At 37.7% G+C, this 72,089-nt stretch overlaps 4 protein-coding genes across 5 annotated transcripts; 2 read left to right on the top strand and 2 right to left on the bottom strand.

Moving 5' to 3' along the window:
- Positions 1–15,717: 15,717 nt before the first annotated feature.
- LOC149835486 (alpha-thujene synthase TPS3, chloroplastic-like) lies at positions 15,718–17,646 on the top strand. Its single transcript, XM_090009596.1, has 7 exons — positions 15,718–15,933; positions 16,021–16,273; positions 16,369–16,741; positions 16,903–17,121; positions 17,205–17,343; positions 17,465–17,571; positions 17,616–17,646. The coding sequence occupies exons 1-7, from the start codon at positions 15,718–15,720 to the stop codon at positions 17,644–17,646; spliced, it is 1,338 nt and encodes a 445-aa protein (XP_089865722.1).
- On the top strand, positions 17,587–18,207 carry LOC149835485 (terpineol synthase, chloroplastic-like). The gene is made up of 2 exons (XM_090010549.1): positions 17,587–17,707; positions 17,865–18,207. Exons 1-2 carry the CDS (start codon positions 17,654–17,656, stop codon positions 18,156–18,158), a joined length of 348 nt encoding a protein of 115 aa, XP_089866675.1. The 5' UTR covers positions 17,587–17,653; the 3' UTR covers positions 18,159–18,207.
- A 4,497-nt stretch (positions 18,208–22,704) lies between these two features.
- Positions 22,705–24,684, bottom strand: LOC149835484 (heterogeneous nuclear ribonucleoprotein 1-like). The gene is made up of 2 exons (XM_090008540.1): positions 24,255–24,684; positions 22,705–23,979 (listed from the first exon to the last, which is right to left on the bottom strand). The coding sequence occupies exons 1-2, from the start codon at positions 24,477–24,479 to the stop codon at positions 22,909–22,911; spliced, it is 1,296 nt and encodes a 431-aa protein (XP_089864666.1). The 5' UTR covers positions 24,480–24,684; the 3' UTR covers positions 22,705–22,908.
- Positions 24,685–33,808: 9,124 nt separating this feature from the next.
- On the bottom strand, positions 33,809–63,645 carry LOC149835483 (5-methyltetrahydropteroyltriglutamate--homocysteine methyltransferase-like). 2 transcript variants are annotated; one of them, XM_090010548.1, is made up of 8 exons: positions 63,289–63,645; positions 61,320–61,391; positions 61,052–61,116; positions 60,703–60,957; positions 36,377–36,550; positions 36,210–36,299; positions 34,912–35,345; positions 33,809–34,041 (listed from the first exon to the last, which is right to left on the bottom strand). In XM_090010548.1, exons 1-4 carry the CDS (start codon positions 63,406–63,408, stop codon positions 60,900–60,902), a joined length of 315 nt encoding a protein of 104 aa, XP_089866674.1. In that variant the 5' UTR covers positions 63,409–63,645; the 3' UTR covers positions 33,809–34,041; positions 34,912–35,345; positions 36,210–36,299; positions 36,377–36,550; positions 60,703–60,899. The 2 variants fall into 2 exon arrangements, with proteins under 2 accessions (XP_089866674.1, XP_089866673.1); XM_090010547.1 differs by having other exon boundaries at positions 34,912–36,550.
- Between the last annotated feature and the right edge of the window lie 8,444 nt (positions 63,646–72,089).

Genomic DNA, 72,089 nt, shown 5'->3' with positions numbered 1-72,089 from the left:
TAGAACAAGCCCCTACTCCTCCTCAGTTCTATTAGTGAAGAAGAAGGATGGAGGATGGCGGTTTTGCGTGGACTATCGAGCCTTGAATGACACCACCATAAAGGATAAATTTTATATTCCCGTCATTGAGAAGCTACTCGATGAACTCCACAACACTAGGTACTTCACGAAGTTGGACTTAAGGTCCGGCTATCATCAAGTGTGTATGAGTGAAGAAGACGTCCCCAAGATGGCGTTTCTCACCCATGAAGGGCACTACAAATTCTTGATCATGCCGTTTGGGCTAACCAACGCCCCCGCCACATTCCAAGGCATCATGAATGATGTATTTCAAGGCTCATTACGGAAGTATGTGCTCGTATTCTTCGATGACATACTAGTCTATAGTAAGTCATGGGGAGAACACTTGAGACATGTGAGAGAGGTGCTGGGCATATTGAGGAACAACCGTTTGCATGCGAAAATATGTAAATGCTTTTTCGGCCAGCGCAAAGTTAGCGACTTGGGTCACATTATGACCAACCACGAGATTCAAGCCGACCCTGATAAGATTCAGGCCATGGTAGATTGACCCCTACTCCATACCATCCGAGGACTTCGCAGATTCCTTGGCCTCACTGGCTATTATAGGCGGTTTGTGAGAGGCTACGGGCACCTTGCCCAATCTCTCACCAGTCTCCTCAAAAAGGATAGTTTCTAATGGGTGAGCAAAAGCATGAAGGCTTTCAAGAAATTGAAGGTGGCCATGACACAAGCCCTGGTTCTAGCGGTCCCCGACTTTTCCAAACAATTTATGGTGAAAATGGATGCATGTGATTCTGGAGTGGGAACGGTCCTAACCTAAAAAGGACATCCCATAACGTTTATGAGCAAATCTATGCCCAATCGCAGCAAGGTGCTTTCTACTTATGACAAGGAGATGCTAACCATTGTGCTAGCCATCGATAAATGGAGGCCCTACCTCCATGGAAGAAAGTTTCTTGTGGGTACAAACCATCAGAGCTTAAAATTTCTATCAGGGCAAAGAATCACCACCCCAAACCAACAAAAATGGATAACTAAGGTCTTGGGGTATGACTTTGATATTGAGTACAAGAAAGGGCACAAAAACAAAGTAGTGGATGCCCTTTCAAGAAAATTTGAAGACTTACATACATTGCACACACTCACCACTTTTACGTATGATGTAAGAGGCAAAATATGTAAGTCTCAAGAAGAAAATAGTGAAACACAATGAAAAATCAAAGTCCAATCGGACCCCCAAGTTCACCCCCACTTCCAAATAAAAGGGGGTGTTCTCTACCACAAGGGAAGGATCTACCTCCCGAGTGGTGATAGACTCATCAAAGATCTCATTAAGGAGTGCCACAACACTCTCCAAGCGAGACATGGGGGTGTTTCTAAAACATATCAAAAGCTCAAAAAACTATTTTCTTAGAAAAGGATGAAAAAAATGTTAAAATCTATGTGAAAGAGTGTCTTACGTGCCAAGCCAACAAGTATGGGAGGATCAAGCCTTCCGGGTTGCTTCAACCCTTGCCTATTCTGGAAGGGGCATGGCAAGATATTTCAATGGATTTCATTGAGGCTCTACCACCTTCCAGAAAGAAAGAGTCCATCTTTGTCATAGTGGACTGGTTCACCAAATACGCCCACTTTGTGGCCCTCCCAAAGGACTATACTACTCACAAGGTGTTGGACTCATTTTTAAAGAACGTGGTGAAATTGCATGGATTGCCCAAAAGCATTGTGAACGATTGAGACTCACTCTTTTTAAATCAATTATGGAAAGAATATTTTCAATGAAACGAAACTCGACTCCAATTTAGCACTTCCAATCATCCCCAAATGGATGGGAAAACGAAAGTTGTAAACTGGGTCCTTGCTTCTTACTTGCGATGTTTTACTAGTGATTGACCCTCCCAATGGGTCGCCTATCTCCTTTGGGCGGAATATGCGTACAATAAGAGTTTTTAATCCACCATCGACATCACCTCGTTCGAAGCATTGTATGGGTACCCCCCGCCTTCCATCATCTCATATGAACATGGGAGTGTTCATTCGTTGGACTGGACCGAGAGATACGAACCCATGATGAAATAAGAGCCATCCTCAATGCCAACATCGCACAAGCACAACAATGAATGAAGCGAATCTATGACAAAGGGTGGTTAGATCAGAACTTTGAAGAAGGCAATTGGGTGTGGCTTAAACAAGCTTAACGGGGGCAAAAATCGCTCTTCGAACAGCCCTACACCAAACTACTTCCAAGATACTATGGGTCGTTTCGGATTGATAAAAAGGTTAGCAAGGTGGCCTATCATCTTGAATTACCTCAAGAAGTTAAGATCCACCCTGTGTTTCACATTTCAAGGTTCAAACCATTCTACGGGACGCCGCCAACAACTATTGAAATTCCTCAAGATGATGACGCCCCCCTTCCCACAAAGATTTTAAAGACTAAGAGAGCGAGACGTGGAGGCGGGTGTTTGGTAAAGAAGCACCAGGTGGAATGGGACAACAGAGGTACAAAGACTGCTAGTTGGATTTGGGAGAACGAGCTTTGGAGGGACTACCCGGGGTTCTTGGCTTGAGGGCAAGCAAGTCGGAAGCATGGTGGGACTTGATACGATCCACTAAGAGGACCGCACCAACGGCACGCACAGGCCCTAGTCATGCGCAGGTGGCCACGCAAGTTTTGACAAAAGGTTCCTCTGTGGCAGGTGCGCCGAAGGGGTCGCTTTCAGCAGCCTCTGCAGTAGGTGTGTCGCAGGGCCCTTTTGCGGCAAGGAAGGCGCACAGTCCTGAGCGCCAGGGTACCGACCCCTGCACACTATGCAGGGGACTGGTTTGACTCAGAGAGTCATTGGGGGCTCTCCCTTTTGTTTTGGGTGCCCCAGCCATGGGAGCCCATTTTGTAAAGGCTTATAAGCCTTCCTTGATTGTTGTAATGTTTTTATCGAATATTGGAATGTTTTGCACTTAGTGTTTCCCCCTCGCTTCCTTATTCCTTTATGCTCTAGCAGGCATAAGCATTGGGTCAGACTCATGCAATGAGTAGCTGAAGGACATGGCTCTTCCTTCAGACGATCGGTCGTCGCATGGCTCTCGACCCTGGATTTCGTGGACTTGCGCAGCGAGTAGCCAAGGGATGTGGTACTTTCCTTGGCCGGCTGTGGTCACGTGAATCTCGACCCTAGATCATTCTTCTTCAGCTTCGGCAGCAGCAGGTCACGGCGTCATGCGCCTGCCTGTCTTCGCAGCTTCTCCCACAACACCACTAGCTACCACGATTGCCTATGTGCTCCACCTTATCATCAGCAAGACCCTTGTGCGCGTGCAAGTAGTGTATCGTGCGAAGGATCTCCCTTTGGCGTAGGCCCTTGTCGTGCCCCATCTCTCGCACTACAACGCCCTCCACGCGCTCATCACACGGAGGCCCTCCTCGCGCAGGCCTCTCATCGCGCAAACCCCCACCGTGGCTTTCCTTTTGCAGCATCACACGTGCTCACGTCGCGTGCCGCTCTCCTCAGTACCACGCGTGCCCTCGGCATGCATCGAATCTTGTGTGTGGGCCTCACGTCGCGCACCCTCTTCTTCGGCACCTCGCGCGCATCAACGCACGTAGCTTTTCATGTGTGGGCTTCACAATGTGCACTAACCGCCTTTAGCACGTTTTCCAAGATTCTCGACGGAGAACCTCCCTATCACCAGCACGCGTTGCAGGCACTCTGCAGAGAACCCCCCTTCCGCGTATTGTCATTCTCGCCGAGCGTGACCTTGAGCACCCCCCAGCACGCAGCAGTGCGCCCCATCCCGTGCAACCATTGCGCATAGGGGCTTCCCCCTAGTTCCTAGGGATTGGCGTTCTGAGGCGCATCCCATTCAGCAGTTGCACCAGTTCGGTCTCAAACTGGTGCATCCAAGAGTATCAACTGCGCTCCACACCGAGGGACTTGCGGACAAAAATTTTGAGGGTCCCGAACAATGGGAGTTATCACTGATCCCCAGCCTCAGGATGGTTTTCCTGTCTTTCATGAAAAAAAATTTATTATGACACAATATGATCTTTGAAATAGTTTTCTTATCATTTTTAAGTTGGCTTTTTTGTTATTTTGAAACCCATTATTAAATTCTTAAAAGTCAACACCAATGTACTTTTCTTAAAATCCATCTTTGCCCTTCCCTGAAGAGAATTCCAAGATCGTTGGAACATTGGAATCACAGAGTTGTGAAGCACCACCACCATTGAAATCGGGAAAGTATAAGGGCATTTGCTACACCAGACAGAGAACGACTGCTTCAGGACTCCTAAATCGGGCTCAAGAGGCTGCACCTACCTCCTCACACACCCTTGACGTCAGGAGGTCCAATCGCATGCAGCATCCTATTGATAGGTGGGTTAGCTATAACAATTTCTCCATGGATTTTCAACTCTTTTTTACTGCTCTCAACAAGGAGGATGAACCTATTATGTACTACTAGGCAACCACTTCTAAGAAATGGGTAGAAGCCATGAATGATGAAATGCAAGCCTTGCATGAATAAGGAACCTAAAAAATTGTTTTCAGACCGCCTGACAGAAATATGGTAGGATGCAAATGGGTCTACAAAATAAAATATAAACCAGATGGGACCATTGAATGATACAAGGCAAGACTCGTAGCAAAGGGTTTCACACAAGAAACAGGACAAGACTATGATGAGACCTTTAGTCCAATGGTGAGAATGAGAATGATTCGAATCATTTTTTCCTTAGTTGTTGAACATGGATGGACACTGAGTCAGCTTGATGTTAAGAATATGAAAAATAGAATATGCCGTTGTAAAATTTTCATAAATTTAATTGTTTGTATTTCTTAAGTGAACAATCTTTATTTTAGTTTAAAAGTACAATTTAAGGTTTTATCTTATTATGTTCATAAATTTAGTTGTTTATGTTTGTAACAATTGTTATTTTAATTCAAAGGCTTATTTAAGTTTTATCTTTCCACGAACGAATGTTCCTCCAGCGAAAAAATTTTTGCTCCACCACTGGTTCGAATAAATGGATCATCCTTCAAGACCATAGCATTGTTCCCGAGACCCAAAGTCTGCCCACCCAACGAAAAACTTTTGGCTCCGTCACTGATCCAGGGCATCTACACTCATTAACCACTGGTGCTTTTCAAAGACTGAACATATATAATCCAGGTTTTTGTTCATACCTACATTTTTTTTTTCAGCAAAGCATGGCATCATTCACAGTAAAAAATGGTTTGAGCAAGAAAAATGCCTTGTTGGTGGTGCAGTTTAATGTTGTTTCAAGCAATGGTGAAAGTATACAAAACCTTGAGGTTAAAGTAAGAGGGGAAAGGGAAGAGTGATCCAAATCTCTCTCTATCATTTCGTTCATTCTTCATTAAAGGTTGAGGAGGAAGAGAAAGTGAGAGAAATAAGGAGCGGAAGGGGGTAAAACCGATTTATTACAAATATACAAAAATGCCTGCTAAAAAATAAAAGGAAAACCTGTTTTGAGGTCATATTTCACACCTCTCTCTCTCTGGTGGTACTGATTTACATCGATCTAAGCTCTAAAAGAAAAATCTAACCATTGGATCATCTTTAGCATATTCTATTTTATTATTTTTATATGTTAAAGTTGACTCAAATACGATTTTTTATATTATTTTTAAACCACCTTTATTTTCATAAATTGTGAGCTGTTGATTTTCACCGTCTAAAAAATGAAATCTTATGGTGTATTAAACATGATAAAATCTTTTAATATAATAAATAAATCATGCTTCTATGGTTAAATTTACCATTTTATATAGGTAGATTTATGTAAACAAGAGTTTGTACCACCATAAACCATTAAATTATCATGATACAAAACCACCATATATTTTTCCTATATATAGCCAGCTAAATTATGAAGAAGTGGTATATTAAATTTTATATTTTTATTACCATTTTTAACAAAAACAATGGGTAATGCTGTGGGTTGAATTCTCTCACAGGCTGCTTTGGTTAGAGGACGGTACTCTTGTTGGTGGTGTGGCAAATAAGGGGTTTTCCCGGTGTAGTCTGTCACACCTCCGGGTATGGACATCCTACCAATCTAGTTACTCGGGGGCAGGCCCTTTCCCCGATGCCAAAGATGGGGTTTTCTCCAATGTTGCTGGTAATGGCCAGTTGTATCGACCGTTCTGTATTGGTAAAAAATAAAAAAATAAAATATTATGTGTCAATCAGAATGTGACACGTGTTAAAACTATTAAAATAATATTTAAAAATATTAAAATTTAATTTTTAGTATTTTTATATTTATTAAAAAAGCCAATTCAATTCAAGGGTGATGCCTATCGATTTTCTGACGATACTCATCATTGGTTTTTTTTCTTCTTTGTTTTGGTCTGATCGCTCTCGCTTCTATTACCTTTTGGTCGAATCCTCTTCAACCTGATTGTTTTCTCTATTTTATAATGGGTCTAAATAAAATTTTCTCTCATCTCAAAAAGAAAATTTCCAATATTTTAAAAAACTATTTTTACAATGGTATACTAGGGCATGTTGCATTGTGCAATCATGTACTTCTGAGCCTCTGTAACATTAATTCATAGAAATTGATTTTGTTTCCTGCTTCTCATTTCATGTGGACCTAAAAATGGTTATTTTGATCCATTTTTTATTTCCAAACACTCCTCAATTTCAGTTCCATTTTTAGTGAAAACCTTGCGTAAGACCATATCAACAACAAAATTTATTGATCATCTCCAGTTTTTGACACTTGAAATCCTTAGCATCATCAGCGTAAGGGATGGGAACGGTATAATCGTAGGCATTCACAGAGAACACGAAGTTAGATTAGCTGTTGGCGCTTTGACTATATAATCTTCAATCATTTTTTTTTAGAAGAAATATAATTTTCAATCATTTCAGTTTGCATTGTTGCTGTTTTGGTGTTGTAAACATGTGCCAAAAAAAAGAACAGATGAGATGAAATAGAAGGGGTTGGATTAAGAAGTGAAGATTAGGAAGAAAGAGAGGTTAGGACACTTTACTGTTCTCATTCCATCTCATAAGCAATTGGGTATTAATTCATGGACCAAAATACCTTTGAAAAAATATCAAAAGAGTCCATAATCAAGCAAGAAGACAAAGCCCTTACATAGTCCAACCATGAAACTTGTTCTCAATACTCCCCTTCAAGTTGGGGAGAAGATATCAAACATTCCCAAGTGATCAAGATGTCAGTAGGCTAAAGATGTAAGTATGCATGAATCACTTGAAACAATTCAGCTTCAACATTCTCCCTTGTGAAGTGGCAATCAATGTCTATGGCTTTGTTCTCTCCTTGTAGATAGGATCAGAAGCTATGTGGATTTATGCCTTGTTATCACTAAAAATCCAACTTGACAAAGCATAGACCTTAGCCACAGACCCTCGCATATTCATTGTGTTATGGCATGATGAATGATCCTTAACTTTAGCACTAGATCTACAGATATCTGCTTAAGTTTTACTCATTTGATACAAGATTTCTTTCCAGTAAAGTGCAATAACCTTGGTGGATCTTTTGATCTTCAATGAACCTGCTCAATCAGCACCCCATGTAAATGTCAACATCGTGATGTTCATGATGCGCATCTAATATCTTGCTATAAGGTTTGCTTCAAGCATCTCCAGATGCAATACACAACCATCATGTAAGCAACTATGGGAGTATGTATATATCAATTTAGTACATTGACCAACAGGGGCTCCACGTGGTTGGTAGGAGCTGTCAGTGCATGTTTCCCTGTGGTGGAATGTTGCAGGTTCAAAACCCCAGTGGTACCATTGAATAATTGGTGAGGGTCTGCCTAACCCCATCTTGCCTTTCAAAAACAAAATTTTACTACATGGGTAGAAAGGAGTTATCAAGTATAGTAATGATAAAATAGATAAACTACACCAAGACATAATTTCTATGAAAATTAGAGGCAAGGAAATGTTTTTTAAATGATTAATATATAAAAATCTTATTTTCATATTGAATAAATAAAAATATTTATGAATACTAAAATATGAAAAAGTCGTTGAGAACATAAAGCGCCTTACATGTCTCATAGGGTGTCATGTGGCATTAGGGGTGCAAATTGGTCAGATTCGGGAAGGATCATGTCAGATCTGAATCTGAAGCCAAAATGTAAACACTAGATTCAAATCCGAATCCAGATCCAGATCTGAACCATAATGGGAATCTAAGGTTGAATCCGAATCCGAAATACATGTGGCAATACTAATTCCCAAAAAAAATAAAATAAAAACAAGCTATTTGCATGCAAAAAATGCAAACCTGACAAATTTTATTGAACCGAAAGTAATGCTGAAGTGAAACTGACTTGGATCCAAAAATAATCCGGTTGAATAGATCCAAATGCACATTTGGATTTTACTCAAAGGCTCCATATCAGGAAGTAAGATGTCAGGCTCGGAGATATTCATCCATGCCCGATCCATTTGATGCCCTATGTGGCATGTCTGCAAGTGCAAGCCATGTTGTTTCCCTTAGCAAACAGCTCTAGTCATCCTCAAACTAATATCCTTTCAACGTACCATCCCCTGGATCTCATTGATCATGTTGTTTTGATCAAATATGATCCTCAAGTATTCTATATGGTACATTAACTACAAGGATAAGGAGTTTTAGCAAGACATTTGTGACAGATATTAGTAAAAATGCTGTTGCTATGAAAATCTAGGTTCATACCACTTTACATATTTTTTTAGTTTACCCTTGATACAGGGTAACTAAAATATGTAAATTGATGTGCACCGAGATTTTTATAGTTCTTTTTTCTAAAATTTCATTGTACGGATGCAATCTCGATACATGGTTTTATAGAAACAGACTCTTGGATCATCCAACTACGATGTATAAGAAGGATCTTTTAAGAATTGAAATTCAACAGCTCAGAATTTTCATAAATATGCAAGCATAAAAAATTGCATTTCTTGATCCGATTACATTGATCCAATAGTCGATTCCAAGCAAATGGGTCACACTGAATGCATCTGCAGGGTTAAATTTGCAAAAAAAACTATGAAAATCTTAGTTCATACCAGTTTACATATTTTGTTAGTTTATATATTTCAGTTTCTCTTGATCCAAAGTAACTAAAATATGCAATCTGGTATGCACTATGATTTTCATAGGTTTTTTTATTTTTTTATAAAATTTCACCGTACAGATGTAATCTAGATGCATGGTCTTATAGAAAGAGTCTCTTGGATCATCCAATTGCGGTGTATAATAAGGATTTTTTAAGGCTTAAAAATCAATGACTTAGAAGTTTCATAAATTTACAAGCATAAAAAATCACATTTATTAATAATGTTAATGGCAGTGACATTACATTGTGGATGCTAAAAAATGTTAATAACAACCACTTTTGTGATTGCAGTAGATCATTTAGATAATCATTATTGTTTACCCAATAACAACCACTAATATGACGGTAGTAGATTATCAAAGGTCACTTGAGAAAGTGGTTGCTAATACACATGTATTAGCAGCAATAAAAGTGTGGCCGTTATTGCTTATCCAATAGTAACCACTAATATGGCTGCAATAGATTATCAAAGGCCACTTGAAAAAGTGGCTACACAGTTAAAAGCAGTCATTAAAAGTATATTAACAACCACTAATCTAGCTATAGTAGATTATCAAAGGCCACTTGAAAAAGTGCTTGCTAATACGCAGGTATTAGCAGTCACTAAAAGTATGACCATTATTGCTTACCCAATGACAACCACTAATATGGTTGTAGTAAATTATCAAAGGTCACTTGATAAAGTGGTTACTAATACACAGGTATTAGTAGCCACTAAAAATATGGTTATTATTACTTACCCAATAGCATCCACTAATGTGGTTGGAGTAGATTATTGAAGGCTACTTGAAAAAGTGACTACTAATATACAGGTATTAGCAGTTATTAAATGTGTAGTTGTTATTATTTACCCAATAACAACCACTAATGTGACTCCAATATATTATTAAAGGCTACTTGAGAAAGTGGTTATTAATATATAAATATTAACAACCACTAAAAATGTGGTTGTTATTGCTTAACCAATAGTAGCTACTAATGTGTCTGCAGTAGATTATCAAATTGTTTCCAAGAAGAGAACCCTGCGAGGTTTTACATATCCAAGATCGAATAGTCTAGTCAGAGCGAGCCTGTGAGGATATACAGCTCCACGTGAGTATACATGTCTAAAACCAATAACTTGGCTAGTATGATTCTTTGAGGGTGTACTAACATAATATCAGGTGAGTCTGACGAAGATGAGCCTATGAATAAGTATGTTTCAAAAACTAGGTAATTTGATAAGGAATTTATTTCAATATGGTAAATCCTTATAAGAATGATTAGGGTGTATGAAATAGTTAAATAAAATGGCTATGATTGATAGCCAGTTGAAAGAATCTAGATTTAACAAAGCTGTCATTATTGTAGCCTAATTTGAACTCAGATATGAGAAGCATACTCTCATCGATCATAGATCATGATATGAGGTTATGATTGGAAAGAATGCGATAACAAACTAACTAAATGAAACCCCACACCTACATAGAAACCTTGAAAATGATTACAAAATTGTTATCTGATATCTTACTATAATGAATGTGTTGACATACTAGTGAGAGAAATGTCACGCCTAATTAATCTTTTTGTTGATAACATTATGAATCCAATATACGGGAGAAATATCTTGAGTTATTCACGTAGTACTCTTTACGAAATTTTGAGGATGAATTTCTTTTAAGTGAGTAATGATGTAAGACCCATAATTTTTCAGCAAAAATTCTAAATAAATCTATAAGGTATTTTATGTAAAAGTAATATATGAACCTGAAATGTGAAACAAATAGATTTTAACGAACCAATTATATTTATGGCGTTCGTATCATCACAAATATATACTCAATCAGTCAAGGAGTCATAACTTCCTCCCTGAGTAAAATTAAAAGATCTCAATAAGCCAACTTTCTTAGTTTCATTGATACGAAGAAAATAGTGTATTCATAATTTTTCGCAAAAAAATATTGGTGAAACCCCAAAAATCTGTAGGACCCATAAAAATATTCGACGGGTCCCACAAAAATATCTCACCAAAAATATCTTGTGGGCTCTATAAAATATCCTATGAAAAATCTAAGTGAGCCCCACACCAAAGAAACCACTTGACCTTATCTTAAAAGAGAAGGGTAAAATGGTAAAAAGGATAAGCCTTATCATTTAAAATGAAAAGACTTATCCTTAAAGAAGGTGAAGCTTGCTTCCTTGGCCTATAAATAGAACCCTCCTCCCCTTTTTGAAAATTTGACCTCCCTTCTCTCTCTACTTGTTTCTCTCTCTAAAACCTCTCCTACCAAGCCTAGCCTACCTCAGCCCACTTGACCTGGTTCTGACCTAACCTAAGCCTGTCTGACCTAGCTTGAACTCAATTGTGTTTAGTCAAGCTTGATCAAGTCAACCTCTTTTGGTCCTAGCCTAAGTCTGACCAACTTAACCTAAATCTAGCCTACTTGAGCAAAGTCTGAACTCACCTGACCCAGTTGACTTGGATCAAACCCAGCTGGGTCCAAACTACTTGGTTTTAGTAGCTTGACCTGCTCTTTCTTTTTCTCAACTAGGTCAAACCCATCTGACCTAGTTTATCCTCTCTAAAGAAGGTTTGAACCCAGTTTAGTCGAAACTATGTTTGAAGCAGGTTGAAGCGCAACTGAAGTCATTTTTCACCCGTTGGAGAGTAAGTTTGCTCATCGATCTCTCTCTATCAAGTGATTGTTAATTGTTGTTGTTTGGTATAGATTGTATACATTCCTAAAAATAGTATCTGACCCTAGTCATTGGTTCATGCCCTCTAGGACACTTCAGTGTTCACGTCCGTACCCTTGAGACTATTGTTGGATATTTATATTAAAAATGTGATATATGCATACTTAAAATTAGTATCTAGCCCTAGTCTTTGGTTTGCGCCCTCTAGGATACTTTGGTGTTCATGTGTGTACTCTTGCGACTATCGTTGGATATTTTTTGATGAAAACTTCTGCTTTTCTTATATATATGTATTTGCTTATGCTTTTAAGATTGTTGTTGTGTCGAAAGATGCCAAGGCTTTTGTTTTTTGCATACCACATATATATGTATTTACTTATGCTTTTAAGTTTATCATCACATCGAACGATGTCAAGGCTCCTGCTTTCTACAATTTGCTTATGCATTTAAGATTGTCATTGCGTTGAACGATGCCAAGGTTCATATATATATATATATATATATATATATATATATATATATATATATATATATATATATATATATATATATATATATATATATATTATTTTTTGTAAGTTATTTAATTCAGTTTCCCCGCTGAACATTACATATGCTTTCATTTATGCCGTCGCGCTATATCGCGCAGGCTCCTACTTATATTACATATAGTTGCGCATAAATGAGCGTTCAATTGGAGATCAACTTCAAATCACTGATGTGATTTCATATGCCGCTCCTCGATTAAGATTCTGATTGATGAAAGAAGTCCCTATTGGAAAGGCTTTGCTCTTGCATAAAACCGCTTTTTTCGTAAAAACCTAAGTCACTTTGGCATGGCCTAGCTAAGGCCTAAGGTTTCAACGAACCACGATAGATGCAAAGTACGCACAATAGTGCGCATCTATCTCCGAGTTAAGCATAACATTTTCTCTGCCAAAGAGAGGAAGTAGTGCCGAAATTTCTGAAAAAGATGCTCACCAAGCTTAAAAGAATGCACTCTTTCTCCATCAAAGAGAGGAAGTGCTGCCAAATTTTTTAAAAAAAGCTCAATCAAGCTCAAAAAGAGCATGGCACGTACTTCATCATACAGAGGAGGTACTGACAAAATTCTGACAAATACTTTCTACAAAGTAGAAAGGGTCGTCCTGCTTTCTCCTTCAAGCAGATGAAGTGCTGTCAAAATATTTGGCAAAGGACTTGCCTAAACTAGTTTGAATGGCACTATGATGCCCATGTTGTCAAAACATTGTCGGAATGGCTCGTTCCACCTTTGCCTGTAAGGGCACCCTACTCATAAGGGTTGGTGCGCTAGAGTAGTTATTGCGCCTTGACTAGAACAAGTCTTCATTGTGGCTACATATGTCGAGCAGTCGATTCGATGTGATCATGGTACATGCATGCTCATATGAAATATTGTTGTACAACTAGACTCGTACAGGATAGAGTGTCGGAGTTTGTTGTCCACCTGAAAGAGGTGAAGTTCTCGTGAAGGTCGTAGATGCTGAGAGCATAGTCATGCATACATATGAATAAAACTTAACGATAGTCCATTGACCACACGGTTGGATCGTGCTTTAAAATACTAAATAGGGTTGGGGTATATATTTCCTTAGTACGGAATGCACTGGTTTGCCCAAGTAACGTTCGAATATCCAATAAGTAATGGTTATGCCACCGGACCCCTTCAGAACTATTGCTCATTGTGGAAGACGGTGATGGTACAGCCACAAGTGACATGTATTTATCATGCACCAAAGAGTTCAAGGGACCTCCCGTCACTCAGGAGGTTTGGAGGTCGGTTTATCCCTAATATCTGAGGATTGAACGCCACTACTGCAGTAGAGGATGCATTTGAAATGGCTTGTTAGAGTTATCTCGATATGAGTTCTACCGTCCTACCATGAACAAGGTCAACAGGCATCTGGGGTATTTAAAATACATGAAATAATAAACCCCCAGAACATTGCATTGATGTCGAAGTTCAAGCTTCTCTCATGTACTAGGAGGTGAATAGTTAATATCGAAACAATGCATTAGTTCTAGGTTCAGTGATGTATGAATGAATATGTGTTGTTCTGATAAGTCTTGCATAACCTTATGAAAAGTATTGAGATCAATATACTACTAGACTGATAGGCCAAAGACCCATATTGTATTCGCACGACTAAGATAAGCTCGAGGAGCTCTTGCTTGGATTCGTGAGATATGGATATGCTAAGTCTTTGAGACTTGAACTTTAATATTTCAATCATAGCCCTGAAGAGCCTTTTGTGATATACGCTAAGTCATGGAGACTTGAAAGTCGTTGCTGCTAACTGTGTCCCTAAGTGATCTGTGTATTTTCACGAGTTTACACTTGATTTGAATGTTTTCCTACTAGACCAGTGATAGTTCTGACCCCATTTAATGGGGAATACAGGTATTGAACCTGCGATGCGATATGCGGAGCAAGGCAACATCGAGTTTTAGGGTTTTTTAGACAGTATTGTACAACTTCTTTTATAAAAACCAGTTTTATAGAATATTGTTTTTCTAAGCAGTGATGTTTGTAATAAACAACTCATTTTTATAAATGGAACACTTTGGGGGGTCAATGAATGCTTGTCCACATACCAGTGACTTGCTCGGTGTTTTCTAAAATCGGCAACTTATTATTGATCATTTTCGCTGCTAAAAACCTTTTTCTAATTTTGTTGCAAAGAAAGAAAAAAAATCATGATTTTTTTACTAAGTAGTGTTTTGGAAATCCGGGCGTTATAGAAGTCGCTTAAAAAAGTGGCTGCCAATACCTCCCTATCAGCAGCTACCTTTAATGTCGCTGCTATTTTTCACCTAATAGCAACTACTTTTTTGAGTCGCTGCTAAAATGTCATTGGTGTTACTACCTATTCTTGTAGTGATTTATTAAATATTGGTATTTAAGTCATCAATACATGTAAGATTTTTTAGTAATTCAAATTGAAATCAACATCCAGTCACAATTTTATAATTTAAAGTTTTGTATTTTCATCAAAAAACATGATCCAAGAGTTGATTCCTACTTAGTTTACCATGTTGAATCCATCAAGGCAATTAGATTTTATCAAAACAACTTTTCACAACCAACTGTTTTTTTTATTTTTAAAGAAAAACAATCAACGGCAAGTTCAAAACCCAACGATACGTTGTATAACTGGTAGGGGGGATCTACCTAACCCTAGCTACATCAATGGGCTCTCTCTCTCTCTCTCTCTACACACATTGTATGTGTGTTCTTTCAAAAAAAAATGTGTGTTACCCAATGATCCCGTTTGAGTTTGTGTGCAAGTCATATATTACATTTGTTGGATTGTCCTATTATCCTTGCTACCTATCATGAGTTATGGTGTGAAGAGATAACGTAGGTTGATGAGTGGGGTGTGATAAGGACGCACGGTGAACAAACCTAGAGTTTTGTTCAATAAAACTCGGAAAGATTCCCACTAGAACAGATGACAGACCAACACACCACAGAGAACAGGAGATTTCAAGAAGAAAAGGGCTCTACGAACTGGAATACGTGTTGGACTTCTACATGTTGCATGATGGAAACGGTTTTAAGTGGCGAGCAGCAGCCGATATGGATCAACTTTCACTGGTTGGCAGAACCGTGAAGCATCAATGCATTCTATTCATACACAACGATATAGGTTTCATACCCTTACAGTGCAAGTAAGCACCTTGTTTTAAGAGGTTGGTCTTTGATGAAATGCTCCAACTCGACCAAAAAAAACACCACCAATCAGCTCTACAGTGGTAGAGAAATCTATATAAGGATGCAAGCCAAGCCTGTGTTAGTCATTCAAATTAGACACCAACCTTTGTAGACACATAGCAACTCTTCGCTTCTTCAGCCCTACATTATCACACACTTGGTGCAATGGCTGCCCATCTTGCCTCCCTCTCCGCTCCCTCCATTGCTTCACCAAGGCTTGCACCCAGCACAAAGGCAGGGTTCAAGCCATGGTGCGCCACCCTTGTGAGATGTGCCACCAGAGCTCAACAATGTGGGTCGACACCTCAAAGGAGGCCCTCGAGATACCAACCAAGTCTATGGAACTATGACTTCATCCAGTCCATTACAAGTGCTTCAGCAGTAAGTTTGATTAGATCAAACTCAATTTTTTGGTTGGTTTTTTTGTAGATTAATATGATTAAACTCAAAGATGTAAAATGTTTGCAGTTTGAGTCACAGAGGACCAGAATTGAAGAATTGAGACGGGAAGTCAGGCAAATGATAGTGTCCACAACTGAGCCTAGGTCTCAATTGGAGCTCATTGATTCTCTTGAACGACTTGGTGTAGCCTACCACTTTGAGAGTGAGATTAGGAGAGTCCTAGATGTCATATCTACTAGTACCAGAGGATTTGAGGATCTCTACTCTTGTTCTCTTAGATTCAGGATACTGAGACAATATGGCTATAGTGTTTCTGCAGGTATATATGCACTATGTGCTAATTGCTAGTGATTTTAGCCCTTAATTACTCAGCACTGCCACTGAGCTAATTTTTGAAATGGTTTTTCGTGGCAGATGTCTTCAGCAGGTTTAGAGAGCAGTCAGGGCGATTCGCGGAAAGCCTGAGCGAAGACGTGAGAGGGTTGCTGAACTTCTATGAAGCAGCACACCTAGCCTATGAGGGAGAAACCATACTGGAAGAAGCGGTGACTTTCACAACCGAGCATCTCAGAGCCAGGGTAAGCCGTGTGGACCAAAGTCTGGCTCGGCAAGTGCAGCGCGCCCTGCAGGTTCCTTCCCATAGAAGGGTTCGCAGGATGGAGGCCAGGGAGTACATTGAGTTGTTTGAGAGGACTGACCGTAGGAGCCAAGTCCTGCATGAATTGGCTAGGTTGGACTTCAATGTTGTGCAGGCAATCCACCAAAGAGAACTTAGGGAGCTATCAGGGTAATCGTTCGCGCACATTAATCTTTTAGCCTACTAATTTCTCTTTTTAATGTGAGCGGGTCCATGGTGGGTCTGTTGATCTCCTAACTTAGATGCTAATGTACTCCCTAAATTAACCATATTTTCTAATCTTGCCAAGAAACATGGTTTTCCATTTTCAGCTGGTGGAGGGACTTGGGCTTAGCAGATCATATTAGCTTTGCGAGGGATAGGTTGGTTGAGAGCTACTTCATGGCTGTTGGAAAGATGTTCGAGCCCCACTTCTCTCAGTATAGAATGGAACTTGCCCGAGTCTCTTACTTGATGACCACCATTGAGGACATATTTGGTGAGCATGAATCAGTTCAGGAGCTTGAACGCTTTGTGCAGGTTGTTGAGAGGTGAGATGGTGATGTTTGGGTATATATATACTTTGATTACGATGTAGCTGGTGCTGACATGAAATTATGTAACATTATGATAGGTGGGATCTTCAAGCAATAGAGCAGCTACCACAATCCTTGAGAGTTTTTTATGTGGCTCTCTACAACACCACCAATCAGATTTCCTATACCGTCCTCAAGAAGCACGGCAGGGATATCACCACACATCTGAGGAGAGCTGTAATCTCTCTCTCTCTCTGGTTTTCATGCAGTTATTTAAGTTCCATGGATGGAATCACATGTCTGATGCTAGTTTGATGCCACCAATGTGGTATATTCTGTTTGTTTGTTTGTTTTTTAGTGGGTAAGTGTATGTAGATCATACTTGGTGGAAGCAAGGTGGCACCGCGGTGGACAAATGCCAAGGCTGGAGGAGTACCTGAGCAACATACGCACATCTATGACAGGGCCCATACTGTTGCCTGCCTACTTCTTCCTAAGCCAAAACTTAGACGAACAAGCAATCCAACGCCTACAGTCTGAAAACATCATGCAGTTGTCATCAACGATCCTTCGCCTTTCTGCTGATCTCCAGAGATCAAGGGTACTAAAACCGTGAACAATCACAAGATTGTTAATTGTGGTCCTTTCTTTTTCTCTTATCATGAGGAACGAATTTCTTGCAAATACTATTTAGTAAGCATCATCGAAACAAATGTTGCTAATTTGGTTCTGTTCTCCTTTTTGGTTGCATACTGAAGGTTGGATTTGGAAGAGGAAGCCTACCAAGATCTATTCAGATTTACATGAAAGAAGCAAGGGCATCAGAGGAGGCCGCACGCCAGCATATCAGGAACATGATCAGGGATGCATGGAGGAGGCTCAACAGGGAGATGGCATCTCAAGCTTTCCCTCGCTCCTTCCTCGATGTGTCTATGAATATTGCAAGGGTGGCACAGTGCATGTATGAGTATGAGGATGGTTTTGGTGTGCTTGAGCACGAGTCCAGGGACCGTCTCTATGCTTTGCTTGCTGAGCCCATCCAATGTGCATAGATCACTCGAAAGACTGAACACACTCCCCCCCATTGAATTGCTACTAGCACCACAGAGAATGCTAGTTGTAATGTGAATCTTATAATAAAATGGGTTAAATACATTAATAATACTCTCTCTCTCTCTCTCTCTCTCTCTCTCTCTCTCTCTCTCTCTCTCTCTCTCTCTCTCTCTATATATATATATATATATATGCGTGCGCCTGCTTGCAAAGAAGCAACTAAAGTTTGCTTTCTAGGTTCGGCATCCAATACCTTTTATGTTTGAGGAGAGAGGGTAGTATGAGCATTACTTCAATAGAATGAAGAGGTAACTTTTTAGCATGCAGCTCCGCTGACTGATAACCATCCATCTCAACATTTCTCAATATGGACACTACACCCATCCTGAAAAATGCAAAGATGGGTGGCTGTCAAGCAGCTGGTTGCATGCCCACCATGCAGCAACGCTGCATATAACGTGAACACTAGCATGAATTTGGCTTGGCCTCTGCCACAGAGCAAGTACTTGTTCACATGGCAAAATAGCCTTTCCTCAGTCAGGTGCATGCAGCCTCAGGATTCAAAATAAGAGATCACAGTGGAATTCAATAAGATGTGATGAAAACATGTGTGTTTTGGACAATCTTTGACCTATGTGGAATGCTACATTCAATCATGCATTACATTTGGTAACAGTTCAATATGTGGCTGATATTTCATACTTTTTTTCTATATTTGCTATTGGATAATTATAGCAAGTGCAGGCTATGGAATCCATAACCATTAGAATCAGGAGCACAGCTGGATCTATCATGAGGGGAACACCATACAAAGTGCAAATAAAACAGAGAACCAAATGCGGGGTCACCAGGTTGTGAAGGTGCTGAGATGAAGGCACCGGATCAAACCTCACTGGCGCACTGTGTCCGTAGCTTTCAGAGGTGGGCCACGTAAAGCAGGGTGGTTGTGGGGCCCAACCCAGAGTTTTCCTCTCTTCGGAGAGAGTTCCTCGTCATTAAAAAAAAGGAGAGCATTTCATGTGGGGCCTGCACTCTGTAACCGTGTGGGTCCCATGCAATGCTGTCATGTAATTGGCCATGACACTTTGCCATATCACTTAACCGCTCATTTGATCTCAACTCTTCTGGAGAACAGTCGCTATGACTATTTTTAAGTTTAAAGTTGCATATTTTTTTTATGATTTCTTCAAGGCTCCATTTAAGAACCAGCATTTGGCAATGAAATGCCGAAACTTGGATTTGCCAAATGCAGGATTTGGGAACCTTGACATTTGGTAAATTCAATAACAGTTTGGGCGTTGGTTTTGGGTAACTGACTGGAGTTTGCACCTCCTTGCCAACAAGCAACTCCAAGGTAGCACCTACAAAATTCAACGGTGTTAAGCGGGGTCCTCTGCCAAGCTGAAGGCCCAGGTTCACATCCCTCAGACACATGGGGCTTAAGAGATATCTGGTAGGGGTCTGCCTAATCCCAGCTTGGCTATCAAAAAAAACTACGAAATTCAACGGTGTTAAGAGGAGCATCAAACGCTAAGTTGGAAACTGCAACTTCTATAAGGTTGTAGTTGGATTCAGGAGATGGGAGAGATTTGGGGATGACAAATCCCATCCAATTTCTTGGGGATTTGCTAAACCCAAGCTTCCAAAATGGTGGCGGCACTGCAATGCATGTTTGACATCTAGACATTATTCATAGCCGTTTCCCTATGAATTACAGTCAACTGGTGCAGGATCTGACGGAATAATTACTCCAACTTGAGCATTTAGACAAATAACCATATGTAAGCAGTTCATATACTGTACAGTTATAAGAGAAATTGCAAAGAAAATTTTAGAATCGACCAACAAATCTGAGAATTTATCATGGATGATGACATGATATGGATCCCAACAATCCTTTGATTTTAAACCAAGTTAGCTATATCTCATAGTCACAGGGTCATCTTAAGACCTTTAGCACTCGGAGGTAAACTGGAAACCAGAAGCCTAATGAGCTAAAAGTTTCTCATTATGATCACTTGCAAACAACAGTAATGCCTTCCAACTCTTATTATTATGAATAGAAACATCATATCAGTTCGAAAAAAAGAAAGAACACAATGATATTGATGCTTGGGGGCTAATGGCCGTCTGCAACAAGGTTCTAATATCAACCTTGTTCTCCCATTTTATAATGAAGGTTGCTAACATAGCAGCATTGTAAGAAACCACCCATCTCAAGATTAGCAGATATGCTTGCAGAGCCAACTTTTACTGCACAATCACGTGGGATGGAAGATACTACAGGCTAGTGCAAATAGAATCTAAAAGTAAATCATTATATCATGCCATCACTTACAGACATGAAGGGTTTATTCAGAACGAAAAGGATGTCTAACAAGATTTTGGGAGAGAGATTTCTATTAACTTCACAAAGCAGTAACAGACAAGTTCAACACTTGCTTTCTCAGTGCAGTAGCTTTGTCTTATTCAACTGAGCAGCCTAGTTGGGTCTATAACTCCATTGTGGCCGGGCACATGCACACAATCTCTTTCATACCTTCAAGTCATAATGCTAGTCATAGTTCTGTATAGAAGATCTAAGAAACCCACTACCACAGAGCCATACAGTAACAGATATCTTTGCGCATCATGTCAATGTGTTAATATCGTGAACCTCAAGAGGGCTGCCCATGGACGGATTGAGTCGCTCCTTTATAGAGGGTCCCATAAGTCCACAATCCTAGGCAACTTGCAATCCAAGTTCATGTCAATGTTACCCAGGTTCATAAGCATATTGCCTCAGATTTAACCAGTCCCGCAACTCTTCTGGGGAAACATATGCAAGCCAGCAAAGATGATATATTAAACATATGGATCCAGTTCTAGGGTATCAGCAACTATTGGGCTTTACTATAGCTTTGAAATAAGGGGAAGGAACAGCTTCTTCTTAAATCTTAAACCAAATATACATCGAGGAATTACTCGTTTCCCCCTTATTAGCTAACATTTGCACGTTACCCATCTTACAATGATAACTATGGAATCATGGGGCAGACATATTCAGCATCTCAAAGTTGTAGAAATGAGCAAACAATAGTTCAAATTCACATGATTAAAATGTTGAAAAAAAGGTGATAGGTGGAAGAGAGGCTAAACTGAAGGGATGTTTCAGTCCAGGAAAAGAAAAAGTTGTTAACAAGAACATGAGGAATAACGACCATTAAAGATTGAATTTGGCAGCCTACAAATTTGGATCAGTAACATGAGGAATAAGGGCCATTAAAGATTGAATTTGACATCCTACAAATTTGGATCAGTTTAGGAGGACAAAGGAAGGTGAGACATGCAGAAAGCTGAAACAATTGACAAGATAACAAAGATGGACTACAGCTGGTAAATGAATAGAGCAGCTCATGACTCTGCTCGGTTCATCTTGTCACAAACTCTTTCACAATAAGTTCGTATAGCTGGCAAGATGAGCCATGAGCAACTCATTTAGCTTAACCACTTGAACCAGAACATAGGGTGTTAGGCTCGGGTGAGCTTGTATAGATAATATATATAAACAGGAAGATGCATGGAAAAATATATACATAACCTATTAACTGTAAATATAAAATACATACATTTTAAGTGTATAACATGGAATTTTTTACACAAGCCAGCTCGTGTTCAGCTTGTCTCATTCAGGGATGAACCAAGCTCGAGCGCAGCTTAGCTAAACATGAGCATGAGTTCAGTCGACTGATGAACGAGCTGAGCCCAAACATGCCCTGTTCAGTTCGTTCTACTCGTTTACCAGCCCTAAGATGGACAGGCCTGACTGAGGAGTACTTATGGCCAATTGATTTCTACCATTTTGATGTTCATGCACCTAATACTAAACATGAGTATTCAGTGTAGATCCTATAAACAGTCTTAATGACCATCTAGTACACCCACCATAAATTTGAAGACTGAGACACAACTATAGTTACTAAATACCCATTTCCATATCTTCTCCGCAGGGCAGAATAAATTGTATTTTCGGATAAATTGTCTGTTAAAATAGTTTCAAAAGCAAGCCTGATGATGTACAACATACAGCATAAATGTGCACATAGACCAAGCAAAAAACTGAATGTTGCAAGGCACAGATAAGAGAAAAGCATGTGAAACTTGAATAATATGAAGCTATATAACAAAGTTAACAGATTGGTACTACAAATTCCTTTCCTATGTAGGGTGCTTCTTAAACATCATACTGATAAATTAATTCATTTCCCATATTGGGTAGTTCAGCCCAGGTAACACAATATCTATAGTCTATAACAGTGATACTAGAGTTTGATTCAATTTCTAATTGAGCAACTCATGATACAAATTTTGTCACAAGCAAATTTTATTTAGTAGCTAAATGAAAACACAAGATGCATTTGACTGGTTGTTAAGAAATAAATCTGGCTGAAATAAAATAATTTTCAAAACTTGTCCAAATTCATCATAGAACAGCACATGCATTCAAATTATCACCAGGAATTCTACATATACCCGTACCTAAAAGATACTAGACAAAACCCATAATGCTAAGGAAAATAGGAGTGCATAAAAGATATTCTTTTGTACACCAGAACAGAAACAAAAAACGCAAGTTATGACTGACTACCAAAAATTAAAAGGAATGGAGTAGACAAAGAGAAACACAGACAATGATTTATATAAGGATTTACCAATCCTGAAAGCACTTAAAACACAAATAGAGAATATCTGAGATAACACAGTGAAACATTATCCCACATGATCAGGGTAAGGCCTAAATCGTGGATCCGGCCCCCCATGATTCTGCATGCCTGCTGCAACGCAGTTTCCAGTGTAACCAGAAGAATTGTCATCCAATTTCCTGCCTTCAGCCCGAGGTGCTGAGACCACGCCTCCACTGCTTCCAGAAGTGGGTTTCGGATCTTTACCAGCATGATTCCATTTCCCACTAGAATTTGCAGTACCTCCACGAGAGTCACGAACACCAGCATTCGTCCTCACAAACCTGCTGCCATTCATATAACCAGGTGACACATTGCTTGCATAAGGATAAACAGGATTCCCAAAAGGACCGGGGCTTTGCCTCGGTGAAACAATGCCAGGGCCATTCCAAGGGCTTCTAGGTGGTCCAACTGGAGGGGCATTAGCAAAACCAGCCCCATAACCAGCAGCCTGCGGGGGAATCCCTCCGTAACTTCCAATAGGGTATCCTCCACCATAACCACCACTACCACCAAAAGCGCCGGCAACAGGCGGTGGGTACACACTGAGCCTCCCGTTCCCATAGCCTGCAATTGGAGGTGAGGGCACATAACCCGGGAAAAGCCCATAACTTGGACAATATGGAGAATAAATACCAGCCCCATGGTTATTACTGTACAGATACCCTCCTCTACCACCAGCCATCTTAGCACTGTTATTGCTATGGTTCCCTAAATTACCATCTTTCGGAACAGCTCTCTTGACCTCCACTAGCTTGTCATTCAATTCATGGAAACTCTTTTGCATTACATTATCGACTGCATCCTCAGAGTCAAAAGTGATGAAACCAAAACCCCTGGGCCTATGGGTGGCACTGTCATACATTACAACCACATCTGTTATCTTACCAAACTTCTCAAAATATCCCTTGAACTCTTCCTCTGTTAAATTGGAAGACAAGCCCCCAACAAAAATCTTCTTTGTTCTAAATTGACCACTACTAGAGCTGTTGTTATTATTACTGTTGCCGTTGTTGTTATCTCTGTTTGTTCTGTTCGTGCCATTATGTTGTTGTTGTTGTTGTTGTTCCCCTCTAGGTACTGCTTTTTTCACTTCTACCTATATTAGACACCCAAAAACCCAAAAAGAAAATAAGATGTGTTTTCAATCGTTTTGATTGAAACAAAGGATGAAAAATAAAAAGAATCTAAGTTGTATTTACTGAAACAACAGTGGAAGAAGAACAAAAATAAGGGTTAAGTTATTTATATTGGAAACCAAAAAAAAAAAAAGAAGAAGGTAGGGAAAATAAGAACATGGTCTCAGTTGTTTTTTTTCAGAAGAGGAGAGGGGAAAATGGAGAGAAAGAAGTAGTGGGTCAGTAAAAGACTTACTGTTCTGCCTGTGATGACATGTTTGTCTTGGAGGGCCTTGTCAGCGGCAGAGGAGTCAGAGAAGAGCACAAACCCAAAACCCCTGGTGCTCCCTGTGTTCCTATCCCTCATGATGACCGAGTCAACCACCTCACCATACCTGTTGAAGTGATCTCTTAGGGTTTCTTCATTGGTCTCCCATGAAATCCCACCAATGAAAAGTTTGGCTTGGTCTGAAGAGTCCATGGTCACAAATTTTCAGGGAAACCAGCAACACAATAGAGAGAGAGACTCCTGAGATGGGTTTTTTTTCAGGGAAGAGGGAGAAGGCTGAGAGGAGTAAAAACCCCAAAGAAACCCAACCAAGAGTGGCGGCGAGTGTGAGAAAGAGTTTAGAGAGAGAGAAAGGCGTTTGGGGTGTTGAGGGTCAGCGATGTGTTATTAGAAGCGTGGAAAAAGATGAATGGATGGGGATTTAGGTTTATTTTTGTATCTCACGGAGCTCTCTCAGCGCCGATCTTCGGCTCGCGTGGTGTGTAGGAAAACCTTTACCCCAAAAAAAGTATAGGTAGGGATGTAAACGGGTCGGACTCGGGTTGGGTTTAGGCATTACCAAGTCCGACTTAATCGGGTTCGGTTTTGGATTCGCATTCGGATTCGGATTCGGATTCGGATTTGGATCTAATTAAATAAAACTAAACTTGGAACCGACTAGCTTAAAACCCAACATTTACACTTAATCGGATCAGGTTTTGATCAGGTTCCGGGTTTTGTCGGATTCGAGTTCAGGTTTGAATACAAAACTCAAAACCAAACCTGCATCCGATTATTAATCGGTTCTTAAGTTTTCTACCAAACCTGAGTAAATGGGTTCGGTTCGGTTAGGTATTGGACTCATACCCGTTCTGTTTACATCCCTAAGTAAAGGAAACCTAGATTTATGGGGGACAAACTTTTTTTTTAGGATGAGCAACTCTTGCCAAAGCGAAGAAAGCCCTGGGTGAAGCCCCCATGGCCACCCTGTCTCACGTGGCCCACTCTGAAAGCTACGAACACACCCATGTACCAGTAGGGCTTGATCCGGTGCCTTCATCTCAACAACCTCACAACCATCCCGCTGGCGATGTGGGCGAACCCTGCAGTGGTTATGGGGATAAATATTTGAGCTTCATTTTTGACACCAAGTAAATGAACCAACAAATTAAATTGAAGGGAAAATTTCTTGCAAAACCCTTGGTTATTTTCTTTTACAATGTTACCAATCATGTTCCCTAGAAGATCTTAGCCAGGGAAAATTTTATGATACCAAAAAAACTGAATTTTAAGAAAAAATCTTATAAAAAAATCAACATATTTAAAACTAAAAATAGTATATATATATATATATAGTAAATGAGTAAAAAATGAATTTTCATATTCTTTTTTAGAGAACATAATAGATGGAGAAGTCAAGGATTGCCCATACAAAATGATTCTCAAGAACAAATAACAAACCCAATTACCCAATTAAGACAGATTATATACAACACTTAATAGAACAATAGGCCAATATTAATATTTTGTAACACTCAGTAGGAAAACAAACAGATAATATAGAAGACATTCTTTCCACTCCAAGGCAAGGGAAAAACACCTATAATATAATCTTATTTACCTCCATTTAAGTAAAAACTCAACTCAAATTAAGTTAATGTCTTTATATTTAAACAACCAGAATTAGGCCCCACTATAGAACTAAGAAATAAACATTCAAAACTCTAAATTTGAACAAAGGCTTTCAAAGTATTGAATTCACTTTTCTCATGTGACCCTTCATTTAACAAGATTTAATTTAGCTCTATACTTTGTATTCACATTTTTTTAAATATTGAGTTTCCTTTTTCATTTCCTTTTGTTCCCTATACAAGTCTTCTAGACTCAACTAAGTTTTGACCTATGTTATTTTTTAGGTTGTTAAGCTAGACACCCTAGGTGTGGACTTTTCTTCTCTCTTTTGGTTGTGGAAAAGAAAAATCCCTTCATCATCGACTACACATTGGCAGTTAGGGGTGTTAACGGGTCGGGACCCGACCCAAACCAAACCCTATAGCATCCGGGTATGATGATAAATAAGAAGACCCGATTAAGACCCAGGTCCAACCCCGAAGGCCTGATAATACATGGACCTGGGTATAGTTTGTAAAATTTTATACTAGACCCGGGCCTGACCAGAGTTCCAATTAAGACCCACAATTTTTCAATGTAAAAATGATAAAAAAGTATGGTTTTACTGGGTATGGTCGGGGTTTGGTTCATGTAGTTCTTATCTCATCTGGGTATGGTTTTTTTATAGTGGACCTGATTAAACCCGGGTCCGGACTGAAAACCATACCCAAAAATCTGGTCCAAGTCTAGTTCCACCTGGGTCTAACTAAACCAAAGCTGACCCGTTGACACCCCTATTAGCAGGCCGCCCATTGGTACAACCCTTGAGGTTCCCCTCGACGACCGGGGAGTAAATACATCCAACTTTGACCTTGTGGCAAGAGGGGGCTTTTTTCGGGGTTTAGGGGCTTTGAACCGTTCCCATGTCAGGTGACAAACCATCGTCCTTAGCTAGGAAGGCAGTGTGCTTGTGGGGGTTATAGGCATGGTTTGACTCAAACCAAAATTTGAGACCTGCGCTTTGGGATGACTGGTTGGGCCTTAGAAGAGACTTTGCCAGACCTTTTCCTTTCTCTTTTGTTTGATAGAGAAGCTGGGATAAACTCTACAGGATTCGAACTCGAGACCCTTTGGGTTATGATAGTGTGGTCAAATTATCTAGCTCATACGATTTTGTGCTTTTGCTGGACTAGGTATCTGAGTTTCGTGCTTCCAGTGAGCTTTTGTTTAATTAAAGCCGACTGAGCACTAGTTGGGCCTGGACCAACAAAATCAGATCTGGCAAACTGGTTGAGTTGGATCTAAAGGGTCCAAATACTAGCTGCACATGGACAGCGCTTGTAAACTAAGCCATGGACCCGACTTGAGGTCCCATTAATGTCTAGCATGTTCCTATGGAAAAACTAGGATTTTGGTCATTAAACAGGCCATGGTCCAGGACCTGGATCCAGAAAGTAAATATGAAAACCGATCAAGGTCTACACGGGATCGGAAGCATTGAAGTGGATGAGTAAGCCTAGGGGCAGCCGTATGGATGCAAAAGGTTTGGAGCTGCAACCTGGTTTTGAACAAGATCCAACCAATACTTTTCGGCCTAGATCATAGTTCGCAATTATCTACGATAAAACAACTGGATTAACAACTTGAAACAGGATTAACAACTTGTAATAAACCAACATATACATAAGATCTTTTCTCGAAAATCAAGTTGGGTATATATAGGAACTATAAGATTTAGATTCAAGAATCATTGTGATTCGAACCCAAGATCCAATCTAATTGGATCAATATAAAATTTTGGGTTTTAAACGTTTCTCTCAAAGGAACGCAGCTTTTTGCAGATATTTTGAAAAAATCTGAGTTTCGTTTTTTTTTTCAGTTTTATTGAAAAAATACGTATTTTATATGGAGTTTTGCAAACTATGGTCTAGATAATACATTTTTGAATATGGGTAAGATTCTGAACAAATGTGGTTCGGTACACTTTTTGAACCTGGACTGGAACCAATATGGGGGGTTTCCCTTGGATTATTCAAGAAATGTTGGTTTTCAGCTTCTAGCCAGTTTCTTAGGAAACTGCTCTATTCTGACCTTCTAGGCTCTGTTTGGGTTCTTAGAGTTAGAGGGGATTTGTGGAATCCCCAGTGGCCTCTGCCGTTTGGGAGCATGAGGATTCCAAATACTTGGAGATGGGACATGGCAATTGCCAAATCTCTCGCATCTCCCTAAATCAGCTACAAACTCCATGCACCTGTAGTTTCCAAACCCACCCTCCAATGCCCATCTGAATGCCTTCGACTATCTCCAGTGACCACACTCGATATTGACAGTGTCCGGTTGTGGTCTGAGCTAGGGAAGAAGAAGCTGGTTTTTCTGGGGAAAAGATATCCGACTTGCTTTCTTCGTATGGGCATGGAGATAAATTTGTAGGTCACAGAATTCCTGATGAAGAAGAAGATCAAAGAGTGACCTGCAAATCAAGTTGGTATTTTTACATGTTTGTGTTTTCTTTAACATTACTTAACATTTCTTTTCTCTGGTTCGATGTTTGAGACCATCTTTTTTTCAGATTCTTTCAATGTAACTTTTTGCTTGTGATTTGGTAATGTTCTCATCTTTGGTTGGTTTAGCTGTTTGCAAGGGATAAAAATGTGTTTTGCCACATGTATTGAAACGCCTCATAATTTTAAACTTGAAATAGGTAAAAATTTGCAATCAATTTTTTTTTGAAATACAATCTAACTCGATCAAAAATAATTTGGGCTTTTAAATTGAACCCTGGCCGCTTACAAAATTAAAAACTCTAAACTGAATGGGATTCAATTTCTATCTGAACTCCATCGAGAATCTGACTCTACATAAATTGAAATAAAAGTACTATCATACCAACTTAATTCATAAGCTAACATTAGTCAACTAAACAAAACAGAGTCCAAAAATCATTTTGGTCTAACTAGGATACAAAAGGACAAAAGTATCCTAAGATCGGCAGAAGAAGAGAAACATAATCCATTGGCCTCACCACTGCATCGCGCTACTACAATACATATCATTCATCACTTGAATTTTTTATGAAATGGGTGAGACTTATGAAAATTGATAAGTTTATAACACTAATATTAAGATTGTACATGCTAGAGCATTCATTACAAACATGACATCATAGTTCGACAATTTAACATATCATGATATAATTGAAGCAAAAATAAAGTGCATTGGGTTTAACTTAGGTATTGTTGATATATAATTAATGTCTAATTGATAATTAAATTAAAAAGTTTATTTAATTAGTAATTTAATATACTTATTAATTTATTATTAAATAAATTAAGTTGGTGACTAATTATCTTGTTAAATTATAATTAACTATGCAAGTTAATTAAATCATGGTTAGTAAAAAAATCAATTCTAAGTATGGAATAAATAAAGTTAATTAGACTAATTAGAGTTGGATTGGATTCAATTGGTTTTGGATTAGATTCAATTGGTTTTGGATTAGATCCAATTGGATTTGGATCCAATTGGGGATCCAATGTGAAGTTGTGTGAGAGCTTCAAAAAATTTATAATAAAGAAAATATGAATAAAGAAAATTAAATAAATAAAATAAAATATTAAATTATCTACTTAGTTTTTAGTTGGGATTGGACCAACTAGCTCACAAGGGAAATGGGGTGATTTTCAATGAGGATGCTCTTTAGAAAACGTATTAAAGGGGTAGAACCCAAGGGTCATTCTCTCATTAGGATGCCAAAGTAGTTCTAGAATAACCTCTCTCTCCTTCCCCAAGTCTAAACATTAAATGAAAACAATTTTCTAAGGCTTTCTATAATGATTTTATGTTGGTGAAACTTGAAAAAAGTGATTTTTGGTTTTTGAAAAAGATCTTAAAAAAAAAATTTGAAAGGAGGATTTGACCTCATCTCAGCCCTTCATCTCCCTCAATCATTATAAACCACTGGTCTCACTCTAACCCTAAACTTGCTCTATAAAGATCCCCTAAAAAGGTGAAGGAGCTCTAACTCCCTTTAGAATTTTAGAAGATCCCTTCTATCTCTCTTTTTTGTAATTCATTGGTATAGGATTGTGTACCTCTTATGACTTCATCCTACATACTTTTAAAGAATAGAACCCTAGTGTTTTGTTGTGTTTTTTCAAGAAGTTCAATGTGCTTGTGTGGATTTGTCTCCTAAGGTAAGTAAATATCACTATCATGTAGTTTATAAGTGTTATAATATTTATCCATCATATGTACATGTTTTTTTGTAATACATGTGTGTATGAGTGTTGATATGCATGGCATAGTCTATGTAAATATTTTTAATAGTCTTTGTGTAAATCTACATATATTCTAAATGATTAAATCTCTTTTAAAAATATTGTTAATGATTAGTTTATATTTTTAATGGATTTTCAATGGTCAGATTTTATTTAAAAATATTTTTAATGGTTAGTTTACATTTCTAATGAATGTTCTATAGTTAGAATCTATTTTTATATATGTTCAATGGTTAGAAACAAATTTTAATACATGTTCCATGGTTAAAATTTATTTTTATATATGTCTAATGGTTAGAATCTATTTTAATACATGTTTCATAGTTAGAACCTATTTTTATATATGTTCAATGGTTAGAATTGTTTTTTATACATATTCAATAGTTAGAATTGATTTTAAATACATAATCCATAGTTATGATTGATTTTAATACATCTTCTATAGTTAGAATCTATTTTTATACATATTCAATTGTTAGAATCAATTTTTATATATGTTTAATGGCTAGAATCAAATTTTTAATACATGTTTCATGGTTAGAATCTATTTTTATATATGTCCAATGGTTAAAATCGATTTTAGTACATGTTTCATGGTTACAATCTATTTTTGTACATGTTTAATGATTAGAATCAATTTTAATACATATTTAATTGTTAGGATCTATTTTTAGTATATGTTTAATTTAATGGTTGGATTTCATTTAATGGTATTTTCGATTGTGAGAAATCTATTTTTGGATACATGTTCAATAGTTAGATTTCATATAAGTGCATTTAGAATGGTAAGTCTTCACATAAATATATGTATTAACTTCAAAAAAATCTATATGCTTCTTACCCTAAATCCAGACCATCCATGAGTTTTTCAATCTATAAATATATGTGGTATTTACAAAAAAATTGGATTGTCTCAAGGTTTCAAAAAAAAAAAGATGGATGTTAGTGTGTATATATGTATATATGCCCGAATTCGAGGATGAACTAGTGTGGGTTTCAAATTTGGAACTGCACAAGTGTTCTAGAATTTGATCTATAAGAGTCTGATTTTACAAAAAAACAAATGAAAGAATATATATATATATATATATGGATTCAGACCTCTGAACTGAGTAGGTTCAGACCAAGGTCTGGAACCTAGGCACCTTTAGACCACGATATAGGTTTATACCAAGGTCTGTCAGCTAGGCTGGTTCAGACCCAGTCTAAACCGGATAGGTTAAAACCACAATCTAAACCGTTGTGAGCAGTGGTCTGCTCAGGCCGGATCTAACCAGTTCGTGTGTAGATCTGAACCATAGGCATTTAGATCTAAACTAGGTCAGCTTAAGCACATTGTTTTAAAAAATGATAATATTAATAATATATATATATATAAAGTTTGGAGAGGTATGTACGTAGTTCAGGAATAAACTACGTAGATGTAATGCAATTAGGTAGTTTCGAAAATATGTATATAGTTGCAAGAAGTATCTAAGTATGCAATGAGATGTGATATGACATACATACATGAATTGGCTATATAATGAAATGATGCATGAATTAACTATGCAATGAGATGATGTATGACATAAATGCATGAATCAATTATGCAATAAAATGATGCATGGCATAAATGCATGAATTAATTATGCAATGAGATAATGCATGAGCTAAATATGAAATAAAATGATATATAACATAAATGCTCGTGTTAATTGTGCAATGAGATGATGCATGAACTAAGTATATAGTGAGATAATATATTATATAAATGCATAAGCTAAGTATGAAATGAAATGATGTATGACATGAATGCATGAATTAAGTATGCAATGAGATGATGTATGATATAAATGCATGAACTAAGTATGCAATGAGATGATGTATGTCACGAGTGCATTAATTAATTATGTAATGAGATGATACATGACATGAATGTGAATTATGATATGTATAAGATACATACTTGCACTATTATTGTTTGTGTTGAGCGTATGGTTTAAGGAACCTTCGTAGTGTCATGGGGCATACTTGTGTGGATTTTATTGTTATTGTATTTAACTTTGTTATGCATTGAACCATGTTATATATTTGATAATTTGTGTATGAGTTCGGGTTTGATAAGAACCCATGAGGTGTGCAAGGAAGCATCATACCTTATATATTACATGCATACATTAATACACTGACCTGTTATACTCATCTTCATCGGCAAATTGCTCATATAGTCTAAAGATACCAAAGCAACATATAATAGGTTTGGGTACATATAACATTATCATGACATGACTATTACTTTAAGAGGGTACGTGGACTATTAAGCATTGTTTGCTTCATAAATCAAGGTACATGAAATGATAAATCATTTAATCAAGAAAAAATATATAACTCATTCACAGTGATAGTCTACCTTGGAGAGGATAGATGGTACAGCCTCAAGTGACACCATGTAGACTCATTTAGATAAACAAGTCAAAGCAAGAACAATGAGTGTTTGGCTCGGCTCAACTCCTGTGAGTACACATAGATGTTAACTTCCCACTCTTTAAAATATATGAACTTTTTTTTTGCACGAGCCAGCTCTCGCTTAGCTCATCTGACTTAGGTTCATCACGAGTTAGAGCTTGAGCCCTAACTAGCATCATGAAGAAAACAAGTCAAGCTTAAAAAGCCTGTGATTTGAATTGTTTGGCTTGTTTACCGGTCCTACTGGCAAGTTGGTTATACTGATCAACAAACTATGGTATTGACCAAATCCAACCCTATAGTTGTATTCAGCTTAGTCTATTTAGTAAGGATCGACCATTTTATCATGTTTTTTTAATGTAAAATCATGATTTTTTGTTGGATAAAATGTTGATATATTATAGGCTATTCATCTTTCAGCTCTCAGGGAAAACATAAAACATGATCTAAAGCCAATCTCATCAAACTAAGGGTATGTTTGGTTGATTTAGAATCACATGATATGGAATCAAATGTGATTTTGTCATGATTTCAAATCACATATTTTACCATATGATTTAGAATCACATGAAATTCACTTCAAATTTGATTTAAAATCACATTCCGTTTCTTATTTGCACGTGGTTCCAAATCACATGTTTGGTTAGCTGTGCAAATGAGATCCATTCTCTCATTTGCATGAGATTTCTAATCACATGTTTGGTTAGCCGTGTAAATGAGATTCATTCTCTCATTTGCATGAGTTTCAAATCTCATTTAAATGCAACCAAACATACCCTAAATGTGTAGATCACATCAGAGGGTCCAATATAGAAAAGACTTTTTTTATACATGACACTGCAGCAAAGAGGGGAATTAACGGCGCTTGGCAAACACTGCTAATCATTATAGGCAGCGTTTCACAAGTGCTGCCAAAAGTGGGTGTGACAAATTCATACAGTATATAAATGACTTTTTGCAGCGCTTTCCAGCTAAAGCTCATGATGAATTTTGAAAAAAACAACATAATTCAGTGACTCTCCAGGGCGTTGCTGAAGTGTTATTACTTTCAGCAGGACTCTGCAACCGCTGCTAAAAGTTTTGTTAACTAAAAAATTTATTTATATTTGCAATATATTTTACTGCTGTCTTGTAAACATATGGATAAATATATTATAAATATAAGTTATTATATGACAGATTCTATTAATAATATATAATCAGGTTTTTGGTTGCAAAAACTTGAAGCCTACCATTATATATACTATTATAATATATAAAACATCATAACATTTTAAGAATGTTATTTATGCATAACAAAAAAAAACTAAGAAAATAACTTAATTCAGTTTAAATCTGGTGCTTTTAATATAAAAGAAAGCAATGAGGAGTTTCTGTAAGCTCAAAATTTCTGCAAGCTCCAAGCACCAGTGATCAACAAAGCCAGCATCTTTCAGGACCTATATTAGACAAAGACACCTGTATTAGACAAAGATAATGGAGTTCTTGGTAATCATAGATAAAACCAACGAGAGAAAATGGAGAACAAAAAAAGAAGGATCATCATTTAGAATGTCAATAACCTGGCCATGAGCCTCTACATCATTAAGACAGCCAAAATCAAGCTCAAACACTAATTACTATGCATTAGTATACCTTCACTCCAACAAGCATCGCAAATAAAAAACAGGCCAGCCTAGGGCATGATATACTAGCTCATTGATGCATGCATGTGCAAAAACATTGGTCCAACATGGAAATGATTGAGCAGTAGCAAAAGATTGACTTAAAAATAGTTAAAGTGGACACAAGGTTCAGTTATGTCTAACATATTATCTGCAAGCTTAAATTAAGCTATAGGGAACAAAAAGAACAAATGTAGGGGTCCAGACACCATCCATTACATTAGCTATTGCAACAATTAAACGTATGAATTCCTACATGGACAAAACAAGCTCTGACAATGATGATATTGGCAACCACGATGATGATGAATGAATGAGGCAGAGTATTAAAAAAAGGTAGCCAATCAAAGCAAAGGGATAGAACAGAGATGCCCTTGAACTGAGCGCTGATCTAAAGATATAAGGGAGGTCCCCATTTGACATAATTCCATAAGAGTCGATTCAAACATCCAAATCATCTGGAAGATGGATTGCCATCAAGTTAATTTTCAACTACAAGATAATCACACAATTTTTGCTAGAGTCCAACCAAAAAGTCAATTAGATCGCCCTAAGGGTGCAGACAAATATGCATCTAGAAATTCAAGTATGTCCTGCAATAAAATAAAATAGAGAAATACATGTTAAGTAGCATATGGAACTTACTTTTCTATAAAGAGATCTTTCTTCTCAGTCAAAGAATTTCTCTCCTCTGCAAGATCTCTGATCTCTTCCTCTAGATCCTTACCCTTCTTTCAAAAAGTATGACCAAGTTCTGAAAGCTTCTGCCCAATCTGCTGATCAATAGCATTAAGCTTTTCTAGCAACACATCATCCTTATCCTCAACAAAATTATCATCATCATCTTCATCATTGCCAGTCCACTGAATTATCTGCTTTTCCTTTTCGAATACAGCATGTTCTATAAGATCAACTGAAGGACCCACCTGTTCATGCCAGTGAGGCAAAATAGCCAAAACAACTCTAAAGGAGGGAAAAAGTGAGCAACATAAAAGGGTTTTAGTATAAGAGAATCATGCATTGTAACACACAGCAAGCATTTGCATGAATCCTATAATGGTTGTAAAGGGCCTTTGTACCTACAAGAATATTCAATTTGAAAGTACATCAGCCATGTTTCCAAATCAGAAAATACTGTCATTTAAATGGAGATTAAAGAGAGGAGCACTTAAACTCCTTAATCCTAAAAATCATAAACAGCACTTAGGTTAAGGAACAAGGTCTTCATGCTCATACAACAAGTTAAAAGGAATGGAAAAACACCATACACATCTGCAGTAGGTTAAAAAAATCAGTACATTGTGTCCAAAATTTTTGCTCTATCTATAGTCCATCAACTAAAAAATCTAAAATTAGCCAATTTCTACTCCCTTAAAGAAAAAGGACATGAAAAAGGCAATCAGACAAAAAGAAATGAAGTGATACAGCAACTTTCCAAAACTAAGCTGCAAACCTTACTAACCCACGCATAAATTCTGAACCTTTAGGCATCTCAAAGAGAAGATCCAATCCCACTTCACAGAATTCCACTATTATAGACCACAATAGCAACTTGAAACCCTGAACCACCAGTTTTACCATCATTGCACTTAAACAACATCAAACAAAACTGAGGACACCACACTCCATCACCAAAATTCAGTTTCTCAGGCACCCATTTAGAAAAAAATGGAAAACACTCACATTTGAACAGGATCAACGATGACCACCATAACTTGAGTTTTTCACCACTTGCTTCAAAGTATTATGGAGCAAATCAAGTGTGATATTGATGTAACCTATACATCCTTATGATATATAGGTCGCTTATCATTACAGCAAGTTAAGACAACACAATGAAATACATATCAGAAAATTAACTAGCCATGTATTACACATCTGGAACAATTACAAACAGCACTCAAAAAAAAGAAAAAAAGAGTTAAATGCTGAAGAGGTCTCACTTTGAAATGGTTGTTCTGGCTTCAACAGTGTTGCTTGATATATTTTCTATCATCATAGACAGGACCAGCATCCTCATTCGAGTACTAAAACTACATGAATTGAAAAAAAAAAGAGATGAAGATTTCATGCTTATGCTAAAAAAAGTGAAGATGAACACTATAATGACCTAGGCTCTGTTTGTTCTGCATAATTTTTGAGATTCATGAGTGCTAAATATCATTGAAGTCTGATTAGAAATCAATTTAAGGCTTAACACCCAAATATGAAACTCCAATCCAGCATGACAAACACTTTGTTCTCCAGGCTTGTTTGATCACTCAGATGCTTCTCCACCTCCATTCTGTAAAAGCAAATGAAAAGAAAATAAAAAAGATGTGTCAGGTCGATATAGGAGAATAGAACAGGGTTACCGGAAGCGCCTAGCTAAAAGGGGAAGCGCGCTTCGGAAGCGCGAAACCTCGCGCTTCCGAAGCGTGGGGGGAAGCCTCCCCCTTTTTTGGGAAGTGCGTTTCCCTTTAATGGGGGACGCGCTTCCCTTTAATGGGAAGCACGCTTCCCATCACGCTTCCCCCTCGCTTCCCCCACGCTTCCCCCTCGCTTCCCGCTGGCTTCCCCCACGCTTCCCCTGTTTTTTTTTCAATTTTTTTGTATTTTTATTTTTTATTTTTATTTTTTCGCTTCCCCCTCGCTTCCGAGACGCTTCCTAGGTCGCTTCCGAGACGCTTCCTAGGTCGCTTTCGAGACACTTCCCGAATCGCTCCTAAGTGGTCCCACGCTTTCCCGCTTCCTAAAATTTTGAAAGCGCCTCGCTTCCCGCTCCCGCTTCCCGTATCGCTTCCCGCTCCCGCTTCCTCAACTGGCAACCATGGAATAGAATGAGATTGGATTTAACTGGCCTGCTTCATGGGAAATTTTTTGGTTTAACATCCATGTTTCATGGGTTGGGTTAAGTAGCCTCCCCTGGGTAGCCAATTCCCAGCCTTAACATTTCTCTTGGATTCCCAAACATGCTGGGAATCCACTGAGTTGTGGGCTTACCACTAACTCAGTGGCTCTTAACTCAAGGACCCACTACGTAAGTGGGTCCTAGTATATAATGGATCCTAGGATTCCTGGCCCACTGCTCAGAGTCGAGAATCCAATGATACACTATGTATCCAATACCTTGATCCAACTTTGGATCCGATACCGAGATACAACATATGGATCCCATATGTGAGACCCAATGGTCACACTGAATCCATACCAAGATCCAACATCTCTCACTTGGCCGTATGGGGCGAACACCCATATTATATAATAACCACCGCATCGTGCATCGCATATACCACTTCATGATAAAACAAGCACCAAATAAATTTACACAATTCCTTGGGTTATATTAATGATATTTTTCTCATATGTTATGGGTTATTTCTCACATAATTATATGAACTTTTTCATCATTCAATTTACTGTGGATTTTATTAACTCATGGATCCATGATAAAATATGATTGGCCAAACATAACAAATACTTCTACTTGTCAAACTTTCACCATAGTCCATGCTCCCACTATCCATGTGTATTATCACATGCAACATACTTAAATTATCATCAGGTTAATTATCACCTGATCATCTTGGATCAATATATATTCAGATCAAAATCTCATGGGAGTTATCCCATTACCATTTGGATATGCCAAACATGATAAGTCAATTCCAAGACTTTAATCAAACCACAAGCTTGTAACATATAAGTTCATATCTATTACCGGATCCACTCAAAAAATCTATATCCAAATCCATTGGATTTATATGAGTTCATATTCAAATCTAACTTGAGATATTATTAATCAAGTCCAACACAATCCATATTAAAATTCAAATGGATCCACACCACACATCCTGCATTATACTTATCTGGATCTATCCGGGTTAAACCAAGACCCATACAAAATATGTTATTATTATATCAAATATCAGGCTTGATACTATCCAGATAAAACCTGAATCAAATCTAGTTTTGTATCTCACATCCGAGCATTATACTTATCCGGATCCATCACAAAACCTAGATCAAATCTAGATCCATATCCCATATCCAGGTATTATACTATCTGGATCCAACATAAACATTAAACCAAATATGGATCCATATCCCATATTTGGGCATTATACTTTTCGTATGCAATATAAACTTCGGATCAAATCTGGATCCATATATCTCATATCTAGGCATTATACTATCTAGATCCAACATAAACTCCGGATCAAATCTGGATCCATATCCTATATCTGTCAGTATATTTCCAGACCTGTCTCTGGATTAAATTAGGATCTATACAACATATCCGCCATTATATTATTTATGGATCCATCATTAAATTCGTCCAATAAAAGGACCCAATTAAGGAACTATACAAATTATATATGCATCAAACCATAACTTGGTTCATATCATACTAGGAATTTTAAGTCAAAAACAATTCCAAACTAGATATCGATACTTGATCCATGTTGAGTTATTTGTTCAATATTCAAATAACCTCAAAACACTCATAAAATGACTCATTCAGGTATAATAATAGTTCAAGCAGGTTCAATGATATTTTCTAGATCCAAAAATATTCAACTGGATCTATACACATTCAATTGGATCTATCCAGATCCATATAGGTTCAACTAGATCCAGAATATTTTACTAGATCCAACCAGATCTATGTCACCTTATTAGATTCAAACATATGATCCAATACTAATCGGATCCAATATTGATTCAAACATCAGATTTAATGGATCCTAGTCCAATTAAACTTGATCTATCATAAAAATTGGATCAATACCAAGTCATACCAGATCCATATATTTATATGATCTAAACCGTGAATATCTAATAAAGCATATCAAATACAGGCTGCAATTACACACAATATTTCAAGATCCAGTTATAGTTCAAATTGGATCCAAAAATATACCTTGAGTTTTGTGTCAAAAACAATTCTAAAGTTGAATCACAATATTCAGATCCAATGTTGGGTTCCTTGACCCAACCCAAAAAAATGCCCATAAAACTCATAAGTTGATTCATTCAAGTAAAATACTTATCATAGATCCAAATCAACTAAGAAGAAAGGTATGGAACAGACTCACCTGAATATCATGTAAGCAATAGTCCAAGAGACTTGTTGGCATGTCCCACATGTAGCTCCAGATCTGGTCCAATAAGTCCAATCTTCATTGATTTGATCCATTCTGATTCAACTAATCCATTTTGACCAAGCGAGTCCACTGATGATATTTATCCTGATTGTTACAGATCATGTCCGATAAGCTTTTTCCAAAATGACCCAAATGGATGCATATCAAGTTTAATTTGGTATGATGCAACCTAGCAAATCAAGCCAAATCCAAATGAATCTAGACCCGTTTTGATTGGTTTTGACCTAATCACCACAATCGCGTTGACCATCTTTTAATAGTTTTTTTTTCACCTGAAAGAGGGGGGCCGGATTAGGGTTTTCCCTTTTTACAAGAGGGAGAGGGCGACAACAGCCCCCCTCTTCCTCTGTCGTTTCATCTGCGGTTGCTACCATGGGTTCCAACACAACCGCCATCCGATGGGTCATAGAGCTCGCCCATCCAGTGGAGGCCCCTCCACCTCCTTCTGCAACTCGCCGCCTTCAACAACTGGAACACCTTGCCCAACGACATCCTACACCAACCACTCCTCTAGCTTTCAGTCTTCTCCAGTGAAGACCAGCAACGGGGTCATCCTCCTCCAACGACAAGCACCGATGGAGCCCCGAAATCCGACAGCAACGCCCGACGCCGGCAGTGACTCCAACACCAGCCGGCGCTAGCGACGTCACCGACACTACCACTCGATGAAGGGGGTCTCCTTCGCCCCTCTGGCAGCCTCTATGTCCTGACCTCCACCACTAGGATGTCGCTTCCTCCTCCCCTAAGTGGATGTCGATCGATGGATGTCGGGATACCACTTCCTCCTCCCCTGAGTGGATGTCGATCGACATCGTCTTCCCTAGCCTTGCCCTGATCAACCTGTTCATCTCCTTCTTCACCTTCCATGGTAGAGAACATTGGCAGACTCCTGAACAATTCGATTTTTTTCTTGATTTTATCGGCTGAAGCCTTGATGGACATTCCGGTGCAGTTAGACCCAAAAGGCAGAAGCACATTACACCCTCTCAACCGATGGTAAGCAGCTGCAAACTCGAGTTTGGAGAGGGAAAACACGTGACTCATATGCAAAGAACCATTCATATAAGGATAAGGGAAGTTCCCGGAGAATTTTTCACTTGCACTGGCGTCAGCCGGGAAGACATCATTCTCTTCCCATCACTTCTAAACCTCTGCTTTTATCTCCATCAACTTATCCCTCTTTACAAATTTTCTTCCTCCCTAGGGAAGCAAACAATCTTGCAGGGACGAAGAGGCTCTTGAGCAATGATCTCCTTCGCAACAACAATCAAAGGTGAGCTTCTTTAAGGGAGTCCTTTAGTTGTGGCTATGCCGGTCTCAACCGGTTCTGACCCCAGCATGGACTACGACAGAAAGGGGGTTTCTGCTTCGCCCCTTTCTTTTGATTTTTTTTTCGTTGAGTGCCAAATTTATGGTGAGGCTCTTCTTGTTTTTCTGAGCTTTTTCGGCAAGGGGGCCTCTGTTTTTGGTGATGCTCTTTTTTTTTTGCGCCTCCTTGGTCGGATGCACTATCCACTGGACATGACTGTCTAGCTGATAAGCCTTTCTGAGGTTGTGCTCCCCTCTCTCATCTGTTGCTGATTTCTGCAAGGCAGCACTGTCGGTCGAGCCCAACCGGTGGTCCTAGTTTTTTGACGATCTTTAATCGACGATCTACTGATTTTCTGCGCACACTAGAACCTGGCTCTGATACCATTGTTGGAATCTGGGATCGGTGGTGTGCGCGATACGGGTGAGGGACAAAGTCAATAGAGGAGAAGCGAATGAGATTAGATTTAACCAACCTGCTTTAAGGGGGATTTTCCGGATTCACATCCATGTTTCCTACAAAGGCAGGGGATGGGTTAAGTAGCCTCCCCTGCGTAGCTGGTTCACAACCTTTACAGTTCCCTTGGATTCCCAAACATGCTGGGAATCCAATGAGTTGTGGGCCCACCACTAACTCAGTGGCTCGTAACTCAAGGACACACTATGTAAGTGAGTCCTAAAATTCCTGACCCACTACTCAATTATGAGAATCCAATGATACACTCTGGATCCAATACTTGGATCCAACATATGGATTTCATGTGTGAGACCCAATGGTCATACTGATGTTAAAATATATATATATATATATATATATATATATATATATATATATATATATCATCATACCCGATAAAGGGTATTTTTGTAATTCTACCCATTAGGGGGCATTTTAGTCTTTTTACATGTATTTTATTTTCCATTTTATTTTTCCTTTTTTATTTTTCATTTATTGTAAAATGCATTTAATGCATTGCATTGGGGGTCCTAACCAAAGGAGTCGTTGGACCCCCAACGGTCACAAATGTGACCGTTGGGGGCCCAACGGTCACAAATGTGACCGTTGGGGGCCCAACGAGTCCCTTTTGGGCCTCCCAAGGTCTTCTCTCTCTCACTTTTTCTCCCTCTCTCACTCTCTCCTTTGTGTATAAATAGAGGGGCATTCCCCCCATGTAAAGTGTGGCTTTTCAAGCCCTCATTCAATAAAGTTCATACCCCATTGTGGGTTTGGGTTTGTCCATTCATTGGACCGTGTGAATGCATTAAGCATTCTTGTTATACCTTTCTGCATACTTTCTTACATGGTATCAGAGCTCGATTATAATCAAGCTAGTCCTTCGGTGCATCGGGAAGCGTCATATTCAAAAAATCGAAAAAGTGGTGAAGTTTTTGTTACCCCTTTTCTTTCTCTACATTTTGATGAAGCGTATGTTATCTCTTATCTCTCTTCCTTCTACTTGGGATTACTTGGCATGTATTCTTACACTTTTCAAGTATTTAGCCCATGCATTACGCATGAGAAAAATACTTGTTTTTTCTCTACAATTGAATATATATATATATACACATATGTAGTATGTTTTGAAAGGAAATGTATGAAACTGTTTGGTTTTTTCTAAAATAGTATTTTAACCATCATTGAACTTGTTTAAGGAAACTAGATATATGTAGTATGTTTTGAATCTTGAAGCCTTTTTTAAAATAACTCTAATATATAAATATATATATATTATACACACACACACACACATATATATATATAACCATGAATTATTAATTCTAGATGTTTCGTCAATCATTGTTTTATCTTAATGATTTGATAATGATGTCTTATTTTATAAAATATAAACTTGTTTTTCACACACACACACACACATATATATATATATATGATAATCATCAAATACAATTTGTATTTCATCCTTGATAGACATGCACATTCATGTTTGAAATTCTTGATTCGTTACTTGCTTAAAAATGTAAAATTTTATATAATCATTTGCATATATGCTTAAACTTGATTGAAAGCATGTTTATTTTATGAGACATATGGTTTTAATTATTGCATGAGTGCTTTTTTTATGAGAATGTATGCACTTAGTCTCTCATATTGTTTCTTTTATCTATGCATATGCTTTGGTTCCTTGTTAAAACTCTCTTGTCTCATTCTTTTGAAAATATGTATTTTTGTATTACAATTGATAGCATTAAGATGTTCTCAATATTTGAGAATGGTTCTAGATTTTTCATCTCTAGATTGTCGTGAATACATTTTGATAATCGTTTTGTAATGCTTTTTAAGCATTCTTTTACATAAATAAAATTGTTTATTTATGTGTGTTGTTCCTCTTTTACCCTTTTTATGGATTTTGCTTAAAGTGTATTTTAGACACCTCCTTTTGAGTGTTCGAAGAGCATTTGTGGAAGACCACCTTTTACTTCATTACATAATAACTCAATGTTCTCTAAAATGTGATTGCATTATGATAAATGATTTCATAGCCTTCTTTTGGCTTCACCCCTTAGTGGGTGTGTGTACTCGCACTTTATGTTCATGTTTATTGGTTCATTATTGAACCTATTGCATTCAAATCATCTTCTTGTGTGGGTTCCATCCCACTTTAATGAGATATTTTCTCTATTTTATGTATGCCTTTTTTAGCATGTTGTATTGTGTTCATTAAAAGAGAGCTTTTGTGAGCTTCCTCTTCTTACATGATATAAAAATTTCATATGCATTATTTGCTTAATGTTTCATGATAAGTCGTTTTTTGTATAAATTGAAGAATTAATCATGATTAAGCATAATTCGTGTTTATGCAAAATTGTTGTTATGAGACATTGTCGTGATTGATTATATTGGACCTTTGATTTGATTTTTCAAATCAATCCTCTTTGTAAAAACTTCTATTTGGAAAATGATTCTCTTAAGTGTTTATTGCCTTTTTATGACATTTATATTTGTCCATCATATGTTATTTGATGCATCATTTGTTTGGCCTTACTATTGTTATATTAGAGATGTTTGTTGAGGTGAGTTATGTGCACCTCGTGTTATGTCATTTTAGATTGTCAACTTGTAGTTTGACTCTAAAATGACTTGTTATGTGATCTCTAATTATGAGTGTATCACTCATTTATTTTGACCATTAATTCTCCTTTTATGGCTCTTATCTAAGTGTCATCATATGTAGACAAGACATATTGTTTACACCTTTGTGTGTGTTGGTAGTCTTTTGTTGGCTTTGTTCTCTTGGTCTAGTAGCTGAACACACTTGTCTTGAGTGTCATTATATGTAGACAAGGCACGTTGATTCACACCATTGTGTGTGATTTTTAGTCCATATTGGCATTTGTGTCCTTATTTTAGTCGCTGAGATGTATGCTTATGGTTGACTTCTTTCACTCAATTCAAGTGTCATTTTATGTAGACAAGAGATGTATTGTCACACCTTCGTGTGTATTTTAACATATGGATGGCTTGATACTCTTGCTCTAGTAGCTAAACATGCTTGATTTTGAGTATCATTTTATGTAGACAAGAGATGTTTTTAGTCTATGTTGGCGTTTATTCTCTTGTTCTAGTGGTTGATACACTCATTTCAAGTATTATTATATATAGACAAGAGGTGTTTTATACACACCTTTGTGTGTGTCTTTGGCCTTTAATGACATTATGTTTTTGTTTTAGTAGCTTATACACTTAATTTATGGGTTTTGGAGGATTAATGAGGTGGTTGCTTGTAGTGGATGAACGATTGCTGAAATTTGTAAAATTTCATTATTTGCAAAGAAAAATATTTATGGATAAAAGGATCACATATCGTTGATATGCATATTTGGAAATCAATTTTACATCTTGGCATTTAACCTATAAGGGGATTCAAATATTTTGCATATTAAGTGCTTATGTTTTTCGGCCACCTAGTGAGTTTTTGCATTTGTAAATATTTGAGTGAGAAATTCCTCAATGTGTAAGGTTCTCTACTCAAATAATATTCATTCTTGACTCTTGGGTGGATGTTTTTTAATTAGATCATGTCCTTGCAAGTTCACATATGGCATTTGTTTGGCATAGAATTTCTTCTCTCTAAGATGTGAGAGAAATCATTAACTCATCTTTTGTTGATAAAATGTCTTCCTGTTGTTGATTTATATGTGTTAAACATGCTTTCTTTCGTATGCTCTTATACACCTTCCCTTAGGAGCAATTTGTTCTTGTGTAAACATTGTCATCTTAGATATATTTCTAATACATGAAATTTTTTACTTGATATTAATACGAATCTCATATTTTGTGTCTTTATGCACTTGTGAGTGTTCTCCGTGCACACACTCCTTCCAAATATTGATAAAACCCTTTGTGAGAATGCTTTTGGGAGCCTTAGTGCTCACCTATTCTAAGAGATTCAATCTTTTGCATTTGTGGGTGTCCCCTTTGTACCTTTGGGTGCTTTTATTCAAGTGTTCTTAGTGTGTCTTTGCACACGTATTCCTTTGTGATGTTGGTGCTTGAAGTGCACATCTTTGAAGACATTTTTACATGGTTTTTGGAGATATTTTTGTTCAAATGTTCTTAGTGTGGCCTTTGTGCACTTATCTTTCTTCAAGAACTTAGTGTGTTTTATCAATGTTTAAGTTTAATTTGTGTTTTGCATAATACTCAATCGAAATGCATAAGATATCTTTTGAATCATTGTCCTTCTTAATCAATTAAAAACATCTATTATCCATTTTTTATATCTCTTATTTGATTAAGATACAAAAATACTTTTTACTTGGAGTTCTTTTGGCTTGTTCCACAGGATCTTCAAGATGGGATGAATGAAGCATCTATGATACATCGGGAAAGGAGTTTTGCACATGTATTCTTTTGTGGTGTTGGTGCTTGAAGTGCACATCTTTGAAGGCATTTTTACATGGTTTTTGGAGATATTTTTGTTCAAATGTTCTTAGTATGGCCTTTGTGCACTTATATTTCTTCAAAAACTTAGTGTGTTTTATCGATGTTTAAGTTTAATTCGTGTTTTGCATAATACTCAATCGAAATGCATTAAATATCTTTTGAATCATTGTCCTTCTTAATCAATGTTATGGTCTATTATCCATTTTTGATATCTCTTATTCCCCCAACCAAATGAGTCGTTGGCCCCCAACGGTCACAAATGCGACCGTTGGGGGCCCAACGAGTCCCCTTTGGGCCTCCCAAGGTCTTCTCTCTCTCACTTTTTCTCACTCTCTCCCTCTCTCATTTGTGTATAAATAGAGGGGCATTCCCTGTAAGAATCTGAATAAGTCTTCAATATAGAGTGCCTTCAAGCTTTGGAGAACAATCTTCAATCTGAAAATCAAAGTAATAAAAGAGAAGAGAGGAGGGAGACGCCAAAAGGAGAGAGAAAAGTAGGGCATGTAATATCTGTGTCCCTCTTTAATTATGTATATATAGGATCTTCCTCCTCTAAACAAAATACATGAAAACATTACAAGATTTATAAGTATGCCACCGCCCATATGGGGGGGAGCATACGTACGGATATGGATCCCATATTGGATCCATATCCAAGACAAATACAATTCTAACATCCCCCCTCAAGTTGTGCATGAGTTTTCATCATGCCCAACTTGTTCTTCAAATGCCAAAACTGTGATCCAGTGAGTCCTTTGGTGAAAAGATCAGCAACTTGCTCAGAAGTATGTATATATGCAGGGGAGATTTCCTCATCTTCTATTTTCTGACGAATGAAATGTTGATCAATCTCAATATGCTTGGTACGACTGTGAAGTATGGGATTGAATGAAATGTTAATGGCACTCTGATTGTCAACCAACACGGAAGACTGAGCAATAGGAAGAGATAATTCCCCAAGGAGGTGACGAAGCCAAGTAGCATCAGCAGTGCCAGCAGCCATGGCCCTATATTCAGCTTCTGTGCTGGATTTTGCAATGGCGCGTTGTCTGCGACTACTCCAACAGACAAGGTTAGAATTGAGAAAGACACAATAGCCAGAAACAGATCGGCGTTCATCAAGGTCGCCTCCCCAATCAGCATTAGTGTAAGTAGAGATAATATGACCATCCACAGTAGGAGACATGCGTTTATAAGTAAGTCCATCGCCAATAGTCCCCTTGAGATAACGTAAGATACGCTTGACAGCTTCCATATGAGTGTCTGTGGGAGCATGCATAAATTGGGAAACTTGATTGACAGCATATACAATGTCGGGCCGAGTGAATGTCAGATATTGAAGTTTCCCAACAATACTGCGATAAAAGGTCGGATCAGGATATGCAGGACTGCCATCTGAAACGTTCAACTTTGCATGCAAAATGCTGGGCGTGTTAATGGGCTTACAATCAGTCATACCAGAGGAGGTGAGAATATCAAGGGCATACTTGTGTTGGGAAAGAGTGAGAGAGTCATCAGTCCTGTCTAATTCAACACCTAAGAAGTATCTGAGGTCCCCGAGATCCTTCATTTTGAAGTGTTGTTCTAACACCTCTTTGACTTGAACGATGTGAGAGGAAGTATTACCCGTGAGAACTATGTCATCCACATATATCAATAACCAAGTAGTGATCCCTCCTTTGTGATAGATAAATAGAGAATGATCAAGGGCACTCTTCTGAAAACCAGCTTCTTGAATGTGAAGGGAGAACCTTTCAAACCATGAACGAGAAGCCTGTTTTAACCCATATAATGACTTGTGCAACTTGCATACCCATAAATTAGAATCATTAGTAGCATATCCTGGAGGTTGTTCCATGTAAACGTCCTCTTTGAGGAAACCATGAAGAAATGCATTTTTGACATCAAGTTGATGTAATGGCCATCCAAGAGTAACTGCAAGAGAAAGAATAACTCGAATGGTACTCATCTTAACAACAGGGCTGAAAGTCTCATCATAATCTTCGCCATGTTGTTGAGTGAAACCTCTAGCCACAAGTCGAGCTTTATACCTATCAATACTGCCATCTGGTTTATATTTGATTTTATAAACCCATTTAGACCCAACAACATTCTTATCCCTTGGCCGTGGAACGACTTCCCATGTTTGACATTCATTCAAGGCTTCCATTTCTTCATTCATAGCTTCAATCCAACGGGAATTTTTAGAGGCTTGAGAATAACACTTTGGTTCAGTCTGTTTATGCAAACTGGTCATAAAAAGCTGAAAATCCAAAGTGAAAGTGTCATAGCTTACCCATTTATCCACGGGATGCCTCACTCGAGTGGATCTTCGTGGATGGGAAGGAACAATGGCAGAATCAGTAGTAGAGGCAGGAGTGCGACGAGAATAAACCAAGCCAGAAAACCTGTCTAAAGGAGGATCATCCATCTGGGCATCAGACATATCTGCTTCAATGTGAGTACTGTCATAAGGGGCTGGGAAGGTGGTCGGTTGAATCCCATCGCCTAAGATATCAACACATAACCATGGATCATACAGTCTGGACGCTGAATCATGAAGAGCCTTAGAAGAAGTGTGAAACTGCAACCTGAGTTCATCAAAAACAACATGTCTTGAAATATGTATACGACCTGTTAGGGGATTATAGCACCTATAGCCTCGATAGTGATCTGCATAGCCCACAAACTGACACATAACAGCCCGAGCTTGAAGTTTGTTCCGGAGGCTGGAATCAACATGAACATAACAAATGCATCCAAAAACCCGAAGCTCATCATACTTAGGATGCTCATGATTCAAAAGGAAGAAAGGAGATTTCCCTGCGAGAAGAGCTAAAGGCAATCGATTTATAACATAAACAACCGTGTGAAATGCCTCAGTCCATAGAGTCATAGGGAGATCAGTGTCATGGAGCATGCTTAAGGCAGTCTCTACAATGTGCCGGTGCTTGCGTTCTGCAATGCCATTTTGCTGTGGTGTGTGTGGACAAGATATTTGTCTAGTGATGCCATGATTTAGCAAGTATTCAGTAAATTCAGATGATAAATATTCACCACCACCATCACATTGAAAATGCACTATGTTGGATGAAAATTTGTTTTGAATGAGGGCATGAAATTGAGTGAACAGATGGAACACTTCAAACTTGTGTTTTATGAAGTGTATCCATGTATAGCGAGAAAAAGAATCAACAAAAATGACATAGTATCTACTGCCGGAAGAAGATGAGACAGGAGCTGGTCCCCAAACATCAGAGTAAATCGTCTCAAACAATTTAGAAGCTCTTTTATTGATGGAATTAAAAGGGAGGGCATGACTCTTACAAAGTTGACAACTTGAGCACATGCCTGACTTATTAACAGGACTCAAACTGGATTTGTGCAACAATCCATCCATAACAAGACTAGAAATAAAAGAATGACTACAATGGCCTAATCGATTATGCCAAACAGAGGGCATATCAATTTGAGTCAAATTGACTTCATTCGGACTAATAGGAAAGGAAACAGGTGGACTGGACTTGGACACTGGAGGAGCTTCTTTGAGGACGTACATGTTGCCTTCACGAGTTCCTTCAGCGAATATCGTCTTGGTGAGAGGATCCTTGACAAAAACAGAGGAAGGAGTGAATTCAACTGATGAGGAAGAGTCATCAATAAGTTTAGATACTGAGATAATGTTTTTCTTGACATTAGGGACAACTAAAACATTGTGTAAAGGAAGAGAAGTATGCGGCAAAGAAACATATGCATTTCCAATGTGAGTAATTTTGTGATGAGTGCCATCACCTGTAACTACAGAACCTTTTGCTAAATATGGAGAAGCACTAGAGAGTTTACCTGCATCATCTGTCACATGAGCGGCAGCACCAGAATCCACATACCAGACACCATCATCATTTTGCTTGAGATTCAGGTTGGGCATAGCTGTCATTAGGAGTTGTTGTGCATCGGGCGTGAAGGAGAAGGAAGACGATCTAGAAGTGGTAGAGGGGGTGGGCCTGTGATCACGTCGACCTCCCTTGGCTTTGTTCTGAGGATTGTGCCAACATTCAGATTTAACATGTCCTCTCTTGTTGCAATAGAAACATGTAGGGATACGCTTTGGCATGTTAAAAGGAGTACTGCCCTGAGGAGTAGGAAGAATACCCTTTCCTTGGCCGGATGTGTGAGCCCAAGTATGTGCACGTTGTCCTGACATACCATGTGTAGAAGTAACTAAAACACTAGGTGAAGTAGAAAGGGAAGTATCATGCCTGTGAACTCTACTAGCCTCATGCTGGATCAATTTTGCCTTTAGGTCTTCAAAAGAGGGTAAAGTAGGAAGAACCTCTAGAGCAGTGCAAAATATATCAAATTCTGACCCTAGTCCACTGAGGGCCTGCTGAGCTTTATCCTTGTCTGAAATAGGATGACCAATAATGGCAAGTTGATCGCTGACATTTTTAATCTCATAGAGATACTCAAGTACAGATCTGGAGCCTCTATTGATGCTTTGAAATTGACGCTTCAATTGGAGATATCTAGCTTCTGAAACTTGAGAGTATGTATTTGCAAGCATATTCCATAATTGAAAAGCTGAGATATCATCATCTATACATGCAAGCACTTCTTCAGAGAGAGTAGAAGTAATATAAGCAACTAAAGCCTGATCATGTGCCATCCATACGGCATATGCCGGATTAGGGATATTATCTGTAGCAGTCACCGAACTAGTAGCATCCTTTGTTTCACACAAAATCGATTCAGGCGGGACTGGAGTAGAGCCATCAATGTGACCATATAGACAATGGCTTTTAATGAAAGGGACTATTTGACGTTTCCACATCAAATAGTTGGAATGGGTTAACTTTTGGGAGATGAGTTGGGAGAGGAAACTCGAAGAGAGGGCAGACATGGTTGTGCTGATATAATGCTGGAATGTAAGATTAAAGAAGCACCATTTGACGTGAAGCAGAGAAAAGCAGTGCTGCTGTGAAGCCCAACAGGAAACTAGCAGAAAATTACCCGCAAAGGATGGCAGATATGCTAGCAGAGAATATGTTGTTCGAAAAGCAATCGAAAAAGAGATAGCACGCAGGAAAACAACATGCAGGAAGGAGGGCAGAGATTCTAGCAAGAGGTCACGTATGAAAAAACAGTATGCATAAAAGAAAATCACCAAGATGAACACAGAACACAAGAGAATAACAATCAGAATAGACACAGACAGTATATTTTGACGTGGACAGAAAAAAAAAATTAGGGTTAGGGTATATCTGTGTTTATATTGACGCAGACAGGAAAAGAGGTATTAGGGTTTGGGTATTTCTGCGTCTATGTTGACGCAGGCAGAGTATTACGAACGAGGGAGATGAAAAAAAAATGGCGGCAGAAATAACGACTTTAGGGTTAGGGTAGAGAAGACAGATTTGGGGATTTGGATTACCAGGTGACGTTCCGCTCTGATACCATGTAAGAATCTGAATAAGTCTTCAAGATAGAGTGCCTTCAAGCTTTGGAGAACAGTCTTCAATCTGAAAATCAAAGTAATAAAAGAGAAGAGAGGAAAGGAAGAGAGGAGGGAGACGCCAAAAGGAGAGAGAAAAGTAGGGCACGTAATATCTGTGTCCCTCTTTAATTATGTATATATAGGATCTTCCTCCTCTAAACAAAATACATGAAAACATTACAAGATTTACAAGTATGCCACCGCCCATATGGGGGGAGCATACGTACGGATATGGATCCCATATTGGATCCATATCCAAGACAAATACAATTCTAACATTCCCCCCATGTAAAGTGTGGCTTTTCAAGCCCTCATTTAATAAAGTTCATATATTTTTTATGTGTTGCCTCTTTGAAGGCTTCTTGTGTTGTCCTTTAGTGGACTATTTCTATATTCTCCATTGTGGGTTTGGGTTTGTCCATTCATTGGACCGTGTGAATGCATTAAACATTCTTGTTATATCTTTCTGCATAGTTTCTTACAACTGAATCCATACCAAGATCCAATACCAAACAAGTATCTTAGTTTTTATTTATTTCTTCCACCTGATGGCCTTAGGCAAATCAAAACCTATACTAACATTGAAAAAGCATTGGAACTAGCATGTCAATCACCTTTTAGGTTTAACTAAGTTTTTAATTGAATATATTTTTTATATTTCTGAACTAGAGTAACATCAACATCACCAAGCATATATATGATGACTTCAGCTTCTAGTGCTCATAGATGATGATTGTATATCCAACAATCATCATATGACATAAAGGTCATGGGACCAAACAACCCAATATGGTCCAATGTAAGACTTTTCATCAAGGTTGTAAGTATTGTATCGTTACTCGTATCGGTCGGGCCCAAAGTAACATTGTATCGTAATGTATAGTAAATGTATCATAAATTTAAAAAAAAAGTCTAAAAAATTCAAAAAGTCAAGAAAAATAAAAAAATTAGCAAAAATTCTAAAAAAATTATATCACATGAAACAATGATGAATTGCATAAAATACAACCATAAAATCACATGAAGCATTTATGTCTCTATAAACCGCATAAAACATCATCAAACATTAACTAATATAGAATCATAGATAATATTCCATGCATATCTCACAAGAACAATACAAAATATTAAATATCTTGCAAGTAAGAACATGCCACTGTGAAATTGTCTACGAAGAGACAATACGCATACAAGCATAAATACTTAAAAAAGAAGTGCACGAAGGCACTTTCACAACACTTGAACACAATACGCAAAAAGCGTAAAAATAATAAACATGCAATAATGCATGTGTTTCATAAAGAAGGAGGAAATGCTTGAGACTCTCAAGCTTGGGAAATACAAGGGGGGAACACCCCTATTTATACAAATGCAAGGAGGTGCAAAGGGGGGGCTCCCAAAGGAGTCGTTGGGAGCCCCCAACGGTCACATTTGTGACCGTTGGGGGCCCCCAACGACTCTATTGGGGGACCCCCAATGCATATTAAAAATATCAAAAATAAAAAGAAAAAAAATTACAAAAAACAAAAGAAATTTACAACATATTCTAAAGGTGAATATGCGCAAAACAGGAAATGACAAAAATACCCTTTTGGGTAGAAAAATATATAAATATATATTTATATATATAGAGATATATGTACATATAATATATTATATGTAAATATATCTCTATGTATATAAATATATATATTTATATTTACAATATTGATTTTTGAGAGCTACATTTTAACACCCCCCCCCCTCAAACTTACGGTGTGATAACCGCAAGTTTGTCAAGAAGGAAATGAAATCTGGGCGAACATAGATCTTTTGTGAAGAAGCCGGCAAGTTGATACTCAGATGTCACATATGGTAGATCAATGACCTTCTTCAAGTATTCCTCTCGGACATAATGACAATTCATCTCTATATGCTTTGTTCGCTCGTGAAAGGTGTGGTTCTTGGCAATGTAGATTGCACTTTTATTGTCACAACATAGCTTTGTTGGTTCTTTGACAACTACTCCCATATCTTCCAAAAGACGTCGAATCCATACTATTTCCATGGTGGTAGATGTCATGGCTCTGTATTCGGCTTCAGTGGATGATAAGGAGACCTTCTGTTGCTTTTTACATCGCCACGAGATCAAAGATTCTCCTAAGAAAATACAAAAGCCAGTGGTGGAGTGACGGTTACTAGGGTCACCTCCCCAATCTGAGTCAGTATAAGCAAACAATTTTAATTCAGAAGAAGATGATAGAAATACTCTCTTATTCACCGTTCCCTTCAAGTATCTGATGATGCGAAGCACAACACTCATATGAACGGTAGTAGGAGCATGCTGAAACTGACTGGCGATGTGTATAGCATGTGACAAATCGGGTCGAGTAATGCTAAGATACATTAAAGAACCTACCAACTGCCTGTAGGGAGTAGGATCGGTTAGAGGAACACCATCGTCAATCTTCATTTTGGCTCCCACAACTTCAGGAGTTTCGCATATTTTGTCATCAGAAATCCCTGATCTGTCAACAATCTCACAAGCAAGTTTAGACTGAGATAGGAAATAACCACGTTGCGAATAGGCAACCTCAATTCCAAGAAAATATGTCAGAAAACCTAAGTCTGACATCTCAAATTTTGAAGTCAAGACGGACTTAATACCCTTGACTCCTTGAACATCATCACCTGTAATTAACATGTCATCAACATATAGTAACAATATTACAATCCCTGCTTTAGATTTTCTAGTAAATAAAGCAGTATCAGTATAACATGAGGAGAAACCATTTTCTAGTATTACACTGGTAAATCTGTCATACCAGGCTTTGGGGGCCTGTTTCAAACCATAAAGAGCCTTTCGAAGACGAAGAACTTTATCTTTAGGAATCTTCATGCCTGGAGGGGCTTCCATATATACCTCTTCGTTAAGGTCACCATTTAAAAAAGCATTTTTCACATCCATTTGAAAAATATTCCAATTTTTAATAGATGCAATAGTAATGAGGCATCTAACTGTAACCATTCGGGCTACAGGAGCAAAAGTTTCTTCATAATCAATTTCATACTCTTGCCCATACCCTTTTGCAACTAAGCGAGCTTTATACCTTTCCAGGGATCCGTCGCTTTCAGTTTTAACTTTAAAAACCCATCGACAACCTATAGTTTTCTTTCCTATAGGTAGAGTTTGGAAATCCCAAGTTTCAGCCCTTTTGAGAGGGCTAAGTTCTTTTTGCATGGCTTCTTGCCATTCTATACATTTTTTAGCTTCTTCAAAATTCCTTGGCTCAAAATAAGAGTGAATGGCACTAATACAAGCCCTATACCGAGGGGAAAAGGAATCAAAAGAGACAAAACGAGTCGGCAGTCTCCTATTCCTCTCAGATCTTCGGTGATCGAGAGTAGGTACAAGCTCATTATATTGGTCAATGGCACTTCTAAAGGTGTCTTGGTTTCTACGGGAGTAGGTTATCGGATCACTTGAAATCCTGTTTTCTTGATCATTGAGAGGGTTATGTTCTTCGACATCACCATCATTTTCCTCATCGTGATCATCATCACTAGATATATCATCATTACTAGCCAATAAATCAAAAAGAAATGAGTAATCAAAATTTTCTTGTTGAGAAACATTTTTTTCAAATCCACTCTCATTTTCTAAAAACATTACATTTCTAGAAACATATAACTTATCATCTCGAAGATCATAGCAACGAAACCTTTTTTGAGTTTCGGAATACCCAAGAAAGGCGCAGGGGATAGCTTTGGGAGAGAGCTTGTCATTTTTATCCGTAAGTATAAAACATTTACACCCAAAAACACGTAACCTATTATAATCAGGTTCAAGTTTATATAAGATCTCAAAAGGGGATATTTTTCCTAATATCCTAAATGGTAAGCGGTTTATCAGATAAACAGAAGCGAGGGTTGCCTATGTTTTGAGAAATAAGCAAGGTCCTAGTGGTCTCAATGATATGCCTATGTTTTCTTTCGGCCAATCCATTCTGTTGAGGGGTTTTAAGACAAGACCTTTGATGAATAATTCTGTGATCCTCAAGATATGTTTTAAATTGGTTGGAGAGATATTCTCCTCCAGAATCACTTCTAAAAATCTTTATATTACTATTGAATTGATTCTTGATCATTTAGTGGAAGGTTTTAAAACATGTAAAAACTTCATGTTTGTACTTTAGGAAATAGATCCATGAATACCTGGAGAAATCATCCACAAAAATAACATAGTAAGAAAAGCCTCCTTTTGAAACAACAGGTGCGGGTCCCCAAACATCGGAATGAACAATTTCGAAGGTTTTAGATGAGAACATAGTTCTTTGTTTAAACGGTAAACTTTGCATTTTTTCGATAATACAATCATTACAGGAAAAAGAACTTTTACATAGATCCTTTGCAAAATGTAAATAAGATAACTTGGTGGCATTAGGATGACCAAGTCTTTTGTGCCATATGTTTATATCTTTGTTCCGGGCAACATTACAAAATGATTTTGGAACTTGGAGAGATTCCATATAGTATAAGTCTCCTTATCTAAAGCCTTCCCCAATCAATCTCCCGGACCGGCGATCCTGTATTAAACATTTGTCACATGAAAATTTAATATCGCATCCATGGTTCGAGAGTTGAGAAACAGAGAGAAGGTTTAAGTTAAGTTTAGGTATAAATCTAATTTTTGGAATGGAAAAACCTTGAGTTTCAAAATTACCTATTCCTTTAATTTCAAGGGAGGTTCCATCTGCAGTGGAAACAAAGGATGGAGAAACATTTTTTGAAAAATCGGAAAGTGAAAACATGTTTGGGGACATATGAAAAGATGCACCTGAGTCCAAAAGCCAAGAGACTTTACCTGGAATGGAAGAGGTAGACACGGCGGCACCGGATGTAACTCCCTTGAGAAGAGGTTGAAGGGCTTCCACTATTTGATTCAACGAGAGTGACCCACTTGATGATGCCTCTTCTTTTTATGGTACACCGGTGGTGGCCATAGCGAGAAGCCTCTTCCATTTGGGACATACGGGCTTGATATGCCCCGGTTCCTTACAAAAGTGACAAATAGTCTTGCTATAGTCTCTCTTTCCTCTTTGTCCACCATCTCCTCCTTGATTTTGGAATTTGAAATGAGGAGGACGATTGGTCTTTACATTATTTCTGGGTCTTGATACGGCATTGACCTCATTGTTTTCTTCATGATTACAAGGAACCACAAGAACATTTGATAATTGTTTACATAAACTCATACGAGTTTCCTCACCACTTAATTTGGTGAGAACATCTTCAAGAGATGAAGGAGTAAATGAGGATAGAAGGGATGACCTTATTTGCTCAAATTCCGGTCTTGACCCATTCAAAAAATTGAAGAACCGATCTTCTTCAAGTTGCTTGTGGCGGAGTTCAATTGCCTCTCCACTCCATTTTGGTTCAAGCATGGAAAGCTCATCCCAAATGGAGGAGAGGTCGGCATAATATTCCCTTATGGACATTTCACCTTGAGTAAGGGAGAGGGCCTTCTTTTGAAGGTAATACTTATGGGATAGATCTCTTGATGTATACATTTTCTCGAGATAATGCCACGCTTCCGATGCTTTCTTGAACTTGATAATGTTGGCATTAATCTTTGTTTCGACGGATGCGAAGAACCAAGAAAGAATCTTGAAGTTCTTCATTTCCCATTCGTCATGCTTCTTGGAGTATTCTTCAAGAGCTTTGATCCTTTCCTCTCCCTCACGAACCTTGATTTCATTTCCGTCCACCACGGTTATTTTGGGTTCCGGTTCCGGAATAGTGCCTTGCACATAACCCCATAATCCTTTACCTTTTATGTGAGCCTCCATGTTCCCGGCCCAAATATGGTAGTTGGACCCATTCAACTTGAAGCCAAGGGCGAAGTGAGACTCTTTTTCACCCATTAAGGAGTAAAGAAAAAGAGAAGGAGGCGTACCAACACAATCTTTCAACTTCTAGCTTGCACAAGATCCTTCTAAAATATTTGAGAAGCAAGATCCACCACTTCAACTTCCAAGAATCCGAAGGCACGGTTTTCGAGGCACTCGAAAAAAGAAGAATCCCACGATCCTTAATCACCAACCGAGCTTTGATACCATGTGAAATTGTCTACGAAGAGACAATACGCATACAAGCATAAATACTTAAAAAAGAAGTGCACGAAGGCACTTTCACAACACTTGAACACAATACGCAAAAAGCGTAAAAATAATAAACATGCAATAATGCATGTGTTTCATAAAGAAGGAGGAAATGCTTGAGACTCTCAAGCTTGGGAAATACAAGGGGGGAACACCCCTATTTATACAAATGCAAGGAGGTGCAAAGGGGGGGCTCCCAAAGGAGTCGTTGGGAGCCCCCAACGGTCACATTTATGACCGTTGGGGGCCCCCAACGACTCTATTGGGGGACCCCCAATGCATATTAAAAATATCAAAAAGAAAAAGAAAAAAGAATTACAAAAAACAAAAAAGAAATTTACAACATATTCTAAAGGTGAATATGCGCAAAACAGGAAATGACAAAAATACCCTTTTGGGTAGAAAAATATATAAATATATATATTTATATATAGAGAGATATATGTACATATAATATATTATATGTAAATATATCTCTATGTATATAAATATATATATTTATATTTACAATATTGATTTTTGAGAGCTACATTTTAACAGCCACAATACTCATACTTTTATATTACATAAACAAAAATATTATGGCAATAGTTGCACTCAATTTTCAATCGGTTTTCACTCATTACTTGAGTGTGCCATTGTCATGTCGGATCATCTTATGTCATCTTTGTTGGAGTGTGAAAACTAATTTCTTCCTTGATATAAATCTTTAATTTTTTTGGATTCAATATTTTTTACTCATAATAAATATTTTTTACCTTAACCTATTTTCTTAAGTGAAAAAATGGTAAAAATGCATTTTTTTTACCTTCCCACTTCTTTGGGTAAAAAAACGGTAGAAATGCACTTCTAATAGACTCTAGACAAATGGAAAAATTGGTCCTCAAAAGGTATTTAAAACCCAAAATGAAAAAAGTAACTTTAGGCCTTTTTAAAGTGCATCGAAGGTGTATCGTACGATACACCCAATACGGGTACATACACACTTGTATCGCAATACAAGTGTGTATCATATCATAAAACCCAAAAGTAATGATATGTATCGTACGATACTTACAACATCAATTTTACTCATAATAAATATTTTTATCTTAACCCATTTTATTGAGTGAAAAAATAGTGAAAATGCATTTTTTTACCTTATCTCACTTCTTTGGGTGAAAAAACAGTATAAATGCACTTCTAATGGCCTCTAGACAAATGGAGAAGTTGCCTCTCAAAAAGTATTTAAAATCCAAAATGAAACAAAGTTACTTTCGGCCTTTTTAAAGTGTGTCGAAGTTGTATCATACAAGACGCTTTTTATCGTATGATACAACATGATACAAGGGTGTATCGTACGATACACCCTTGTACGGGTATGAAACGCACTCGTATCGCAATACGAGTGCATATCGTATCGCAAAACCCAAAAGTAATTATATGTATTATACCATATCTTATGATAATTATACTATTGATTTTACTCATAATAAATATTTTTTTACCTTAACCCATTTTCTTGAGTAGAAAATAAGTGAAAATGCATTTTTTTTACCTCAATCCACTTTGGGTTAAAAAATGGTGGAAATGCACTTCTAACGGCCTATAGACAAATGGAGAGGTCGGCCCACAAAAGGTATTTAAAACTCAAAATGAAAAAACGTAACTTTCAGCCTTCTTAAAGTGTGTCAAAAGCGTATCGTACGATACAACAAGATTCAAGGGTGTATCGTATAATCTTAGTTGTCATAGGCACTAGGCAGAGCCTAAGCGATGAGCCCCTAAAAAGGCCTAGGCGGTACCAAAAATAAAAAATTAAAAAAAACATAATAAGAAACATGTATACAACATAAAATCAATCAATAATAAGCAATAGACAAATAATATGCCGTTGAACACTGTAAAACAATTATATTACATGATCTTAACCTGCTCAAACAAATTAAGAATAAATTAACAATTGAAGAAACAAACCATAAAACTAACAATGTGAATGAACAATACACAAAAAATAAAATCATGTATACAAAAAAATTAACAACAACAATAGACATAATACAAACAATAGACAAATAATGTCTTTTTCTTCTTCTCAACAATAGACATAATACAAGCAATAGACAAATAATGTCTTCTTCTTCTTCTTCTTCTTCTTCTTCTCAACAATAGACAAATAACATGTCTTCTCTTTCTTCTTCTTCTTCTCCTCCTCCTCGAAGAAGAAAACAAATGATATGTCTTTAAAAAAAATCTTCAAAAAAAAAAACTTCAAATAGGTCGCCTAGGCCGCCTTTGACAACTGAGCATATAATACACCCGATACGGATACAATACACACGATACAAGTATGATACACCTGATACAGGTATGACACACACTCGTATCATGATACAAGTGTGTATCGTATCACAAAACCCAAAAGTAGCGATATGTATTGTACCGTATTACAACACTGATTTCACTCACAATAAACATTTTTTACCCTAACCCATTTTCTTGAGTGAAAAAATAGTGAAAATGCATTTTTTTACCTTAACCCACTTCTTTAGGTGAAAAAATGTTGAGAATGCACTTCCAATGGCCTCTAGACAAATGGGGAAGTCGGCCCACAAAAGGTATTTAAAACTCAAAATGAAAAAGTAATTGTCGGTCTTTTTAAAGTATGTTGAAGGTGTATCGTACAATATACATCCTGTATTGTACGGTACGACACGATACAAAGGTGTATCGTATAATACACCCGATACGGTTACAATATATACAAGTGCGTATTGTATCGCAAAACCCAAAAGTAATGATATGCATTGTACCATCCGATATAGTACAATACTTACAATACTGATTTTACTCATAATAAACATTTTTTACCTTAACCAATTTTTTCGAATAGAAAAGTAGTGAAAATGCATTTTTTTACCTTAACTCACTTCTTTGGGTGAAAAAATGGTGAAAATGCACTTCTAATGGCCTCTAAACAAATGAAGAAGTCTGCTCTCAAAAGGCATTTAAAACCCAAAATGAAAAAAAAATAACTTTCGGCCTTTTTAAAGTGCATCGAAGGTGACCCAAAAGTAACAATATGTATCGTACCGTATCGTACGATACAACACTGCTTTTTATGACAAGTATGAACCAAGTTTGTTCCTCATTTTTGCCAACTGGATAACTAAGAAACACCCTAATTCTAATTTTCTAACTTACATAAAATAAGAGAACAATTCTCTTCATTAAACAGTCAAATACACATGCACTAAAATATGGAATTAATAAGCTTTCAGGAATAACTCCGTGCATGCATTAATATTACAAAATCCAACTATTTCACTTTTGATCACTTTTCAAATTCATGCTCTACATATTCAAAGAAATGATAGCTACGACAATTAAAATCATCATAAAACCAACAATCATTGTCAAATTCAATTCACGAGGATAGTTACTGCAGAATGATCGTCTAACCTGAGGAAGTCATTATCTCTGAGTCTCTGACCAATATGTTCATTTGAGATGAAACCACATATCTCCAAGATATAAGGTCACTGATGCTTGTTTATCTTTCATCCTACTTCTAACGGTAAGGCCATGAAGTCTAAAGATGTGAAACTTCCCCCAACAGTCTGCTAGTAACTCCTTCAGTTGGGAAAAAAATATTTCAACTACAACATGGAATGGATACAATCCCAAACAGCTGTCTTCAGTTGGGCAATAACTTCCCTGTGAGGATATCAAGAGATTACTATGAGAAAAATAGAACCCCGCAATCCAAAACTGAAAGACTAGCACAAACATGGTAGCCTCCATTTCTTACTTGTAGATGTGAAGGATCTTCCCTAAGAGCAAGAGAAGAGAGAAAGATTTCTCAGACACCCTTTGCTGGTTTTGACAGCAACAAGTAGGAGACAGGACCAACAATGACAAGAACGGTGTCAATACCAATCTATAGTAAACACATACATAAATGCAGAAATAAGATTGTAAGACTAAGCAATGACAAATATTCTGAAATACATGCTGTTGACCAACATTAGGCCATGCAATTTTGGTAGAACTTATCATTACAACTAATGTAAAAATACCTCTTTTGTTGCCTTGTATTCAAACACAGCTTTGTGTGATGCATAAGACAATTTCACATCAGATCCCATCGACTGTTTCACAAAAATCTAGTTAGAAATTCATAAAATGATAAAGTGAAGAAAATACTAAAATGATAGATTTACAGAAACAGAAGATATACAGCAATATATGTACTGAATATATATAAAGATGACTGACATGATAGTTCTAGTGCTTTCTTAATTTTGATAAAGGTGGAAGCATTTTTTTTCTAGTGTGAAAAAGAAAAACTTTAATAAAGTGCAAGGCTTAAATAAAGTCACCATCTTCTAAAGCTGCAAAATTAGTTGCAAAATCCTATGTTGGCCACAGTTGTTACTGAACGTGCTCAAAATTGGTCAATGGAAAAAGCCTTCTTGGCTGTGTTTTCCACTGCAATCTCCTCTCTGCCAAAACTAAAGAGCATGTAAGGTACAGCCAAAAGAATGTGAATCTGTAACAGTTATGTGACTGAATATGGTGCAGAGGAAAACACTATGTAGGAAACATACATCTATTCTCATTCTAGATCATTAGCAAGTGGATAAAAAAGGACAACCACTCAAACTCATTCACAATGATATCAACTTTATGGAGATGTACCAAGCACCCATCACCTGCTATAAACGTCACTAGATTAGTGTCTTTATTTCCATGGAGTACCAGCATGGACTTCTACCTCCCAGCCACTCAGAGTTGACCACAAAACGATACTTCTTGTAGAGGTCATTGCCTCCTTGGCATGGATTTGCAATTTGCACCTAGTGGGGATCATGCTGATCCCCTATATTCTGATCTCATTTCAAGGAGAAGCCACTTTCACCTCTAAACACCTCTTCCTCTTGGTGCATAGGGTCTTGTTTGAGTAGAAATCAACATCAATTGGGTTCCTATATTCTTCTTTTATCCACGGTCTAAGTCTTATATGCAAATGTTCTTCAAAATAGGGGTGATTTTGTTAGTGAGCCTAGATTGTAACTTCTCTAAAAAGGAGAAACTAGATTTACATGCATTTGAAGCAATTAGAACACCATTTTTTTAACATTCCAAAATTAAATGAAAGCCCCTTAATGCAATGAAATCCTGAAGGGCAACAAATACCATCCATTTCATATCAGTCACTTCATAATATAATTGATCTACCCGAACAAGGATCAATCACTCTGAACAGGAAGCAATTTCATAATATAATTTCATGAAAACAATCTTTACTATTGCCATTAGAATATTATTTCATACAATTCCATTGTTTCAGAATGATCAATGAAAATTCAACAAAAACAAAACAAGAAAACCCTAAAAATGTTTAATCTACAAAAGAGAAAAAGAACCTAACAGCTCATCATGTTAATCCCTGAAACAAAGAGTACAAAAGAAGCCTATGAGATGCATAAACAACAATAGGGGAAGCACAAAGGATAATAGATTACACAGAAAACATGGGTTCGGATGAGGCCCAAACCAAAAGCAAAGCCAGCCTATCGTTATAATGAAATTAAATTAGAAAATGCTAGCTAAAAATGCTATAGGGATGAAAATCAGAGGAGGAACTCTAAATTAAAAAATAATTGATATAAATCTAAAACCAAAAAACATAAAAATCAAGTGGACTATTTTAGAAGTCATAATCCCCTAATCTCAGCAATTGCATCATGAGGAATACATCAACGAGGCAAATTCAACAAGAAATATGATGTAGTACCCAGTTCTACAAGGAATGCATCACCTAGAAACAACGAAACACATACCTCAAAGCTCAAATTCAGTAGAAGAAATCAGACGATGAAAATAACACAGAAACTCAAAAACCCTGATGTTTCAATGATCGAAAAGGTGTCATCACACGTCAAAATAAACCCTAATTTCTAATAACTCCAAGATCAAGCAAGTAAAAGACACAAGATCAAATTGAAACTTGACGATTTCAAAAAGAGAGAGAGAGAGACTCACAAGGCAGTTCAGATTGTTGCCGGAGAACGGTAGCTCAGATTTGCAGCGGCATCGATCATCGATACTGATGGGCGAGAGCGGAGGCATGGAACAGGGTTCCCACATCCAGAAAAGGAACATGCATGTCTTCTCTTGCTATTGTGACCTCATGTTTGGCAGACAGTGAACGAAATAAGAAGAGGGTAGGGTTTCTGAGAATGGAAGAAGAAGAAGAGGGTAGAGTTTCTGAGAATGGAAGAAGAAGAGGAGGACGGTAGGGTTTCTGGAAATGGAAGAAGAAGAAGGAGGAGCCAGTGGGGCTTGAACCGGTGATTTCATCAGTACTCACAACTAACCCGCTAGCCACGCGGACGACCCGGCGGTGGTGGTGTAGTTTTTATTATATAACAACATACTGTTTTTTGGGGCCGGGGGGGGGGGAGTGGTTGGAGATAGTCCAAGGGAATTCCCTCCCCCTCTCTCCACATTGGCTGGCCTCCTGTTAGTAAAATCCTTGAGGTTTCCCCTGCCCACAGAGGAGTACACTCAGCGGTTTTGAACTTGTGATGTCCAGTCAACTTGGTGGCATTCGCAAGTCGCCCCTTACCAGATAAGCAGATCCCTTATGAGGGATACGACAGGCATTTTGACTGGATGTCAAAAATGCTTTTACTGTTGAAAACATATAAAGTTATTATTGTCAAAAAATAAATTTATTAGGAAAAAATATCAAGAAAAAACTCAATGTTTACCTATTTTATTATCTTATGTGTTCCTCGTATATTTTAATTTATTTAAAATTAAATATTTTTCTGATAAGAAACCCAATCATCATCATCAAGTCTTATCCCAACTACATGGGGTCGGCTTTGTTACTCTTATTTTTTACTCTTACTTTTTATTCTTGTCTATCTTATAATCGAGGATCTCTAGTTTTAGATCTTTAGGTTACGAGATCCAAGCAATTCAATCGCCCTCTAAGATTGTAGCACTTGTATCTAATCCAGCTGCTCTGCATGAGAGAGATGCTCTTCCGAATGAAGGACAGCAAGAAGTATTAGTCATTTGAGTTCATCATGTTGGTAGCTTGAACTGCTGCAATCAAGGTAAATATTTTGTACAATTAACATAACGTACAATCTAGTAAAAGCCACCATGTTTTTTACTTTTTGTTTTTTTAGCCTAACTTTATATGTGATCCACATGGTTTATTTATTAAAAGAACATGTTTTGGATTATGTAACTTGTTATATAAGTAGGTTTCTCAAGGACTTAAAAAAATCAATGACTGATAATGCACCAAAATTTTAAGACTAAAAAAAACATAATTTTATATCAAAATGACAAAATCCAATATAGTCCTCAACGAATAAACCATCAACGAGGTCAGATCAAGTAGGCAAAGCTTCCACCTATAAATTCAAAATACATAATACTGTATAGCAGTAAATAGAACATATATACCCCTGCTATCTGAAACATGCAAATAACCATGTGCTTTAGCAAAACACTGCAGGGGTCGCCCGCATGGTCAGTGGGGGTGGTTGTGAAGGTACTGAGATGAAGGAACCGCTGAGCCACTCTCCATGATATGAAAACAAGAAAAAACAGACAAATGCTTTATCTTTATAACAAGGAAAACATCCTTTCAATCTTATGCTTATGCGTTGGTGCAAGCTTATACCACTTCAAAGCAACTTAACAAAATATTCTTAATCCCACTGAGCTGAGTAATTACAAACAAGTGCTCATGCTCATATACAAGGAAATGGATTATTGATTATCAGAGAAGAGCTTCCTCAGTTCTTCTGCCTCCTCAGCCATTTCATCCATTGTGCGGTTCCTCCTTTTTTTATCTAAGTTGAAACCATCTTCCTTTTCTTCAATCTGAAGAATACTCCAAAATCACTTTTGTAACAGTTTTCTGGCTAACACTTGTGATGATGAAAGAAATAACTTAATGAATGCCAAACTGCATGAATACCGAACTTACTGCATAATATATGTCATCGTTCTTGTCAAAATCACCTGCCCTTCTGGGGAGGATATGCTTCAAATCACAATTTGGAATGCTGCAAGCCAACACTGGTGCACCGCCTTATTTTTAAAACCATTCCTCCCCAATGCCATAGCTCCTGCTCTAACAACTTCAGAGGAAGTCGCCATCGACCAAAGAGGTTCAACACCCTTTTCCCCACTGAGCAAAGAACAAAAAGATGTATGTGGGACTCCTCTTTGTTACACGACAAATCTGCCAGCAAGACTTGTACCCCAACTGCATCAACCCGTCGTTCTACTACAAGCCTCAAAGTCAGTGCAGCTCTAGGGTGTTGTTTTACTTGGTTTTGGACGATAATTGAGTGTGGGATGGGTGATAAGGAGAATAAGAACATAATAAAGCAAAATAAAATGAGAGGTAAAGTAGGTAATAGTGTTTTTTCTGCTATCAAGATCACCATCAAAATCTGTGTCTACGCACCCCGAAGCCTAATCTCTTAGCCTACATACCAGACTCTATCTCAAATATTTGAGAATTTATTTACAACTTTCCAATGCATCTTGCCTGGATTGTTCATATATCAGCTAAACGGCTCCCACTGCATGTGCAATATCCGACTTTGTATACACCGTAGCCTACCTACGACTTTCAATAATTGAAGCATATGATACTTGTTTCATATAGGTATTCTCATTTGGAGTCTTTGCACACAAGTTTTTACTAAAATTGAAGTGAGCAGTCAACAACTCAAAGACTGTCTTTTTAATGTTGAACATTTATAAGATTTTCTCAATATATTGGGGTTGTGACAACTTTGGCTTCTTATTTGCTATGTCCTTCCTGATCTCATACTAAGGATTTGTTTGGTTGGATCCAAATCTTTTATTGAAAACTCTTTTTTGAGGTTTTGTATTTCTTTCATGCTTAATCCTGCAACAAGACATACAATAACCTTATGATATAAGAGTTATCAAATTTTTTAAAATAGCAAGAGTAGCTCTAATTGCACCTATCATAATCATATCTAGACACTTTAATTTAAGACATTTTTCATTTTCAAACAAAGCTTTTCATTTTTTGACAAACACATCAGATTTATTTTTCAGAAAATAAACCCATAACACTACAAGAAAAACTCTAATTAGCGACAAAAATTTATGACGAATTTTTTCTATCGCCAATTTGTGACGGATTAGCTAGAGGAAACTATCCATCACTAACATTCAAATTATTTGCAGACTTAGTGACGGAAAAAATGCCGTCGGGAATCCGTCACGAATTCGCGATGGATTCCCGATGAAATAATTTTGTCGCAACTTCATGACGGCTCAGCATTAGAAATTTTTTGTCGCTACTTCGTCGCACGTTAGCAACGGCGTTTGTGACGAAATTTTGTCCTCACTAATCCGTCGCTAAATTTTCCATAAATCCCTAATGCGAGCCTCTTTTCCCTTTCTGTTTTGTCAATCGCCCGACCGTCGTCCGCTCGTCGTCTTGCCGTCGCCCGTCTGTCGCCAGGCGACCTCTTGTCGCCTGTCTGCCTCCCGTCGTCCGCCCATCGTCTTGCCGTCGTCCGCCTGTCGCCAGGCGACCTCTTGTCGCCAGGCGACCTCTTGTCGCCCGCCAGACCGGCGCCCGTCGACCTTCGTTGGTCCGCCCGATGCCCATCGACCTCCTCTCTCTTTCCCCTTCCGTTCACTCTCTCGTTGCTCTCCCTCTGGGTTTTTCGACGAGCCCCGTCCGTAGGTAACCATTCCTCTTTCCCCTATGGTGTAGCTGCCCCCCTTCCCCCTATGGTTGTCAGAGGGTCAGCAGAGGCCCGACAGCCTCTGTCGGGCCCTCCCCACCCCTGTATAGTCAGTGGTGGCTGACAGAGGCCCCGATCGCCTTTGTCAGACCCTCCCCTTACCCTTGATCTCTTCAGTAGGGCAGGGGGCTCCGCTCTTGTCCTCTTTTTCTCCAACATGACAAGGGGCTTTGCCCCTGTCCTTTTGAATGCCGACAGGGGCCCCCCTGTCCTCTTGACTTTGCCGACAAGGGGCCCTCTGTCTTCTTGACTTTGCCGATAGGAGCCCCCATGTTCGTTGTCGGAGAATGATCGGCAAGGGGGCCTTGCCCTTTTGTTTTCCCTGGCAGGGGGTGGCTTCGCCCCCCTCTCTTCAATAATTTTGACAGAGTGTGAAGCCCCCCTGCCCCTTGTCTTTTTTGCCTGGCAGGGGGCGAATCCCCCTTCCAGGAAATTTTGCCCTGCAAGGGGTGAATCCTCCTGTCGAAAAATTTTGCCACGGCAAGGAGCGAGGACCCCCTACCTCATGATTGATACGGGAGGGGGAGAGACCTCCCTGCCTTGACCTTACTGCCGGTAGGGGCAACGGTCCTGTCTGTCTCGCTTTCACCAGAGGGTTGTGTCTCCCTATCCGGGCTCGTTTTCGACAGGGGGCGTCACCCTCCTTGTTATCGTGTAATAAAATTCATTTTAATATAGTGTCTCTTGCATATTTCTCAACGGATCTCGCGTGTGCCTTACCATCTGTGGTAAGTAAGTGACAAAAGCAATGCAAATCGAGTAAATACCCGTGGTGAGTAAGTAATGCATGTGCATCAGAGGTTATTTAATTTCTTGGATGCAACACTTTTCTATTCACGCACTCACTTAATTGTAGATATCTAGGACTGCTTTGATGGAGTTCGGAGATTATGGTGAGCATGATTTTAATATATGAAAATAGAAGTGTTCTTATTTTTGGAGTTCAGATTTCATGTTAGTCATGGTAGTAGTTAGCGGGATATTGGAGTGTGTTTGTTGCAAGTACATGTTTGACATTGTTTTGATATGAATGATTTGAATGTATTGCAATGTTTGATGTGATTGTTTTAATGCTTGCATGAAGTTACTTTTAATTTGATTATGACTTCCATGTAAAATTGTATCATGAAAACATGCTTCAAATGAATGTATCGTGTTATGAATGAGTTTGTACATAAAAATATTAAGTTATCAATGCATGCATCATAGTTGTTGTGATTGTATGACATTATATATATATATATATATATATATATATATATATATATATATATATATATATGTGTGTGTGTGTGTGTGTGTGTGTGATATATCAAATCATTACATCTACCACGAATGCATAATAAATTTGATATTTTCTTCATCATAGCATTCTGATGATTCTCTTTTAACTGGTTAGGATAATATTCATAACATCATATGACAAAATGAGTATAAATCGTGAATGGATGTACCATAGGATAGTTGACAATGAGGTATCGCTTGAATATATGGATGGTGTTAACAGTTTTATTGAATTTGCAATGTCAAGTGTCAGTACAGTGGATCCCACAGGTCGGATTAGGTGTCCCTGCAAGATTTGTTAGAAAAATCGATTTGTAGAACCTCATGGCGTTAGGCATCACTTATACAGAAAGGGTTTTGTGAGTAATTATCAAAATTGAACGTTTCACAATGAAGAATTTAGGAACAATTTTGACGCATGGGTGGATGTGGTGCACGATAATCCATATATGTATTTGATATTTGATGTCGCAGGACCAAAACTGGGTTCTGCTATGGGTCCTAGTGATGTAACAATTGGGGTAGAGGAAGAAGCATCAAACGATGCACCTAGTAGATTTTATAATTTACTTAGAGATGTTGATGAGCCACTTTGGAATAGTTGCGAAAGTCACACTATCTTTTCTGCAGTTCTTCAACTACTGAATTTGAAATTCGAGTTTAATTTGAGTCAATCATATTTTGATCGTTTGTGCTTTATTCAAGTGTCATTGGTTTGATCCCACTGCAACAAGAGTCGACAAAGCCTCAGGCATTGTGGAGGTGAATTATAAATCATGGTTTGGAATATATGAACCATTCATATTAGCCTCGCAAGCTCAACAAGTTTATTATACTTCATATCTGAGTACAAAGAAGTCAGATAGAAATGAATGATGGGCAGTTTGCAAGGTGAAGTACAAACTATACCCCGAGTATGATTAGTTACAAGAAGACAAGTTAACTGAAGATAGTGGTTACTATCAATCAGATGATATGTATGACTTCTCTTATGGTCACGATATCGCGCATGGTATACATGTCATATCTTCATTGGTCGATGGAACATTCATGAAAGAATGTGATCCAAATGATATACCAAGTGGATGGGCAGCCAATGAAGATGAAGAAGCGGAAGAGAAAGAAGAAGAATATGAAAGTCAAACAAGTGATGAGGATGCATTCTTGAGCTAGTGAAATAAATCTTATAATACATACCTCTATTTGAAGGTATTGCAATGTTTGAATGTATTGCATGATATTTTTTATTTTTTGATTATGTATCTTCGATACATATAGAGTTATGATTTGAATGTATTGTAACGTATTCGAATGATTTGAATGTATTACAATATTTGATGTGAATAATTTGAATATATTGAAATGTATTTCAATGATTTGAATGATTTGAAGGTATTGCAATGTTTGAATGTATTACATGACATTTTTTATTCTTTGATTATGTATCTTCGATACGTATAGAGTTATAATTTGAATGTATTGTAATGTGTTTGTATGATTTGAATGTATTGCAATATTTGATGTAAATGATTTGAATTATTTGAATGTATTGAAATGTGTTGTAATGATTTGAATGATTTAATGGTATTACAATGTTTGAAATATATTGCAATGACTTGAATGATTTAAATGTATTGCAATGTTTGAATGTATTGCATGAAGTTATTTTTTATTTGATTTGAATATCTTATGTTTTAATATATTACAATATTTGATGTGAATGATTTGAATGTATTGCAATGTTTGAATATATTGCATGACGTTTTGTATTCTTTGATTATATATCTTCGATATGTATAGAGTTATGATTTGAATGTATTGTAACATGTTTGAATGTATTACAATATTTGATGTGAATGATTTAAATTATTTGAATTATTTGAATGTATTGAAATGTATTGCAATGATTTGAATATTTTGAAGGTATTGCAATGTTTGAATGTATTGCATGACATTTTTTATTCTTTGATTATATATCTTTGATACGTATAGAGTTATGATTTTAATGTATTGTAACATGTTTGAATAATTTGAATGTATTGCAATATTTGATGCAAATAATTTGAATTATTTAAATGTATTGAAATGTATTGCAATGATTGCAATGATTTGAAGGTATTGCAATGTTTGAATGTATTGCATGACATTTTTTATTTGTTAGAATATGGTTCGTGGAGGTTACAGTGGTCGATCACCCAATGATAACCAGTCTCAACCTTCATCTCCATGGGCCGCTTCGATAGATATATCATTTAACTAATTGTATACTTGATTAGTTTAAATGCGCATTGTGTGAATTTCTAACTCAATTTTCTACAGATGATGTTTCGCCTGCACATGACCCACCTACACCAGTTATTCATACAAGTCACAAGACAACGCTGGATGCAGGGTCTTCTCAGTCTAACACAAGAAGACTCATTCAAATAGTGTATATCGATAATCGTCCGTAAGTATTTTATTTTCACTTATCCTATACTTATCTTATAAATATTGTATATTGATAGTTAATGTGTATCAATTCATGTGCAGCGCGAGGTTCGAGCCACAAGAAGTAATATGAGAGATTAGGAATTCACTAGTTTAATATCTACTAGGACTGATCGCTCAATGAAAAGAGTACCCGAAAGAGGTGTTGGATAGATTGTGGTCATCATTCATGGTATATGATTGTTTCTCATAGTTAATGTGTTTCATATTTAATTTTTTGTTATAGTCATGTCTACTAACTGTCTGAAAATATTTGTAGGCTTTGAATCGCTTTGCGACTACGATAGAAGAGCAGGACGCGAGGAAGGTGTCGCAGAAGGTGGTTGTCAGTCGATTTGCAAACATGTTGCACAATATAAAGACTGCAACAAGAAAAGCATTTGGCGGGATAGATGATCTACTGCAGTGGAAGGGCCATGGACCTTTTACTATCAGGTCAGATGTTTGGGATGCAATGTGCGACAAGTAAGCGGGGCATGAATTTCAAAACCGCTCAGCAAAGGCTGCACAAAATTGAGCAAAAATGCTCAATGCCCATTTACACACAGGTGGATCTAGGACTTTTGGGAGCCACCTGAAAAAATGGTAATTCATCAATATATATTATCAATTTTATAAGTATTGTTGCATACCTGTTAAATAATTTTTTTATCATTTAACTTCGCAGGAAGCAGAAAAATGAGGCATTGTGCCATACAAGGATGTGTTTGTTAAAACACATAAACGTAAGACCACGGGAGAGTTCGTATCAGAGAAAGCGAGAACGACAATGGTATGTATTTATTGTATTAATAAACATTGTAATATACAAGTTATCATAAACATTGTCATTCTTAATTATTAATTCATACTATAATCATTACTTTGTAGGAGTCATATGAGCAACAAATTGTAGAGCGATATGGCGATGACTCTACTCAGCATCCATCTTTTGATCCTGCAGCATGGGTGAACCCAAAAAGGGTCATGTGTTTGGGTTTGGGAGTAATATGAATACCTCACCAATCGTTGCCCCCTCCGATCACGCCTCACATAGTTCTTCCGCCAGCATCAGCTCCAAGCATCCGACTGACCCGCCTAATTCTTGGGATGGTGTACGCCAGCTTGTTAAGGACACAATGCGTGACTATTTACTTGAAACAATTTTCGACATTGTCCGTAATGAATTATGCAACTTTTTTGGGGACAGGAGAATTTCGTCTGCAGGTGCCTCTCAGGTATGAAAGTTTCATGTGATGTATT

This window comes from Nuphar pumila, chromosome 6 (genome assembly GCF_984573655.1).
Source record: "Nuphar pumila chromosome 6, dmNupPumi1.hap1.1, whole genome shotgun sequence".
Classification (NCBI taxonomy): domain Eukaryota; kingdom Viridiplantae; phylum Streptophyta; class Magnoliopsida; order Nymphaeales; family Nymphaeaceae; genus Nuphar; species Nuphar pumila.
Note: the sequence above shows the minus strand (reverse complement) of the source record. Positions and strands in the feature narration are given on the sequence as shown.

Coding starts and splice junctions, on each gene's coding strand:
- LOC149835486 (XM_090009596.1), top strand. CDS start 15,718: ATGGCTGCCCATCTTGCCTCCCTCTCCGCTCCCTCCATTGCTTCACCA. Junction 15,934..16,020: donor CCATTACAAGTGCTTCAGCA/GTAAGTTTGATT, acceptor AAATGTTTGCAG/TTTGAGTCACAGAGGACCAG. Junction 17,572..17,615: donor ATACGCACATCTATGACAGG/GCCCATACTGTT, acceptor GCCAAAACTTAG/ACGAACAAGCAATCCAACGC.
- LOC149835485 (XM_090010549.1), top strand. CDS start 17,654: ATGCAGTTGTCATCAACGATCCTTCGCCTTTCTGCTGATCTCCAGAGA. Junction 17,708..17,864: donor CTGATCTCCAGAGATCAAGG/GTACTAAAACCG, acceptor TGCATACTGAAG/GTTGGATTTGGAAGAGGAAG.
- LOC149835484 (XM_090008540.1), bottom strand. CDS start 24,479: ATGGACTCTTCAGACCAAGCCAAACTTTTCATTGGTGGGATTTCATGG. Junction 23,980..24,254: donor ATGTCATCACAGGCAGAACA/GTAAGTCTTTTA, acceptor TGTCTAATATAG/GTAGAAGTGAAAAAAGCAGT.
- LOC149835483 (XM_090010547.1), bottom strand. CDS start 63,408: ATGTTCCTTTTCTGGATGTGGGAACCCTGTTCCATGCCTCCGCTCTCG. Junction 61,117..61,319: donor AATACAAGGCAACAAAAGAG/GTATTTTTACAT, acceptor TGTCAAAACCAG/CAAAGGGTGTCTGAGAAATC. Junction 60,958..61,051: donor AAGATCCTTCACATCTACAA/GTAAGAAATGGA, acceptor ATATCCTCACAG/GGAAGTTATTGCCCAACTGA.